We start from the raw sequence: 72,089 nt of genomic DNA, 5'->3' as shown, positions 1-72,089 counted from the left end.
CATCAAATTCACAGACTTTTTCTCCGACTTAATTCTGCTGTTAATGCTCTCTATTGCATTTTTATTTTATTTTCAACTCCAGGATTTCTGCTTTAGTTTTTTATTATTCAGTCTATTAATTTTATCATTCTTATATCTTGTTTTCCTCATTTTGTTGAATTGTTTCCTTTACTGAATTTTGCTGAGCTTCCTTAAAACAATTATTTTGAATCCTTTGTCAGTCATTTAATACATCTTTATTTCTTTAGGGTTGGTACTTGGCATTATATTTTGTCCATTTGGTGATACTGTTTTTCCCTGGTTGTTTTTGATCCTTGTGGTTGTATGTCAATGTCTATGCATTTAAAGAAATAGATACTTATTTCAGTCTTCACAGACTGGCTCTGCCTGGGAAATCCCTGTGACATGCACAGTGTTCAAATGTACCAGAAACCCAGGGAAGCTGTGTAAAGCATGGTACTGCTCAAACTCAGGGCTCACTGTGGCAGGAGAAGCAATGAGACAGTTCAGGAGCCTGGGGCCTGCTATGGCTGGCCTGATGTTACCAGAAGCCCCAGGTAGATGTGACCAGAGTGGCACTGGGGTATGCCAGAAGCCCGGGCTGATGAGGGTTGCCTGTCATTGAGAGGTATCCAGAGCCCAGAGCCCCTGATGTCAGCCTAGCAATGATGTGGGCCAGATATTGAGTTCACCATGCAAGCCTTATGCCTGAAGCTGTACAGTCCCACTCGTTGTCAAGGCAGGCTCAGAGGCTCAGTCATAAGTTACCAGCTCAAGTATGAGGCCTAAATATCCACCCAGTTCTTTGTTTTACTGTGATAGATCTCATGTTGGGATCTAAGGCAAAGTTCTGTAATCACTTCCTTCTCTTTATCCCAAGTGGACAGTATCTCTCTCTGTGCTGTGCTGCCTGGGATTGGGGAAGGGGTGGTGTGGGTAATGTAAAACTGTTCTTCCTACCTTCCTCAATGCATCTTTTTCTTTTTTTTGTTATTGTGTTGCAGCTAGGTACTGTTATCTCTCAGTTGGTTTCCTTAGTTCTCATGCAGATATTTTTGTGAGTAAATAGTTTTTCACACTGATGCTTCTGTGAGGGAATGATTGCTGGAGAGTCCATTCCCACCATCTTGTTTTGACCCTTATAATTCTACTTTTAGGATTAAAAAAGTATGTCCTTCCCATGTCTTTCTTCTTTTCTGTTTTTGAGTCCTAAAGAAACAGCAACCTCATATCATAATATTTGGTCTCATATAAAAGCCCAAGATAAGTTAACCAGAAATATTCCCTAAGTTTGTATTTTTTTTTCTGTTCCTATTATTCTGACATACTTAGGAACTTCATTTTTGGGCGGTCTGATCCTTTTCTATGTTAGTTTTTAAAAATGCTCAGATACTGCACATAATGAGTCAGGTAGAAATCAGTCAAGTTCAGTATTGATTTAGCAGAAGGGTAAGAGAAGCAGGCATTTCAATATTTTCCTACCTCCCTTGGGAGGATTAAGAAGAACTTAATTCAACCTGAAATGGTGTAAATATCCTGAGATGAAGCCCCTTTTAACATGTGCACTACTGAACAAAATTGATGTAAGGAAGATAACCACTGTCTCAAAGTGAAAGTACATCTTCCATGAACAAGTTTACAACTGTTCAGGGCAGAGGGCAGAGACATAAGAATGAGGGAGTTGGGAATAGAACATGCTTTCTGAGCTGGTAAGGAAATTAAAAATTGCCCTAGAACTATCATTCATCAAATTGTTTTTTTTTCAATTCTTAAGGTATTGCTGAGAAAGTAAAAATGGAAGCATATGTCATTTGCTAATGTCCTTGAATGTTCAGTGTTTAATTTTATTTTGGGAACCTCTTGATCTTGGGACAGCTGTGAAGAAAGAGCTTCCCTATCCTAACTTCCTGGAAGAGTACTAAATGATAGCCATATTCAAACCAGAACTGAGATGAGGAGCAATCTTTATTTCTGTTTAGGATTAGGGAGAGTCAACACTATAAAGATATATGTTTCTTTCTACAAATGTCAGGGAAATAAATAGAATAGAGCTATGGAACGCTCAACATTTTTACTTCGGAAGTTTTATGGAATTGCTAAGTGATTTTATTTCCCACAAGCATGATTCTTTCAACAAGTATTTTTCTTATTCAGTATTTTTTCTTTTATTTACATATTTATTTATTCAATGAATGTATAGTAAACATTCACTATTGCCAGAGCACTGCTAAGTGCTCATCACGGTACAATTTCACAGACGCTTAACATTCAGGGACGCTGTTAGTAGGTTTCTGCTTTCATTAACACAAAAGGCAGGAATGGACATTACTCCTCCTCCCTTGCATTTTGGCTGCTAGCTCTTGTTTCTCTCTGCATTGGGCCTTGCTGTCAATAGTATGAATCTTTATTTAGTTCTCTTTAATCTGCATGAAGTGATTCAAAAGTAGTTGGCACTATACGTGAAGTAGGAGTAAATTTTGAATCATATTTTGAGTCTCTCTCATACAGGAAAAAAATATAATTAATTTTTTATCATGAAGAAAATTCTAAAGTACCTATAGAAATTTAATCTGGGCCAGGTGTGGTGGCTCATGCCTGTAATCCCAGCACTTTGGGAAGCAAAGGCAGGTGGATCACCTAAGATCAGGAGTTCAAGACCAGCATGGTCAACATGTGGAAACTTGTCTCTACTAAAAATACAAAAATTAGCAGGGCGTGGTGGCATATGCCTATAATCCCAGCTACTCGGGAGGCTGAGGTAGGAGAATCGCTTGCACCCGGGAGGCGGAGGTTGCAGTGAGCCAAGATCACGCCACCGCACTCCAGCCTGGGCAACAAGAGTGAAACTCCATCTCAAAAAAAAAAAAAAAGAAATATCTAAGCACTTGTGTTGTGGTAAAAGTACAGCAAGTACAGCAACTAACTACATCATATACAGGAGAAAAGCTAGCCTCCCTCAGAATGTCCCTTCCCCCAGCTCTTCCTCCCTTCACTTTGCAACATTAAAAGGCAAATAGAGCAGAAGTGTTTCAAATTATTGTTGAATATTTATATTTTAAAATTAAGGTCAGGCACGGTGGCTCATGCCTGTCATCCCAACACTTTGGGAGGCCGGACGTGGGCAGATCACTTGAGGCCAGAAGTTCGAGACCAGCCTGGCCAACATGGCGAAACCCCATCTCCACAAAAAATACAAAAATTAGCTGGGTATGGTGGTAGGTACCTATAATCCCAGCTACTTGGAAAGCTGAGGCGTAAGAATCGCTTGAATCCAAGAGGCAGAGGTTGCAGTGAGCCAAGATTGTGCCACTGCACTTCAGCCTGGGCAACAGAGCAAGACTCTATCTCCAAAAATAAGTAAGTAAACAAATAAATAAATAAAGATTATTGAGAATATGTGGGGGAAGCAGTTTAGAAATTTTAAAAGGTTAATTCTATCTTTTGTGAACCTATATTTATTTCTAAGGGGTTTTATTTTTAATACCTCAATTGTTATACCTAAATCAAGCATTATAGCCAAACAGTATTTTATGCCAAAGATTACTTAATGTGACCAACTCCTTTTTACAGAAGAAAGCGAGAGAGGAATACATGCAACTTTTCACAAAGTAATCACATGAATAGAGTGAATACAATGTTGGAAGCAGTGGAATTCCATATAAAAAATTATAGGAACTCCAGTAAAATAATACTGCATAACATGCTATTTGCACATACACTGAGTGTTGTTATACCTCTTTCCCAATTGTCAGCACTTTATTTGGATTTTTAAATTTTTAAATATGCTATAAAGTATAAGTATACCTACCATTTAACACAAGAACTAAAACATTACAAATACATTTAAATCCCTCTATCTACCCATCCCAGATCCGATTACTCTCATTCCCACTTATAAAGGAAATTTCTATCTTGAACTTTAGGTTTATCATTTTCATTTTTTTGTACTTTTATTCTGTCCATTTAGACCCTAAACAATATTGTTTTGCATATTTTAAGCTATACAAATAGAGTTACTTGCTACGTATCCTTCTATAACTTACTTTTTATCTTTCATAATGTGTGTGAGACCCGTCTACATTGATATCTGTACTATGCTATTCATTTTTGTTCCTAGAGTATTTAAATGCACGAATTATATCAAATTTCATAATTTGTAATAGATTTTGTTATCCATTTGTGTTTTTACCATCTATACTTTTGAAATTTTTTCACCATAACAATGCTGCAATGCATAGTTTTTGTGTTTGAGTATCCCTAATGTATATACTCAGGATTGGAATTAATGGGCCATAGGATATATACAATTTCAACTCCACTAGATACTGTCAAATTGATCTACAAAGTACTTATCCTAAAAATATATACTTCCACAAACACTAGATGAGTAGTTCCCAATTTTAATTTTCTGGCAGTGCTCTAGAAATTCTTTTTAGCAAAACATAGCCATAAATCACTTAAATAAGAATCACATTGAATAACATCCTTATGATATAAAATGTTTCTTTGTGCTTTATTGCTAAAGTTGGGTCTTAGAGTTTTTGAGGCTTCTAAGGAATGACAACTTAGATAGGTATTATTGGATTGTGGATAATTTGAAAATTTCAAAAGTACTTTACAAATAGGTGGAATATAAATTTAATAACAGTAATGGTATCCATAGGAATCCCCTTATAGAATAGTTTGGTGATGGATTATGACTACGGCAAGCAAGCAGAAGATCAGATCAAAAATACCCATTCTGCATAGTAGACATTAAAGCTAATGATTGGAATAAATCACACCAAATGCAAATACATATTTTTTAACCAGAGAAGAATAAAAGGATAAAGCTATCCATGAGTGAAAAAGAAAGAATTGTCTGATTTATGTTGAGTGAATTTCAAATCCAATAAGCATCTACCCAGACTATGAAAGGTAAAAGTTAATAGCATGTTTAATTCTTTGCTATTAAAATTAATGTGCATTTCTGAAGTCTGAAAATTGTTTATGTAAGTCAAGCAAAAAGCCAACACTCAGTTTCATGAGGCAAAAAGAGCAATCCCTTTATTTATTCCTTCATTCTCTCATTCAAAAAATTACTTATGAGGAGAAACTTCTATGTATTTGGTATTTATGCTAGGCAAAGTGATAAGCCCAAGGAGATCTCCATGCATGCAGAAACTGATATTGACAAGTACAAATTATATTGCTTTCTCGCATGCAGATCTCTACTACATTGTCTCTGTGTTGTCAGGTGTCTCTTTATTTGAGCTTTGATATTGCTATTGACTGACTGACTGACAGAAACAGGATGAAATGCTCCAGAAATCAAAGGACACAACCATTTAGGGATTTGTGGAAGGCATCCACCAAAATGCCTCCTGGCATTCATACCCTTTTGTAGTTTCCTCCCACGTTGACTAGGACGGACATGCATAACAAATAATATATCAAGAAGCAAATATGTGTCGACGCCTGAAGCAAGGTCAAAAAACGACTTTGTAGCTTCAGCATGCTTTCTTAGATAACCTGCTCTGGAGGAAGCCAACTGCCATTTTGTGAAGATGGGTAAGCAGCCATATGAAGAGACCCATATGGCAAGGAACTGAGCCCTCCTGTCAATATCCAACCCCTACTTTCTAGTCAACTGAGTGGACCACCTTGAAAGTGGGTCCTCCAGCCCCAGTCAAGTCTGCAGATGAGTGAAGGCCTGACATCTTGATTACAATTTCATAAGAGTCTCTGAGTCAGAACAACTCATGTAAGCTGGTCCTGAATTCCTGATACATAGAAACTAAAATAAAAAATGTTTATTATTGTTTTAGGCTGCTAAGATGTGAGGTAATTCACTATGCAGCAATAGATAGCTAAAATAGGATTGGAAAGTCAAAATAAGAACAACTCTCTTTCTCCCTTTCTCTAAAGCTATAATGAATGTTTCTCTTTACTTTTTCTGTATAAGGAATTATAACAGCTTGGTGTGGTGTCTGATGCTATAATTCCAGTTACTTAGGAAGCTAAGGTGGGAGGATCACTTTAGGCAAGGAGTTTGAGACCAGCCTGGGCTACATGGCAAGACCCCATCTCTAATAAAATAAAAAATTTGAAATTTGCTGGGTGTGGTGGCATGCAATTATGTTTTCAGCTACTTGAGAGGTTGAGGCCGGAGGATTGCTTATGCCCAGGAATTTGCAGTTGCAGTAAGCTATGATCACACCACAGCGCAAATAACAGAGCGAGATCCTATCTCTAAAAAATTATATTACACTTAACGATATAATAACCCATTTTGTGCAGGTATTTGATCATTTTGCCCAAATTTTAGCTAAATCACCTCATGCCTTTATACAGGTCACTAAACTGCCTTCAAAATTAACCTTTCTATCAATGGGATAATTATAAAGTGATAATACCAAGATATTATAGTATCATAGTTTTAAGAAAATGTTTAAAGCCTATAAAGTTGAAAACAAACAGCAGTTTAAATTTACTATAGTTTACTACAGAAAACTTGACACATAGAAGAGAAGACTTCTCTGGTGACGAGATCTGAAAATGCTTTTGACTGAAAATATCTAGCATTATATTGTGTGTACATCCCAAGTTGAAAAGGCAATAGAAGCTTGAGGCTGCCATGAGCTATGATTGCAGCACTGCACTCCAGTCTGAGCAACAAAGACAAAGCAACTCTGTCTCTAGAATAAAAAGAACAAAAAAGAATTATAATGGTCTCCTAGAAGGGAAAACATGTAAGTGTCTATGTCACTTGCCTAAAAATAAACTTAATATAGTATCTTAGTTCATTAGTTTGTTTAATGTTCCATATAATAGAATACCTGAAACTGAGTCATTTATAAAGAAAGGAAAACTCTTTCTTATATAGTTACAGAAACTGAGAAGTTTAAGGTCAAGGGGGTATATCTAGTGAGGGCCTTCTTGTTGGTGGGCTTTTTGCAGTATATCAAGGAGGAGCAAGGCATCACGTGGCAACAAACCTGAGTGTGCTAATATGTTAGTTCAGAACTCTCTTCCTTTTCTTATTAATCCACCAGTTCCCCTCCCATGATAACCCATTAATCCATTAAACCACTTGCCCATTACTCCATGAATGGGTTAATCCATTCATGCAGGCAGAGCCCTCATGATCCAATCATCTCTTAAATACCCCAACTCTCAATACTGCCACATTGCGGATTAAGTTTCAACATGAGTTTTGGAGGGAACATCCAACCCATAACATACAGTAAAAAGCAAATGGAGCACTGATTCTTTACCTCATTCAGAAATATGTGTTGAGCACTAAGAACCACCAAAATAATGAGTAGATAATTGCACTTTGAATAGATCATTAAAAAGAAGACACTGGAATTCAACAAAAAAGTGACAGAAAATGCCTAAAGCAAGAAAGGAGAGGGAATTGAAGCAGTCTGCTCAGCCAAGATCAGCTGGGAAATGGGAATGACTCCCCAGTGTGGGGAAAGAGTAAGTAACAGACCCGCAGTGGACCACATTCCAACTGTGGACTCCTGCAGTACCAGGCATGGGAGATCCCCAACACCTATGCAAGCCCTGAAACTAATACATGGAGCTGCCTGGAGATTACACAATGAAACTGCTCCAGGGAATGAGTTTTTACTAGGCCCCCCACTTCCCCTAACTCCTAAGCATCGACAGCAAGGTGCCATTTTAAGAGCACAGCACACAACAGGCTGTGAACTATCCTGGGCCCAGCAGTAGTAGGGCTAAGTCGTGAGCAAAGTGCAGGCTGCTGCTGCTGCTGGGATTAAAATGCAGTGAAGGCGACGGCTGCTGCCAATGGGGCTGAGGCAAGAGCAGGGCATGTGTTCCCTAGCCACCAGCCTAGGTTGCCATCACTGAAGGTGGCCCTATCCTCCTCAGTGACAGGAATGTAGTACGGCTGCTGCCACCCCCTAATTGAGCATTCTCCTGGAGGCCTGGGAATCTCCTCACCCCTACTTAGCATAGCAAGTACCCGCACGTACCACAGTGGGGCCCTAAGTCAAGCCCACTGAGCTAAGCTTGAACCCCTAGCATGCCAAAGCATGCAGTCCGGAGGCCTGGAGATTAACAAGCTCAGTCCACCAACATTGGCACCTGAGTACTTCTCCCACAGCCTTGAGGTTGAACCTACCCACTCTATCACTACCACCACAGCCGGCACCTGCCTGCACATGTCATCTATGGGCATGGAGACTGGTCTGCCCAGCCCATTTCAGCCACCATTAACAACAGCACATAGCACTTGGGATCCAGAGTGGTACCATCATGCACACCATGCCAGCTACTGCCATCATGCATGACATGCCAGCTAACCAGTGGACAGAGAACACACCCACCTCCCCAGACCACTGCAGTTACTATTGTCATCCAAGTAAGCTATCTGGAGGCCCAAAAGTTGGCCTACCTGGACCCACCGACACTGGTGCCAGTGTACCCCACCCTGGGGACCAATGAAGGGTCCAATTAACTCACTGCTGTTACCACTGGTAAATTCTTTACCAGTGGTAAATAAATTAACTGATTGTTTAAAGAAAGGGATGTTTACAAGTCAGAAAGTTGAAGCAAGTCGAAGATTGTGAAAGTTGTGAAAAATGTTATAAAAGGGAATGTATGCAAGAAATGTTGTATAATTTAAAAGTAATTGGGCCTCCTGAATGTAAAACTACTGAAGAAACAATTTATGTGCAAGCTGTGTAAGGAAAGTAAAATATACTTTTGGTAAAAGGATTATGAGGCATAAGAATATGGATTTTTATCTACATTAAAAGGTTAAAATATATATATATTGTTTTGAAGGCATAAGCAAGTTTTGAAGCATTAATTGTAAAGGAAATGTTGTGTGTAAGCATACTGACTAAAGTTAAAAAAGGTATCATCCAGTTTTTCTGTGAACTGGACATTAAAATAAAAGCATGACAGGTTTTTTTAAAGCACTAACCTGCTCTTTAAGAAAAATTATAAAGGGTTAAACAGAGTCTATAAAAATCTTACTTTATGGTCAGACATTAAAACTGGGTAATGTCTACAAGGTTTTATTAAAATTGAGTTGAACATTAATAGCACACTAATATAAAGGTAAAATTTAGCTTATCTGGTATAAAATCACACAGGAAGCATTGCCAAATATAAAATGGCATTTGGCTTTATTTGATCTAAAAACTAATAAAAATAGGTGCTAAAGAAAATTCAGAAGGAAAATGGAGAAATGTTATCCAAACCTCTTATGAGGGAAATCTTGTTCCAACTGCATCAAGGGACCCACTGGGGGCCCCGAGCCATGTGTGACGCAGTCCTCAGAGTTGATGGGTGCATAGAAATTTATACCCTAGCCAAACAGGTTACAGACAGTTGCTTACTAAAAGATTACCCCTTAGGGGAAGGAGTCTAGGCTTAAGGCCATTTCAAATTATCCAGATTGATTATACACAGATGCCTCCAACTGGTCATCTAAAGTATTTATTAGTATAGTAGATCACCTTACTCATTGGGTAGAAGCTATTTCCTTTTCAAGTACAACTGCTAATAATGTAGTCAAGGCATTAGTTGAAAATATTATATCCAAGTTTAGATTAATAGAAAACATTGATTCAGATAATAGGACTCATTTCACTGCACATGTCATTAAGAAATTAGCCCAGATACTGGAGATAGCATGGGAATATCATACTCCCTGGCACCTACCTTCATCAGGGAAAGTAGGAAGGCCTATTACCCTGTTGAAAGCCCAAACTGCTCCCTGAAAAGACATATATACCTGTCCCTTTATGGGATGCTTTATGGATTGCCTTATCTACATTCTACTACTGATCTCCTACATTTGAAACAAAAGATCAGTTTCTGAGAAATTATATACTTGGTTTATCTCCCACTTTCCCCTCCCTCAGAACTAAAGTTCTTTTAGCACAGGTGCCACCCCTAGAGTTTCCAGCACACCAACATCAGCCTGGGGACCATGTCCTTGTCAAAATTTGGAGAGAAGGAAAAACTCGAACTGGCCTGGGAAGGACCTTGCCTAGTGCTCCTATCTACCGAAATCGCAGTCCAGATAGCAGAAAAAGGATGGACCCATCACACCCGAGTCAAGAAAGTGCCACCCCCTCCAGAGTCTTGGGTCATAGTCCCAGGGGGAAACCCTACCAAACTAAAGCTAAGAAAAATTTAACTCTCTTTCATCTATACTATTACTCCTTCTTTCCTTGCTCCATTGCTGACCACCTAGTTATTAATGTAACCAAGCCAATTTGGCCTCAAACTATTACATTTGATGCTCGCCTTGTTATGCCCTGTGGAGACTTGACAAGTCAGAGGCAACTCTCCACTTGAGAAAAGTATCTTTATCCTTCCTAGTTCTCCTCAGACTAAAAATCTGTTAACTGGGATAAGTTAGTTTGAGAAGAGTTTGACAAATATTCCAGTATAAACTGGAAATCTTGTCCTCCTAGAGTGCTTCTCTGCCAAAGTTGGTCCAATGCTCTATAAATTACTAAAAAGCAAGGAGTACCTCACATGGGTCCTTTGACCCCCATGTTTATAAAAAACGCTATTGGAGTTCCATGAGGAATACCAAATGAATTTAAAGCCTGAGATTGAATAGCTGCAGGATTTAAGTCAATAATTTCATGGGTGACAATTAATAAAAATGTAGATTAGATAAATTTTATCTATTATGATCAGCAGCAGTTTATTAATTACACCAGGGATGCTGTCAAAGGGATAGCAGAACAATTGGGGGCCACTAGCCAGATGGCCTGGAAAAACAGAATGGCCCTAGATATAATATTAACTGCAAAAGGCAGTGTTTGTGTTATGATTAAAACTCAGTGTTGTACCTTTATCACAAACAACACTGCCCCTACTAGGAGCATAACAAGGGCCTTACAAAGACTTACCACTTTATCCAATGAATTAGCTACAATTATGGAGTCGATAACCCTTTCTCAGGGTGGCTAGAAAGGCGGTTCAGTAAATGGAAAGAAATCATAGCCTCAGTTCTTACTTACCTTTTAGCTGTAATAAGTGTACTCATTCTTGTTACATGTTGTGTCATACCATGCATCCGTGGGCTAGTGTAAAGACTGATAAAAGCAGCACTTACTAAAACCTTCCTTAATTCTCCTCTACTTTATTCAGAGAAGCTTTTTCTTTTAGAGAATCAAGCAGAACAACTAAGCCAAGACATGTTAAGGAAGGTTGAAGAGAAAAACTGTAAATATTCAAGATGGAGGATTGTTAGATATAGTGAACTCCAAGTTTCTCTTCAAAGAATCAGTATGTCAGTATGTTCAGCTCTCTTATTCTTTGATTCTCCAGTTCTCTTCACTCCCTTGCCTCTAGTTTCAGTAAACAACTTTCCTGCCAGTTCTAATCACTAGTTCCCCTGGTCACCTGCTTTGACCTGAGTTAACCCTGGCTACCTGCTCTGTCTTGAGTCACCCCTGGTTGCCTGCTCCGTCCTGAGTCACCCCTGGTCACCTGCTCTTACCTGAATTATCCTGGGTCACCTGTTCTGTAACCACCCTTCCCATCAAACTACTCTGGCTTGTACCCTTGCTCTCTTTAAAATAGCCAATCAAAATTAACTTAGACTGTGTGGTCCAACCCTAGCCAAGAGGGGAACGACACAGCAGTAGGGGCTACCTGTGTCAGGAATAAGAAACCCTTCCCCTCCCTTGTCCAAGTGTGTTCTTGCCATTACTCCATCCATGAGTTGCACTCTACTATAAAAGTAAAAATTGCCTTGCTGAGAAAATTAAATTTATGTTTGAGTGCTATTTCTTTGCAGCACCAAGGAACATGCATTTGTTTCTAACACAGGGCAGGGGGCTTCCAGGTCAAGGTGAGAGACAAATGATTGCATTCTTTTGAGTTTCTGATAAACCTTTCCAAAGGAGGCAATCAGAATATGCATCTATCTCAGTGAGCAAAAGGATGATTTTGAATAGAATGGGAGGCAGATTTGCCCCGAGCAGTTCCCAGCTTGAATTTTCCCTTTTGCTCAGTGATTTGGGGGACCCAAGATATTTTTCTTTCACACCATCAAAATTATCCTTCATGAATGAAGTAGAAATATAGTATTTCCCAAATGAGTAAAAGCTGAGGGAATCCATCACCACTTGACTGGACCCTACAAGAAATGCTTAGAGTTTTATTTCTTTTTTCCAAGATGGTGGATTACAGGTTTTCAGCATGCCTCAGCCACTTGGAAATAGCAAGACAATACATAAAGATCAACTCCGTGAGATTTAATTCAAGAAGGAAAATGGGAACCACTGGAATCATGAAGGACACCCAGATCCCAGAGAGAATGGCAGCAAATTGTCCCCATTATGGCATCCAGATGATAAAAGTGAGTGAAGCCCTAGTACACTAGAGGGGCAATCAGCCTTCCTCTGTGATTCACCTTTCCACTGGGGTTCCCACTAACCCAGGTTGAGGAAGAGCAATGGTTTCTCCCAACCCCTGGAGCTAACTTGGGGAGAGGCTTGGAGACACTGTGAGGGAAAGACACCGCGAAAAGCTGCAGACATTTTCTCAGACCTGGGACCAGGAGCAGGATGCCATTTTTAATCTAGGTGCATAAAAAGTCAGCCATTCTTTGGTAATCCAGGAGCGTGGTTCTGTGGGCATTTTCATCTCAGGCCAGAGATTAGAGCTTGCTCTGAAGTGGAGTAGCCTTTCTACAGTTCTATAGCCAGAACTGTAGAAAGCAGTAGGTTCTGAATATGTGCTTTCTCCCATTGCAAGCCTAGGACAAGAGGAGAGCTGCTACAGCTGCAGTTTCTCCTGGGCAGTGAGACAGCTAGGGCCAGCTTGGTGAACTAGAACTAATCTGTGTGTGCCACTGCTGGGTACCCTAGCCTGATCCCCTGAGGTCATATACAGAAGGGCTCTCTCCACTCCATGCCCAGGCAGACCTCCAGTCATTTGGAGCACTCATTCATCTGCTTCAGCAGCCTGAGCAATCCCATTCTTCCTGGGCATAGATCATAGTGCAACAAGGCCCTCACTGTTCCACACCCAGGCAGATCTTCAGGCATTTGGAGCACCAGCTCACCTAGACTGGCAGACTGAACTGCCCTATCCTTCCTGAATAGAGATCCTGGTGCATAGAGGCCTTTCTGTTTCACACCCAAGCAGATCTCCAGGCATTTGGAACACCGGATTACCTACCTAGATCAGTAGCCTGAGCTGCCCCAAGCTTTCTGGGCTGAGGTCTTGCTGCAGAGAGGCCCTGTCTGCTACACACCCAGATAAATAACAAGGCCTTCAGAGCATCTGCTTGCCTAGTTCAGCAGCTTGAGTCACCCCATTCCTGCTATGCAGAGATCATGGTGCAGAAGCCAGCCCAGGCAGATCTCCAGGCATCTGGAGCACCCTCTGTCCTGGATTAGGAGTTTAGGCCACTCCTGATTCCATGCAGAAAACGTGGGGCTGAAGAGGTTTCCTAGCTCCACACCTAGGCACACCTATGGGCACTTAGTAGATTCTTCTTTAGCACTGGTCCAGCTCCACCTTTCATGGCCCCTGCTCCCCCAGGGCAGAACAGAAAGTTCAGAACAATGTGCATGTCAGGAATCAGCCCACTGCCTGAGGCAATAGATAGCTTCAGCCAGTAAATAAAACATCATGAATCAGCCCATTGCCTGAGGCAATAGATAGCTTCAGCCAGTAAATAAAGCATCAAGTATATACTTACCATGTTGGCTGCAGCCAGCTCTTACTTATAAACACCATCTACTGGCTTGTAGATTGAACTGCACAGCCCAGTGTAAAATCTGCCAGGAGAAGTTCACGGCGCTATAGAAGCAAAGCAAAAGGACCTTACCTATAATTCTCTACAGTCATACTCTCAAGAGAGGAGCAAAAAGGGAAAGGAAAATAATACAACAAGAATAATACTATAGGGAAAGAAGGAAAAAGAAAATTCCTACCCACACGAAAATAATTATGAAAATTAGAAGTGCCAGTCTCCAGATGAGAAGAAACCAGTGCAAGAATTCTGACACCATGAAAAATCTGAATGTAGTAACACCCCCCAAAGGATCACACTAGCAACCCAGCAATGGTCCATAACCAAAAATGGAAACCTAGAAATGACAAAGAATTCAAAAGCATGAATGGCAAGGAAGCACAATGAGATCTAAGACAAAATTGAAAGTCAACATGAAGAAACTTCTAAAGCAATCTAGGAAATGAAGGAGGAGATGGTCTGGCATGGTGGCTCACACCTGTAATCCCAGCACTTTGGAAGACTGAGGCAGACAGATCACGAGGTCAAGAGATCAAGATCATCCTGGCCAACAGGATGAAAACCTCATCTCTACTAAAAATACAAAAATTAGCTGGGCATGGTAGCACATGCCTATAGTCCCAGCTACTTGGGAGGTTGAGGCAGGAGAATCGCTTGAACCCAGGATGGGGAAGTGGAGGTTGCAATGAGTTACAATCATGCCACTGCACTGCAGTCTGGTGACAGAGCAAGAATCCATCTCAAAAAAAAAAAAAAAAAAAAAAAAAAAAAAACCAAAAAAAACAGGAAATGAAGGAGGAGATAAGATCTTGAAAAGAAATCAATTAGAACTTCTTTTTTTAAATGAAAATATCCATAATTTGCTGAGAACCTAATGAAGCTCAATGTTATCTCACTTGATTTTTTATTTATGTATTTGTTTAAGTAGCATTAGACAAATCATTGATGCAGAAAATTAACAAAGAAAACATAACTCCATCAAAAAGTGGGCAAAGGATATGAACAGACACTTTTCAAAAGAAGACATTTATGTGACCAACAAACATATGAAAAAAAGCTCATCACTGGTCGTTAGAGAAGTGCAAATCAAAACCACAATGAGATACCATCTCATGCCAGTTAGAATGGCAACCATTAAAAAGTCAGGAAACAATGGATGCTGGCAAGGCTGTGGGGAAATAGGAATGGTTTACACTGTTGGTAGGAGTGTAAATTAGTACAAACATTGTGGAAGACAGTGTGGCAATTCCTCAAGGACCTCAAACCAGAAATACCATTTGACCTAGCAATCTCATTACTGGGTATATATCCAAAGGATTATAAATCATTTTACTATAAAAACACATGCACACATGTTTACTGGAGCACTATTTACAATAGCAAAGACAAGGAACTAACCCAAACGCCCATCAATGATAGACCGTATGTGGAAAATGTGGCACATATACACCATGGAACACTATGTAGCCATAAAAAAGGATGAGTTCATGTCCTTTGCAGGGACATGGATAAAGCTAGAAACCATCATTCTTGGCAAACTAACACAGGAATAGAAAACCAAACTGCATGTTCTCACTCATAAGTGGGAGCTGAATAATGAGAACACATGGGCACAGGGAGGGGAACATCATACACCAGGGCCTGTTGGGGGGTGGGGAGCAAAAGGAGGGAGAGCATTAGGACAAATGCCTAATACATGTGGGGCTTAAAACCTAGATGACAGGTTGATGGGTGCAGCAAACCACTATGGCACAGGTATACCTATGTAACAAACCTGCATATTCTACACATGTACCCAACACAAAGTAAAATGTAAAAAAAAATTTTAAACTGGAAATCAACTCCCAAGGGAACCTTCAAAACCATACGAATACATAGAAATTAAATAACCTGCTCCTGAATGATCATTGGATCAAAAGCAAAATCAACATGGAAATTAAAAAATTCTTCAAACTCAACAACAATAGTGACAAAACCTATCAAAACCTCTGGGATACAGCAAAGGTGGTGCTAAGAGGAAAGTTCATACTCCTAAATGCCTACATCAAAGAGACTGAAAAAGCACAAACTGAACATTCTAAGGTTACACCTCAAGGAACCAGAGAAACAAGACCAAACCAAACCCAAACCCAGCAGAAGAAAGGAAATAACCAAGATCAGGGAAAAACTAAATGAAATTGAAGCAAAAAACATACAAAAGATAAATAAAACAAAAAGTCTTGTTCTTTGAAAAGATAAATAAAATTGATAGATCATTAACAAAACTAACCAAGAAAAGAAGAGAGAATATCCAAATAACCTCAATAAGAAACAAAACAGGAGATATTAAAACCGACACCACTCAAATACAAAAGATAATTCAAGGCTACTGTGAACACCTTTATATGCATAAACTAGAAAACCTAGAAGAGATGGATAAATTCCTGAAAAATACAACCCTCTTACTTAAATCTGGAAAAATTAGATACCCTGAACAGACCAATAACAAGCAGCAAGATTGAAATGGCAATTAAAAAATTACCAACAAATAAGAGTCCAAGACCAGACAGATTTACAGCAGAATTCTACCAGACATTCAAATAATAATTGATACCAATCTTATTGACACTATTCCATAAGATAGAGAAATAGGGAACCCTCCTTAATTCATTCTAGGAAGCCACCATCACCCTAATACCAAAACCAGGAAAGGACATAACCAAAAAGGAAAACTATAGACCAATATCCCTGATGAACGTAGATGCTAAAATCCTTAACAAAATACTAGCTAACTGAATCCAACAACATATCAAAAGGATAATCCACTATAACCAAGTGGGTTTCATACCAGCGATTAGGGATGGTTTAACATATGCAAGTCAATAAATGTGATATAACACATAAACAGAATTAAAAGCAAAAATCACCTGATCATCTCAATAGATACAGAAAAAGCATTTGACAAAATCCAGCATTCGTTTTATTAAAACTCTCAGCAAAATTGGCATACAAGGGACATACATCAATGTAATAAAAGCCATCTATGACAAACCCACACCCAACATAATACTGAATGGAGAAAAATTAAAAGCATTCCCTCTGGGAATGGGAACAAGACAAGGATGCCCACTCTCACCACTCCTTTTCAACATAGTACTGGAAGTCCTAGCCAGAACAATCAGACAAGAGAAAAAAATAAAGGGCATCCAAATCAGTAAAGAGGAATCAAACTGCCACTGTTTGTTGCTGATGATTGTTTACCTTGAAAACCCTAAAGACTCCTCCAGAAAGCTCCTAGTACTGATAAAAGCATTCAGCAAAGTTTCTAGATACAATATTAATGTACACAAATCAGTAGCTCTTCTATACACCAACAGTGACCAAGTTGACAATCAAATCAAGAACTCAACCCCTTTTCCAATAACTGCAAAAAATAAATAAATAAAGTACTTAGGGATATCCATAACCAAGGAGTCAAAAGACCTCTACAAGGAAAACTATAAAATGCTGCTGAAAAAAATCATAGACAACACCAACAAATGGAAACACATCCCATGTTCATGGATGGGTAGAATCAATATTGTGAAAATTACCATAATGCCAAAAGCAGTCTACAAATTTAATACAATCCTCATCAAAATACCATCATCATTCTTCAGAGAATTAGAAAAAAGCAACTATAGAATTTACATGGAACCAAAAAAGAGCCCACATAGCCAATGCAAGACTAAGCAAAAAACAAATCTGTGAAGCATCACACTGCCTGATTTTGATTTTAAACTGTACTATAAGGCCATAGTCACCAAAACAGCGTAGTACTGGTATATAAACAGGCACATATACCAATGGAACAGAATAGAGAATCCAGAAATAAACCCAAATACTTACAGCCAACTGATCTTTGACAAAGCAAACAAAAATACAAAGTGGGGAAAGAACACTCTTTTCAACAAATGATGCTGGGATAATTGGCTAGCCACATGTAGGATAATGAAACCGAATCCTCATCTCTCACCTTATACAAAAATCAACTAAAGATGGATTAAGGACTTAAATCTAAAACCTGAAACTATAAACATTCTAGAAGATAACATTGGAAAAACCCTTCTAGACATTGGCTTAAGCAAGGATTTTATGACCAAGAACCCAAAGGCAAATCCAACAAAAACAAAGATAAATAGCTGGGACTTAAACTAAAGAGCTTTTGTATGGCAAAAAGAAGGCAGCAAAGTAAACAGACAACCCACAGAGTGGAAGAAAATCTTCACAATCTATACATCTGACAAAGCACTAATATCCAGAATCTATGATAAACTCAAACAAATCATCAAAAAAAAAAAAAAAAAAAAAGCAATCCCATCAAAAATGGGCTAAGGACATGAATAGACAATTCTCAAAAGAAGACATACGAATGGCCAACAAATATATAACAAATGCTCCACATCACTCATGGTCAGGGAAACGCAAATCAAAACCACAATGTGATACCACCTCACTCCTGCAAGAATGGCCATAATTTAAAAATCAAAAAACAGTAGATATTGGCGTGGATGGAAGGCATCAGGAGCACTTCTACACTGCTGGTGAGAATGTAAATTAATACAACCACTATGGAAAACAGTGTGGAGATTCCTTAGAGAACTAAAAGTAGAACTACCATTTGATCCAGCAATCCCACTATTGGGTATCTATCCAGAGGAAAAGAAGTCATTATACAAAAAAGATACTTGGGCATGCATGTTTACAGAAGGACAATTCACAATTACAAAATCATGGAACCAACCTAAATGCTTATCAATCAATGAGTGGGTAAAGAAACTGTGGTATATATATGCAATGGAATACTACTCTGTCATAAAAAGGAATGAATGAAGAGCATTCACAGCCATCTGGATGAGATTGGAAACTATTATCCTAAGTGAGGTACCTGAAGAATGGAAAACCAAACATTGTATGATCTTATTGATATGTAGGAGCTAATTTATGAGGATGCAAAAGCATAAGAATGATACAATGGACTTTGGAAACTTAGGGGGAAGGATGGGAGGAGGGTGAGGCATAAAAGACTACAAATAGGGCACAGTGTATACTGACTGCTCAGGTGATGGGTGCACCAAAACCTCACAAAATTACCACTAAAGAATTTACTCATGTAACCAAACACCACCTGTAACTCAACCTACAGAAAAATAAAATTTAAAAAAATTGAATCAAAGAGAAATTGAAACCCTGAAAAACCCATAAGGAGTTCCTAAATGGAATCAGTAATAAAAAACCTTAAAAAGCCCCTGACCAGATGGATTCACAGCAGAATTCTACCAAATATGAAAAAGAGCTAGTACCAATTCTACTGAAACTGTTCCCAAATATCAAGGAGCAAGAACTCTTCTCTAACGCATTCTATGAAGCCAGCATTACTCTGATACCAAAACTTGGCAAAGACACACACACAAAAGAAAACTACAGGCCAATATCTCTAACGAACACAGACACAAAAATATTTAACAAAATGAGTAAACAAAATTCAACAGGACATCAAAAAGTTAATTCACTATGATCAAGTAGGCTTCATTCCTGGGATGCAAGGTTGTTCAACATAGGCCAATTAATAAATGTGATTTATCACATAAACACAAAATTAAAAACAAAAACCATATAATCTTCCCAATAGATACAGAAAAAGCTTCCGATAAAATTCAACATCCCTTCATGATAAAAGAAATTAGGCGTTGAAGAAACATATCTCAAAATAGTAAGAGTCATCTATGACAAACCCAGAGCCAACATCCTGCTGAACCAGCAAAAACTGAAAGCCTTCCCTCTGAGAACTGGAAGAATACAAGGATGCCTACTTTCACCATTCCTATTCCATAGTATACTGGAAATCTTAGCTAGAGCAATCAGGCAAGACAAAGATAAAAGGCATCCAAACAAGTAAAGAACTTCAAGTATGTCTCCTCATGGACAATACATTTTATACCTAGAAAACCCTAAAAGTCTCCTGGAACTGATAAACAACTTCAGTAAAGTCTCACAATACAATATCAATGTAGAAAATTCAGTTGCATCTCTACACACCAATATCATTCAAGCTGAGATTCAAATCAAGAATGTAATCCCATTTACAATATCAACACAAAAAAGTTCCTAGGAATACATTTAACCAAAGAAGTGGAAGTTCTTTACCAATGAGAATTATAAAACACTGTAAAAAACATCATAGAGGACAGAAACAAGTAGAAAAACAATCCATGCTCCATGCTTATGGACTGGAAGAATCAATATCCAGAGTCTGTAAGGAACTTAAACAATTCAACAAGCAAAAATCAAATAACACCCCCTCACTCAAAAAATGGTCAAAAGACATGAACAGACATTTCTCAAAAGGAAGCATACAAGCAACCAACAAACTTTGGAAAAAATGCTCTAAATTACTAATCATAGAAAAATGCAAATCGAAATCACAGTGAGATACCATCTTACATCTGTCAGACTGGCTATTATTTAAAAGTAAAAGTAAAAAAAACGCACAGATATTGGAGAGGCTATGGAGAAAAGCGAATGCTTAAACACTGTTGGTGGGAATGTAAATTAATTCAGCCACTATAGAAAGCAGTTTGGAGATTACTCACAGAACTTAAAACGGAACTACCATTTGATACAGCAACCTCAATACCTGGTATATAGTGAAAAGAAAACAAATTATTCTCATAAAAAGACATATGCACTCACATGTTCATTGCAGGACAATGCACAACAAAGACACGGAATTAAGCTAAGTTCCCACCAACAGTGGGTTGAGTAAAGAAAATGTGGTACATATACACCATGTAATATAACTTGGCTGTGTCCCCACCCAAATCTCATCTTGAATTGTTGTTCCCATATTCCCCACGTGTCATGGGAGGGATCTGGTGGGAGATAATTGAATCATGTGGGTGGTTTCCCCCATCCTGTTCTCATGATAGTTCTCACAAGATCTGCTGTTTTATAAGGGACTTCCCCCTTTGCTGGGCACTCATTCTTCTTCTTCCTGCTGCCATATTTGCTTCCCCTTCCACCATCACTGTAAGTTTCCTGAGACCTCTCTAGCCATGCTGAACTCTAAGTACATTAAACCTCTGTCCTTTATAAATTACCCCGACTTGGGTATGTCTTTATTAGCAGTGTGAGAATGGACTAATACACCATGGAATACTATGCAGCCATAACAAAGAATAAAGCTGTCCTTTGCAACTGGATGCTATTATCCTAAGTTAATTAACACAGGATCAGAAAAATCAAGTACTGTAAGTTCTCACTTATAAGTAAGAGCTAACCATTGGGTACGCATTGACATAAATACAAGCAATAGACACTGGTGACTTCTAGACAGGGGAGGGAGGACAGGGGTCTAGGGTTGAAAAACTACCTATTGGGTACTATGCATAGTACCTGGTTGACAGGAACATTTGCACCCCAAACTTCAGCATCACATAACATACCCAGGTAATAAACCTGCACATAAAACCCCTGCATCTAAAATAAAAGTCAGAAACAAACAAACAAAAATACCCAGAAAACAGAAATGCTTAAGGGAGTCATACACCTGAAAGTGAAAGAAAATTATCTACTGTCCATAAAAACACATGAAAATATAAAAAACACTGGTAGAGCAAACACAAACAAAAAAGAGAAAAGACTCAAATATTACCACTACAGAACACCAGCAAGCCATGATGATAAGCAGAAAAAGAGAAAGAAACCAACAAAGGATATACAGAACAACCAGAAAACACTGAATAAAATGACAGGAATAGAGCCTCACATATCAATAACCCTCAATGTAAATGGATGAAAACTTTTCACATAAAAGATATGCACTGGCTGAATCGATTTTAAAAATGTGGCCCAACTCTATGCTGGCTACCTTTAAAGACACATATAAACTGAAAGTAAAGGTATGAAAAGAGATAGTCCATGAAAAGGAAAACCAAAAGCGAGCAGGAGTAGCTATACTTATATCAGAGAAAAAAAACATATTTTAAGTCAAAAACTGTAAAAAGAGACAGACAAGTTCACTATACAATGATAAAGAGATCAATTCAGCAAGGGCATACAACACTTCTAAACATAGGTGCACCCAACACCAAAGCATCCAGATATATAAATCAAATATTAGATTTAGAGGGAGAGAGAGTTTCCAATACATTGAGGATTTCAATACTGCACTCTCAGCATTAGACAGATTATCTAGACAGAAAAATAACAAATTAACAAAGAAACTTTGAATTCTGCATTAGACCAAATGGACCTAATATACATTTGCAGAGCATTTCATCTAATAGCTACAGAGCACACATTCTGCTCATCAGCCCATGGAACACTCGCCAGGATACATCATTCTCCAGGACAGAAAACAACCCTCAACAAATTTTTCAAAAATCAAAATTGTATTAAGTATATTCTCAGACCACAATGAAATAAATGTAGACTCCATTAACAAGAGGGGTTTCTGTTGTTGCTGTTTCCAAGATTGCGGGTTAGAGGCTCTTAGCATACTTCAGTTACCTGGAAGTAGCAAAATAGTGCATAAAAATCAGTTTTTTGATATTTAATTCAAGAAGGAAAATGGGAATTCACCAGAATACTAGAGGACACTCCAAGCCCAGGGGGAAGGTGGGTAATCAGACCCAGTGGTAGCAATCAGCTTATAAAAGTGAGTGAAGCCCCAGTACAGGAGAGGGGCAGTCAGTCTCCCTCTGTGACTCACCTTCCACTGGCGACCTGTGTAATCAAGGCCATGAGAGAGCACAATTTTTCTCTCAAACCCTGGAACTAACTTGGGTACAGTCTGAGAGACAAAAGAGAGGGAGAGAGACCAGGAAAAGCTGCAGGCATTTTCCTAGATCTGAGAATGAGAGGAGGACTCCATTTATAATCCAGGCTTATACAAAGATAGTCATTGTTTGGCTACCTGGCAGCAGTAGCCATTGCAGGCACTGTGGTCTCAGCCCAGAGTTCAGAGTGTCTGCTTTGGAGTGGGAGCCAGAATTGAGTGGCACATGTCACATACACTCTACCAGTAGGTGCTTGAATTAGACTCTCTCCCATTACAGGCCCACCGCAGGGGGAGGGTTGCCCAAGTTGAAGTTTCTCCTTGGTGGTGAGACTTGCAGCCACGAACAACTTTTGCGACCTGTCTGCCTGTGTCATTACTGTGTGCCCCAGCCTGCTTCATTGACCAGATAGGGGAGAGTACCTCACTAGCTCTGAAGAGTAACAGGGGGGCAGTCCCCACTTCCCCAGATATCTAAACCTCAGTGCAGACAACCCCTAAGAGAGGAGAACCGCCCAACAAGGCATGCCTTTGGTCAAAGGAAGCACAAGTGTGATGCCAGTCACTGCATGGGGCACCATTAATGCCTGTGAAGGAATCTGGGAAGAGGGTCATCCATTACTCAACCCTCCCTCCTCTCCCCATGCACTGCAGTGAATGTGGCAGGGCTCCTCCTATTGGGTCCTAGAGGTGATAGGCTGAAAGAGGCCACTTTTCCAGCTTCTCCAGCAGCTTCACCTCTGCCAAAGGGAAGTATACACTGAGGGAGGGTGTTTTTCCTCACTTCTCTGTCACCATTGCCCAGGCCAATGGCAAGCACATGCAGAGTAAGAGTCAACCTGTTGGCTCGTAGTCTTTCTCAAGTACCATCTACTGTACTGCAGCCTGAATTACACCACTATATATATTATATATAGCATATTATATGCTATATATAATATATAATATGCTATATATAATACTATATATTACATTATATATAGTATATAGAATATATAGCATACCTAATATATAGTATATATGCATTAAATAATATATGCATACTATATAGTATATACATATTATATAGTGTATATTATATATAGTATATATTATATAGTATATACATATTATATATAGTACATATAATACATATCATATATGATATATAGTATATATCATATATAGTATATGATATATATTATATATCTATATCTCACCACAAGAAAGTCACTGCACAAACCTAACTGCAGCCAAAAGACCCATACAGATGTTTGGTCCTCTAAAAGCACCCAGAAACAAAACCAAGTGATTATACACACATACACCAGAGTCACACCCTCGAGGGAAAAAGAATAAAAAGTCAAAACTCCCAATCCAAATGATATCACCTTCCAAAAAGAAGTGTCAGCTCCCTGTGTTGAGAGGCAATCAGCACATGAACTCTTGCAATACAAAAACCCAGAGAGTTTGTCACCTCCAAAAGACTGTACTAGCTCCCTAGCAATGAATCTTTTTTTTTTTTTTTTTTGGAGACGGAGTCTCGCTCTGTCACCCAGGCTGGGGTGCAGTGGCGCGATCTCGGCTCACTGCAAGCTCCGCCTCCCGGGTTCATGCCATTCTCTTGCCTCAGCCTCCCGAGTAGCTGGGACTACAGGCTCGCCCAGCCACCACACCTGGCTAATTTTTTGTATTTTAGTAGAGATGGGGTTTCACCGTGTTAGCCAGGATGGTCTTGATCTCCTGACCTTGTGATCCGCCCCCCTCGGCCTCCCAAAGTGCTGGGATTATAGGAGTGAGCCAATGCGTGGGGCCCCCTAGCAGTGAATCTTAACCAGAATGAAATGTCTGAAATGAAAGGTGCTGAATTCAGAATCCAACACAAAGAAAACAGGAAAATGATCCAGGATCTGAAAGACAACATAGCTATATAAGAAAGAACCAAACAGAACTTCTTGAATGGCAAAATTCACTTAAGGAACTTCAAAATACAACTGAAAGCCTTAACAACAGACCAGACCAAGCAGAAGAGAGAATTTCAGAGCTCAAAGACCAGTCCTTCAAATCAGTTAAGTCAGACAAAAATAAAGAAAAAAGAATTTTTTAAACATGAGCAAAGTCTTTGAGAAATACAGAATTATGTAAAATGACAAAATCTACAACTTGTTGGCATTTCTGAGAGAGAATAAGAGAAAGTAAGCAACTTAGAAAATATATTTGAGGATATAATTCAAAAAAATTTCCCCAATCTTGCCAGAGAGGTCAATATGCAGATACAAGAAATCCAAGTGTATTAGTTAATTTTCATGCTGCTGATAAAGACATACCCAAAACTGGGAACAAAAAAGGTTTAATTGGACCTACAGATCCACATGGCTGGGGAGGGCTCAGAATCATGGCGGGAGGCAAAAGGCACTTCTTACATGGCGGCTGCAAGAGAAAAATGAGGAAGAAGCAAAAGCATAACCCCCATGATATCCATCAGATCTCATGAGACTTATTCACTCTCATGAGAATAGCATGGGAAAGACTGGCCCACGATATTCAATTACCTCCCCTTGGGTCCCTTTCATAACATGTGGGAATTCTGGGAGATACAATTCAAGTTGTGATTTGGGTGGGGTCACAGCCAAACCATATCACCAAGGAACTCCAGTGAAACACTATAGATGATGACCATCCTGAAGGCACTTAGTCATCAGACTATCCAAAGTCAACGCAAGAGAAAAAATCTAAAAGCAGTGAGAGAAAAGGACCATATTACCTATAAAAGAAAACCCATCAGACTAAGAGACAGGTTTCTCATTTTTAACATTCTTAATGAAAAGAAATACCAGCCAACCACTTTATATCCTGGCAATCTAAGCTTCATAAATGAAGGAGAACTAGAGTATTTCCACACAAGCAATTGCTACCAGAAGTTTTTACCACCAGATGAGTCCTATAATAGATGCTTAAGGGAGTTTTAAACATGGAAGTGAAAGAATGATATTCACTACCAGAAAAGCAGATGTAAAATCATAGCCCACAGATGCTATAAAGCAACTATAAAATCAAGACTACAAAGCAACTAACTAACAACACTATGATAGGAACAAAACCTCACATATCAATACTAAGCTTAAATGTGAATGGCCTAAATACTCCACTTAAAAGACAGAGTGGCAAATTGGATTTAAAAACCACCCATCCTTCTGCTGTCTTCAAGAGACCCATCTCACATGTAGTGACACTTATAGGCCAAAATAAAGGGATGAAGAAAGTTCTATTATGTTATGAAAAACAAAAATAATAGAAATCTTTTTTATTATTATACTTTAAGTTCTGGGATACATGTGCAGAATGTGCAGGTTTGTTACATAGGTATACACGTGCCATGGTGGTTTGCTGCACCCATCAACCCATCATATACATTAGGTATTTCTCCTAATGCTATCCCTCCCCCAACCCCCCACCTGCAGAAAGACCTTGGTCTGTGATGTTCCCCTCACTGTGTCCATGTGTTCTCATTATTCCACTCCCACTTATGAGTGAGAAGACATGGTGTTTGGTTTTCTTTTCCTGTGTTAGTTTGCTGAGAATGACTTTTAGCTTCATCCATATCCCTGCTAAGGACATGAACTTGTCCTTTTTAATAACTGCATGGTACTCCATGGTGTATATGTGCCACATTTTCTTTATCCAGTCTATCATTGATGGGCATTTGCATTGGTTCCAAGACTTTACTATTGTGAACAGTCTTGCAGTAAACATATGTGTGTATGTGTCTTTATAGCAGAATGATTTCTAATCCTTTGGGTATACACGCAGTAATGGAATTGCTGGGTCAAATGGTATTTCTGGTTCTAGATCTTTAAGGAATTGCTACACTGTCTTCCACAATGACTGAACTAATTTACACTCTCACCAACAGTGTAAAAGCGTTCCTATTTCTCCACATCCTCTCCAGCATTTGTTGTTTCCTGACATTTTAATGATCGCCATTCTGACTGGCATAAGATGGTATCTCATTGTGGTTTTGATTTGCATTGCTCTAATGACCAGTGATGATGAGCTTTTTGTCATATGTTTGTTGGCTGCATAAATGTCTTCTTTTGAGAAGTGTCTGTTCATATCCTTTGCCCACTTTTTGATGGGGTTTCTTCTTGTAAATTTGTTTAAGTTCTTTATAGATTCTGGATGTTAGCCCTTTGTCAGATGGATAGATAGCAAAAATTTTCTCCCATTCCATAGTTGCCTGTTCAATCTGATGATAGTTTCTTTTACTATGCAGAAGCTCTTTAGATTAATTAGATCCCATTTGTCAATTTTGGCTTTTGTTGCCATTGCTTTTGGTGTTTTAGTCATGAAGTCTTTGCCCATGCCTATGTCCTAAATGGTATTACCTAGATTTTCTTCTAGGGTTTTTATGGTTTTAGGTCTAACATTTAAGTCTTTAATCCATCTTGAGTTAATTTTTGTATAAGGTGTAAGGAGGGGGTCCAGTTTCAGTTTTCTACATATGGCTACCCAGTTTTTCCAACACTATTTATTAAATAGGCAATCCTTTCTCCATTGCTTGTTTTTGTCAGGTTTGTCAAAAATCAGATTGTTGTAGATGTGTGACTTTATTTCTGAGGCCTCTGTTCTGTTACATTGGTCTATATATCTGTTTTGGTACCAGTACCATGCTGTTTTGGTTACTGTAGCCTTGTAGTATAGTTTGAAGTCAGGTAGTGTGATGCCTCCAGCTTTGTTCTTTTTGCTTAGGATTATCCTGGCTATACAGGCTCTTTTTCAGTTCCATATGAAATTTTTTTTTTTTTTTTTTTTTTTTTTTTTTTTTTTTTTTTTTTTTTTTTTGAGACGGAGTCTCGCTCTGTCGCCCAGGCTGGAGTGCAGTGGCCGGATCTCAGCTCACTGCAAGCTCCGCCTCCCGGGTTCACGCCATTCTCCTGCCTCAGCCTCCCGAGTAGCTGGGACTACAGGCGCCCGCCAGGTCGCCCGGCTAGTTTTTTGTATTTTTAGTAGAGGCGGGGTTTCACCGTGTTAGCCAGGATGGTCTTGATCTCCTGACCTCGTGATCCGCCCGTCTCGGCCTCCCAAAGTGCTGGGATTACAGGCTTGAGCCACCGCGCCCGGCCCCATATGAAATTTAAAGTAGTTTTTTCTAATTCTGTGAAGAAAGTCAATGGTAGTTTGATGGGGATAGCATTGAATCTATAAATTACTTTGGGCAGTATGGCCATTTTCACTATATTGATTCTTCCTATCCATGACCATGGATTGGTTTTCATTGGTTTGGGTTGTCTCTGATTTCCTTGAGCAGTGGTTTGTAGTCCTCCTTGAAGAGGTCCTTCACATCCCTTGTAATTTTTATTCCTAGGTATTTTATCCTCTTTGTAGCAATTGTGAATGAGAGTTCACTCATGATTTGGCTCTCTGTCTATTATGGGTGTATAGAAATCCTTGTGATTTTTGCACTTAATTATGTCTCCTGAGACTTTGCTGAAGTTGCTTATCAGCTTAAGCAGATTTGGGGCTGAAACAATGGCATTTTCTAAATATACAATCATGTCATCTGTAAACAGAGTCAATTTGACTTCCTCTCTTCCTATTTGAATACACTTTATTTATTTTTCTTGCATGATTCCTCTGCCCATAACTTCCAATACTATGTTGACTGGGAGTGGTGAGAGAGGGCATCCTTGTCTTGTGCTGGTTTTCAAAGAGCGTGCTTCCAGCTTTCTCCCATTTAATATGATACACTGTGAGTTTGTCATAAATCGTTCTTATTATTTTGAGATAGGTTCCATCAATACCAAGTTTATTGAGAGTTTTTAGCATGAAGGGGTGTTGAATTTTATCAAAGGCCTTTTCTGCCTGTACTGAAATAATCACCACTGATCCCAAAGAAATACAAACTACCATCAGAGAATACTAAAAACACCTCTATGCAAATAAATTTAAAAATCTAGAAGAAATGGATACATTCCTGGACACATACACCCTCCCAAGACTAAACCACGAAGAAGTTGAATCCCTGAATAGACCAATAACAAGTTCTGAAATTGAGGCAGTAATTATTAGCCTATCACCAAAAAAAGCCCAGGACCAGATGGATTCACAGCCAAATTCTACCAGAGCTACAAAGAGGAGCTGGTACCATTCCTTCTGAAACTATTCCAAACAATAGAAAAAGAGGGGCTCCTCTCTAACTCATTTTATGGAGAGCAGCATCATCCTGATACCAAAACCTGGCAGATAACACAACAAAAAATTTTCAGGCCAATATCCCTAATGAATATTGATGCAAAAATCCTCAATAAAATATCAGCAAACTGAATCCAGCAGCAAATCAAAAAGCTTAACCACCATAAGCAAGTCAGCTTCATCTCTGGGATGCAAGGCTGGTACAACATACACAAATCAATAAATGCAATCCATCACATAAACAGAACCAATAACAGGAGTCACTATTCCTATGTCAGATAAAACAGACTTTAAACCAGCAACAGTAAAAAAGGACAACGAAGGGCATTGTGTAATGATAAAGCATTCAACTCAACAAGCAGATTTAACTATCCTAAATATGTATATACCCAACTGGAGCACCAGATCTATAAAACAATTACTTCTAGACCCAAGAAAAGGCTTACATAGCCACACAATAATAGTGGAAGACTTTAATACTTCACTGATAGCATTAGACAGATCATTGATGCAGAAAACAATGAAATTCTGAACTTAAATTTAACCCTTGACGTATGAGAGTTAATAGACATCTACAAAATACTCCATCCAACAACCACAGAATATACATTCTTCTAATCTGCACATGGAACATAAACTAAGATTGACCACATCCTGAGTCTTAAAGTAAATCTCAATAAATTCAACAAAATTGAAATCATATCAAGCATCTTCTTGGACCACAGTGGAATAAACCAGAAATCAGTACCAAGTGGAACTCTCAAAAACCACAAAAATATATGGAAACTAAAGAACTTGCTTCTGAATAACTTTTTGGTAAACGATAAAACTAAGGCAGAAATTTAAAAATTCATTTCAACAAATGAAAATAAGACACAACATACCAAAACCTCTGGATGCAGCAAAAGCAGTGTTAAGAGGAATATTTATAGCACTAACCACCTACATCAATAATATAGAAAAATCTCAAGTTAAAAATCTAATATCACACCCAGAGGAACTAGAAAATCAAAGACAACCAAAACTCAAAGCTAGCAGAAGAAAAGAAATAATTACAATCATTGCAGAACTTAATTAAATGGAGACCAAAAAAAAAAATCACAAAGGGTCAATTAAATGAAAAGTTGGTGAAAAGATAAATTGACGGACCTCTAGCTAGATTAATAAAGAAAAAAAGAAAGAAAAGATCTAAATAAGCACAATCAGGAATGACAAAGGTGATATTACAACCAATCCCACAGAAATACAAGAGATTTTCAGAGACTATTATGAACCCCTACATATATAAACAAATTAGAAAATCTAGAGGAAATACATCAATCCTGGGAAACACATAATCTCCCAAGATTTAATTAGTAAGAAATGGAAACCATGAACAGACCAATAATTTGTTCCAAAGTTGAACCAGTAATTTCAAAACCCTACCAGTCAAGAAAAGCCCCTGATCAGATGGATTCACAGCTAAATTCTACAGGACAGGCAAAGAGGAAATGGTACCAATTCTACTGAAACTATTCCCAAAACTTGAGGAGGGATTCTTCTCATACTCATTCTATGAAACCAGTATTATCCTGATAAAAAGTCTGGCAAAGACACAACACAAAAGAAAACCATAGGCCTATACTCCTGAAGAACATAGATTCAAAAATTCTAAACAAAATACTAGTGAACTGCATTCAGTTGTACATTAAAAAGTTAATTCACTGTGATCAAGTGAGTTTTATTTTGGAGATGCAAGAATGGTTCAACATATTCAAATCAATAAATATGATTCCTACTCACCGTAGTAAAGACATGGAATCAACCTAGTTTCCCATAAATAGTCAATTGTATAATGAAAATGTGATAGATATACTCCGTAGAATGCCAGGTAGTCATAAAAAAGAACAAAATCATGTCCTTTGCACAACATGAAAGCCATTATCCTAAGCAAATTAATGCAGGAAAAGAAAACCAATACTGCATATTCTCATTTGTAAGTGAGAGCCAATCACTGGGTACTCTGGACATAGATATGGGAACAATAGACATTGGGGACTACTGTGGGGAGTGAGGAAGAGGGCAAGGGTTGAAAAACTAACTGTTGGGTACTGTGCTCACTATCTGGGTGATGGGATCATTTGTAACCCAAACCTCATCATCATGCAATATACCCATGTAGCAACTTGCACACATACTCCCTGAAACTAAAAAAGTTGAAATTATAAAAAAAGTTTAATGTGATTCACCACATAAACAGAATTAAAAACCATCTCAATAAATGCAGAAACAACTTTTGATAAGATCTAACATATCTTCATGATAAAAACTCTCAAAAAACTAGGCATTATAGGAACATGCTTCAAAATAATAAGAGCCGTCTATGACAGACCCACAGCCAATATCGTACTGAATGGACAAAGTTGGAGGCATTCCCCCTAAGAACTGAATCAAGACAAGGATGTCTACTCTCACCTCTCCTATTCAACATAGTACTGGAAGTCCTAGCCAGAGCAATCAGGCAAGATAAAGAAATAAATGGCACCCAAATAGAAAGAGAAGAAGTCAGATTACCTCTTCACTGATGATATAATCCTATATCTAAAAAAAAAAACAAAAGATCCTGCCAAAAGACTCCTAGGCCTAATAAACAACTTCAGTAAAGTTTCAGGATACAAAATCATGTATAAAAATCAGTAGCACTTCTATCACCAATAGCCCCTGTGGAAAGGAGTTTGGAGATTTTAAATCATTCTGCTAAAAACAAAAACAAAAACAAAAAACCTACACTCATATTTATCACAGTAATATTCACAATAACAAAGACATGAAATCAATGTAGGGTCCCATCAATGGTGAATTGGATAAAGAAAATGTGGTACATATACACAATGGAATACTACATAGTTATAAAAAAGAATGAAATTTCCTTTGCAGCAACACTTGAAAACCTAAAAGAAATGGACAAATTCCTAGACACATACAACCTACCAAGACTGAATAAAAAAAAATTAGAAAACCCAAACAGACCAACAACAAGTAATGAGATCAAAGCAGTAATAAAAATTCCTCTAACAAAGAAAAGTCCAGGACCAGATGGCTTCACTGCTGAATTCTACCAAATTTAAAGAAAAACTAACACCAATTCTCCTCAAACTATTTCAGACATTGGAGAGGAAAGAATTCTTTCTAATTCATTCTACAAGGCCAGAATTACCCTCAGCCTAAAATCAGATAAGAACGCAAAACCACCACTTAAAAAAAACTGTAGACTAATAGCCCTGATGAACGTAGATGCAAAATGCAAAAATCCTCAACAAAATACTAGCAAGGTAAATCCAACAGCACATCAAAAAAATAATACACCATGATCCCTGGTATTTATCCCACTGATTCATGGATAGTTCAACATATGCAAATCAATGAATGTGACACCTCACATCAACAGAATGAAGAATAAAAACCATACAATTATTTCAATGAATGCAGAGAAAGTATTCGATAAATTTCAACATCCTGTCACGATAAAAATCTCAACAAAGTAGGCATAGAAGGGATGTACCTCAACATAATGGAAGGCACATATGACAAACCCATAGCTACGATCATACTGAATGAAGAAAAGCTGAAATCCTTCCCTCTAAGAACCAGAATAAAACAAGAATGCCCACTTTCACCACTCCTATTCAACATAGTGCTAGAAATCCTAGCCAGAACAATCAGGCAATAGAAAGAAATAAATGGCAGCCAAATTGGAAAAGAGGAAGTCGAATTGTCTCTTTGCCAATAATAGAATTTTAGTCTAGGAAAACCTAAAGACTTCACCAAAAATGTTTTAGACGTGATAAATTCAATAAAGTTTCAGGATACAAAAGTCAATTACAAAAATCAGTAGCATTTGTATACACAATAATGAAGTAGCTGAGAAAGAAATTAAGAATGCAATACCACTTATAATAGCTACAAGAAGATAATGAAATACCTAGGAATAAATTTAACTGAGATAAAAGACCTGTACAAGGAAAACTAAAAAGTACTGGTGAAAGAAATTGAAGAGTACACAAAAAATGGAAATACATTTCATGCTCATAGATCAGAAGAATATTGTTAAAATGGCCATGCTGCCCAAAGCAATCAACAGTTTCAGTGGAATCCCTATCAAAATACCAATGTCATTTTTCACAGAATTAGAAAAAACAATCCTAAAATTTTCATGGAACCAAATAAGAGCCCAAAAAGCCAGAGCAACATGAGCAAAAGGAACAAAGCTAGAGGCATCACATTACCTGATGTCAGTATATATTACAAGGCTATAACTAAAACAGCATAGTATTAGTAAAAAAAAAAAAAAAAAAAAAAAAAAAACAGTTTTATAGACTAATGGAATAGAATGGAGAATCCAGGCCAGGTGCAGTGGCTAATGCCTGTAATCCCAGCATTTTGGGAGCTCGAGGCAGGCAGATCACTTAAGGCCAAGAGTTTGAGCTCAGTCTGGCCAACATGGCAAAAACCCATCTCTACTAAAAACACAAAAAATTAGCCAGGCATGGTGGTATGTACCTGTAGTCCCAGCAACTCAGAAGGATAAGGCAGGAGAATCGCTTAAACCTAGGAGTTAAAGGTTGTAGTGAGCCGAGATTTGCCTCTGCTCTCCAGCCTGGGCAACAGAGCAAGACTCTATCTCAGGAAAAAAAAATAGAGAATCCAGAAATAAATCCTTGTATTTACAGCCAACTGATTTTTGACAAAGGTGCCAAGAACACACATTAGGGAAATGACAGTATCTTCAATTAACGGCGATGGGAAATTTAGATATCTACATGCAGAAGAATATAGATATCTTCTATCTAAGCCCCTATCTTCACTACATCAAATATTAATTCAAGGTACATTATAGACTTAAAACATAACATTTAGAACTATAAAACTACTAGAAGTAAACAGAGGGAAAACTCTTCAGTACATTGGTCTGGGCAAAGATTTTACAGCTAAGACCTCAAAATCACAGGCAACAAAAATTAAAATAGACAAATAGTAACGTATTAAACTAAAAAGCTGCTGCATATCAAAAGAAACAACCAAGAGAGTGAAGAGACAACCTGTTAAATGGGAGAAAATATTTGTAAGCTATTCATCCATCAAGGCATTAATATCCAGAATAGATAAGGAACTCAAACAACTCAACAACCAAAAAACCCCACAAATAATCATATTAAAGTGGGCAAAGGACACAAACAGATATTTCTGAAAATAAGGCATACAAATGGCCATACACAAACGGTATATGAAAAAATACCCAACATCACTATGCATCAGAGAAATGTGAATGGAAACCACAATGAAATATCATCTTACTCCAGTTAGAATGGCTGTCATTAAAAAGACGAAAAATACCAGATGCTGGAGAGAATGCAGACAAAAGGAAACTCTTGGCCGGGCGCGGTGGTTCAAGCCTGTAATCCCAGCACTTTGGGAGGCCGAGACAGGCGAATCACGAGGTCAGGAGATCGAGACCATCCTGGCTAACACGGTGAAACCCCGTCTCTACTAAAAAATACAAAAAACTAGCCGGGGGAGGTGGCGGGCGCCTGTAGTCCCAGCTACTCGGGAGGCTGAGGCAGGAGAATGGCGGGAACCCGGGAGGCGGAGCTTGCAGTGAGCTGAGATCCGGCCACTGCACTCCAGCCTGGGCAACAGAGCGAGACTCTGTCTCAAAAAAAAAAAAAAAAAAAAAAAAAAAAAAGGAAACTCTTACACACTGTCGATGGGAAGGTAAATTAGTACAACCACTATGAAAAATAGTATGACGATTTCGTTAAAAACTAAAAATACAACTACCATACAATCCAGCAATTCTACTTCTGAGTATTTATCCAAAGGAAAAAGAAATCAGTACATGAATATCTGTACTTGCATGTTTGTCTCAGTCCTAGATAGTGCTATATCACAATAGCACTATCCAAACATCCATTTGTCTGTTGATAGACACTTAGGTTAGAATCAATTCAGTAAACAATGTAACCATGAGCACTGTCTCATGGAATTTATGGTCTAAGTGAGATGGACAATAATCAATAAATGATTCAATTATTATAAGCTATGAGTCCACCAAATGAAGTATTGCAATATGGGATGAGAGGAGTGGAACCTACTTTAGGATAGTGTGAAAGGTGAGACCCCTCTGAAGAGAGGACTCACTTCTAAGGTAAGACTTGAAAGACAGGGAATAAAAACATTCATTGAAAGAAAGATTAGAAGAACAATTCAGGAAGAAAGAACAGCATATCATACCAAATAATGAACTGAAGAAGGCCAGAATGACTGTATTCCAATATGTGAGGGGGAGAGTGACATGAGATGTTGTGGGTGCTCATCCATTTCTCATGAATATTCTAGGAAACATAAATCACTAGGAGAGGACACACTATAAAAATAACTCTACTCACACACTGGTCTGCTTTAGATAGGCCCCCTCCTTTACACCTAAAGAAGTATTTACAATTTGAGGGAAGAAATGGAATCAGACTAAGCATAAGACATGAGGACTCAGAACCTGTTGGTTCCTCATCCTCCATGCTCCAACTAGAAGGTGTTTCTCCCTTTGCCAAGATATCTGGAACTTCCAGACTTGCAATATTAATGCACAGCCCTGTACACGGTCTTATATACCTACAATAACAGAGCCCAGTCATGAAGCTAGAGAAATGCAAAATAAGAAATTTTGCTAAAATTATTTAGCAAAAGCTAAAGAATATGAAGAATAAATCTGAGGGAAATCCTAAGGTGTATTGGATTTAACCATTATTGGAGACATAAAAAGGTTTAGCCAGAAAGTTTCTGGTGCTTCTCAAGGAATTATGTGACCGCTTTAGAGTTTGAAGACCACACTTCTTGAGTGTTCAGACTTAAAATTCTGTCTTTGTGTAAGACCTTTCAGACTGTTTGTTGAAGAAAGAGACTGTGAAATGTAAGGCCTAGAAGTCATATTGTAACATTGCAGGCTAGCCAGGTGTTGAGGGACCCCTTGCTATTTATTTGGCCATGTTGTAATGCCTTTTCCAATCCCAAATTCTTGCTTCTAGAAGATTATTGAAATGGGACTTGTGAGATACACAGTCTCTTTCAACAAACAGCAACATAATTCTTCCTTTACACATTCCGGGGAAGAAAAAAAATCTCCTTTCCAATTGGTACACAGGCTGTGATGCACTGAAACTACCTGAATCCTAACTGCCAAAAGGGCACCAGGGAGGATTTTAATATATGCAGTACCAGTGTGTCAAAAGCAGCATCTTACGAGAGATTTAATCTGTTCATTTGAAAGAGTGAGACAGAAATGGTCCCGTGGGGCTCACCTCCAGGGCTCCCGATGTTTTCACACTTGATGAGAATCAATATGTGTGCTTGATCTTGACTACAAATATTTCATTAGAAGCTGAGAAAAGGGCCCCTGCTACCCCATTTTGCTTTCTTCCCAGCTTTACTGGTCCCAATTTCTTCCATGTCAGAAATGCCCCACATTTCACGTAAAAGAATGTATCCAGCAAATTAAAAAGCTAGAGACCTCAAGTGGAAATTAATAATTACAGGGAAACAGGTGTCTCACATTTTAAAAATCCTGGCCCTGGTTTACAGCAGCATAAGGGTGCCCTTTGTGCTGTTTCCTCCTCTAGCAGAACTGCTCCAAACACAAGGACTGGGGCTGCCAGTGCCTCCAGAATGCCTAATGTGCCATAGGGTGGCCTCCTGGAGACATGAATACTCTCTTGGGCCCGAATTAGAAAACCTTGACCAGGACAAGTAGAAGCAAATGCACTGTCAGCCACGGGCTATTCTTGTCCCTGCAGTTGTTGCCCATCTTCAAAATGGAGACAGCCAGACTCATGCTGTCTGAAGACCCTAAGACAGGCTTGACACAGGGTCCCTCTGTTTTTTATTCCACCCAATGTCATTCATTTTACCTTGGAAGGCAGGATTATTTCTTCTCCCTATCAAACTTTGTATTAAAGCATAACATACATTTGGAAAAATGCAGAAATCTTAAGTGTACAACTTGATGAATTATCACAAAGTAAACAAATTCATGTAACCAACAGCTCCTTCACTACCCGATCCTCCTCTCCACTACCCAACACTCCTCTCCACTACTATCCTGTCTTTGAATACCATCAGGTAGTTTCTCTTAGTCTTGAACTTTATATAAATGGAACCATAACACTATGTGAGACTGATTCATCTTATTACATGTACCTGTAGTTTGTTCATTCTTATTGCTGTGTAGTGTTCCATTACAAGGATATATGATATTCTATCCATTTTACTGCTAATGAGCAGTTGGGTTGTTTCCAGTTTTGTGCAATTATGAATATTATTGCTAAAGATGTTTATGTACATTTTTTTTTGAGATGGAGTCTTGCTCTTGTCACCCATGTTGGAGTGCAATGGTGTGATCTCAGCTCACTGCAACCTCTGCCTCCCAGGTTCAAGCAATTCTCCTGCCTCAGCCTCCCAAATAGCTGGGATTACAGGTGCCCACCACCACACCTGGCTAAATTTTTGTTTTTTTAATAGAGACACGGTTTTGCCATGTTGGTCAGGCTGACCTCGAATTCCTGACCTCAGGTGATCCACCCACCTTGGCATCCCAAAATGCTGGGATTACAGGCGTGAGCCATCATGCCCAGCCTATGTACGTCTTTATGCATATACATATACATCTGTGTAGGACATATGACTATGAGCGAAATTGTTGACTTTTAAGATATGCACATGTTTAGTATTTATTCTTGGCCTTTTGGTCCTGGACGGTGCTTTCCACTTTATTTCCCAGAAAAATATCAGCGGCCAAAATGTCTTTTGCCAGTTTGTTCTTGGAATTATGCTAAATATTGTAGGATGATGATGAGTTAATGAGCAGTCATTGCCCTTGTACATTTATGCTCTCAACTTCTTCTCAGGAGGCAACCAAGAAGGATTTCTGATCACTAGTCTGACCATTTGCTTACTGTTTTCTTACAGCCACAGCCCCTTTTCTTGAGGTAGTCCCTGCATCATGTGCCCTTCCTTGCCATGGTCTGGGATTTTCTGTCCCTTTCATACTCCCCGCCTCTTGCCAGAATCACATACTACAGCATCAGAATTACCCAGTGAAGCAATCTCTGAGCAATTTTAATCACTATAAATGTCCTTCCTTGAGAAATCCTACACCCCCACCTCCAGGGGAAGCAGCATGTTAACCACGTAAAGAATCACGCTGACTCAATTTCTACATGACTTACTATCTGCTTCATAAAACAAGATTCCTGAGCACTGGTTCCAGGCTGGCCCTGGATACATTGTGACCTCTAACAAGGTAACTCTGAGAGCAAAAGAAGAAAAATACCAGTCTTCACTTACACAAGGATTGGATTTATTAAGTGTTAAAGAAACAATACTAGTTTAAAACTTAGTGACGAAAGGAGTGTAAACATTTTTTTAAAAAATCATCTTTATTATCCAGTCCCAGTCCTTTATCAAGCTTGCACTTAAACATCCATCTATTCTTAAAAGGAAACAGTTTACATTTTAAAACATTTTTGGAATACCTCATAGTCCCCAGTTAGAAAGTTATTTATTTTTAACTGAAAATTATTTCACTCATCCCTGATAGTCACACATAAAGAACAGCTGATGACTATTCTCTTAATAGCAACATTTTATTAATTAAAATTGCTTTTAAGCCACCATTTTCTTCCTTCAACTAAATACTTCCAAAGCCATTAACTTCTCTGAATGGGTTCTAATAGTCAATTTTGTTCATCTTCATTCTTCTCTTCTAATTATTCAAATATTCAAAATTATTTCTCTGGCTCAGATTTGGGGCTCCAAACTGTCTTGAATCATTTAAGTATATCTGGCAACACCAAAACCCATAAAATTCTTTCATTCATTTATTCATCCATTCCTTTAAAAAATGTTTTGAGCTTACTATGAGTTGGGAGCTGGAGATTCATTGGAGAACCAGAAAGATGAGTCCCTGATCTGATAAAGCTCACTTCCTAAATATAATAGAAAACAAATAAAAATTTAAAAATTATAAAGTCCATGAGAATAATAAAAACAGATGCTGGGCTAAGTAATAACTGGAGTAGGAGTAGCATGATTTCATTAGGTCTTTCAGAGAAAGTAACATTTGGATTAAAATCGAAATGATCTTAGGTAGTAGCTGTGAAAGAGTATATAGAAAAAGTGTTCTGAGAAAATGGTACAGCAATGTTGGGCACTGAGGAGAGAAGGTTAGAATGGCCAGAATATAACCAACAAGGTGGCAAGAACTCAGAGAAGTTCAGGGAGACAGGTGGGGACTAGAGCAAATCCAGCCTTGTTGGCCATTGTTAGGAGTTCATCTTGTAAGTTCCAAATGTGATGATACCATTAGTGAATAATGACATACATAAACTTTTCTCAGATAAGTGCTAGGCTTATGATCACTTAGTTATTGTGCATTCTTCCAATTTGTGTACACCCAAGATCTCCCTGCCATTGGCATTGCTAACATTCCAGTAATTCTTTTGCTTCTTTGAGGCCCTCTTCTTCTAAAACATAACCTTCAATTGGATCTTTTTTTTTTTTTTTTTTTTTTTTTGAGACAGAGTCTCGCCCTGTTGCCCAAGATGGAGTGCAATGGTGCAGTCTTGGCTCACTGCAACCTCTGCTTCCTGGGTTCAAATTATTCCCCTGCCTCAACCTCCAAAGTCACCCACCACCACGCCCAACTAATTTTTCATATTTTAGTAGAGACGGGGTTTCACCACGTTGGCCAGGCTGTTCTCAAACTCCTGACCTCATGATCCACCCACCTTGGCCTCCTAAAGTGCTGAGATTACAGGCATGAGCCACTGTGCCCGGCTGTATCATTTTATTTTAACAAGGCAAAATGTAATTCTACTACAACTGAATAGCTGAGGTGTGATCCTCGTTGTTTTTCACATGTCATTATCCTTCCCTTAGTCATTAGGAAGTGGTAGGGTTTAGATTTCATTAAAACTGGGTTCTACTTCTGTTTTTGACACTTTGTTTTTTGTTTTATGGGTGTTTTTGGTTGGTTTTTTTTTTTTTTTTTTTTTTTTTTTTTTTTTTTTTTTGAGACAGGGTCTCATTCTGTTGCCCAGGCTAGAGTGCAGTGGCACAATGATGACTCACTGCAGCCTCCAACTCCTGAGCTCAAGCGATCCTCTTGCCTCAGCCTCCCTTCAAGGAGGGACTACAGGTGTGCACACCATGGCTGGCTTGTTTTTAACACTTTTACTGTGGGTAACTAGCACGTAACTTTACCTCTGAGTCTTCCTACCTCAGAATTGTGGGGATTAAAGGAAATGGAAATGTTAACCCTCAACAGATAGCCACTAATAATACACTTTTCAAAAAGCAAAAACCATAGGACTTTGCAGTAAAAATGAGATACTGGATTGTACCCTATCCATTCCTCTAATTTTGCATTTAAGCATCTTTAAAGCTAAAATAATTGTCAGTAGTCACACAGCTAGTAGCTAGTTAGAAATAAACCAGATCTCACTAAATCGATATTCTAATAGAAAAGTAATTCAACCACCTACTATTTGCTTTAGCTTTGAGGTTGGGCTTTATGAACTCCATAATTATTCTCTGAATCAATCACAAATGCAGTCTGATTCTTAATGAGGCAAGTTGAAATTGGAAAAAACTGTGGTCCAATAAATGCTACTTATTAGGGCTTGGGAGATTCAGAACCATGAACTCTACTTTTTACTCAACTTGTTAAGGGGGAAAAAGTCAATATGATGATGTGGTTTCTGTATAGATTTCATCCACCAAATGTGGATTGTGACTTATAGACAGCTCAGGAGAGGAAATAAACCTTAGTTGACCAAAGAACCTTGGTAAGCAAATTATTGGAGATAGTGGATGTGTCAACTTAGGGCCAAAATCTTGAAGAGGAACTGTGGTGTCATTAAATAATGTGAAAACCACTTACTTCAAGTGCTTACTATTGAAAAGTTTTCAAGTAGATATCACACACATGAACTGATTTATGTAAATGTAAGGGGAAACAATCTTGAGTCTTAATTGCAGGTTTAACAAGTTGGCTTTTACATATGGTTGTGCTTATATTTAATCTTTATTGTCGACTTAATTTTTTATTTTATTGTTTATTATATAAGCAAAGTGTAGTCAGAGAAGAAAAATAAAAATATAGATTAGCAAATAAAATTAACTCATAATTCTACCACTCAAAAATAACTATTAACACAAGTATGCACACACAGACACACACGTTAATTCACACACTTAAATTCTTATTTTGCTCTATGACAAAGGGAATTAACATAAGCTTTTAAACCTAATATAGTACCTCATTGTATCAAAAAATATTCATAAAAATGAAAAAGACATTTCATACTACACACTTCAAAATTTCACAATTACTGTGCTAAGTACTTAATTACCCAACAATCCCTTTTCTTCAGGAATGTATAAAGGCATTATGACAACAAATTCAACCATAATTCAACAAGACTTTATTAAACACTTTTAATTTTGTTCCAATATTTAAGAAAATATAAAATAAGGTCTATATTTTTAAGGAATCATTCCTGCAAGGAGCACACAAAAATTTCAACTTGGGCAAAATGATTGATAGGAAGCAAGAAATACACATTGAATTTATGATCAATGTCCCCCTTCAGTGTTTCCATTACAAAGTGGCAACAACATTTCCTAACTCCTCCTTCATAAGAGTATTATAAAAGCAGATAAATTTCATTATGCACTTTGCTCTCTCAATATTTTTTTTTTTTTTTTTTTTTTTTTATTATACTTTAAGTTCTAGGGTACATGTGCATAACGTGCAGGTTTGTTACATATGTATACTTATGCCATGTTGGTGTGCTGCACCCGCTCTCTCAATATTTTTTAAAGTTTGCTGTCACCTACTTGCTATTCCAGTCCTCTGGATAGATGGAATTTCTACTATAGTTTGCAGACACAGAAGATGAATTTTTAAATTTTATATATCTAGAGAGAAAATCTTTTTGTGGGGTGGCAGGAAGGACAATTGATGAAGCCACTTTTAACCTACTTTGTAAGTTTGCGCTCTTTTACATTTTTTTCTAACTTGGTTTAATATCTCCTTAATACTATAAGGTGCCTTATACGCTGCTACTTCTTTTGCTTGGAGTTCTCTTCCCCTTCCCTTCACCTATAAACTCCTCTCTTCCTGTGGTTCCCAACTCAATTATCCCTTCCTTAAGGAAGCCTTGCCAATGCCTACAAGTCAGTTTTCCCAGCTCCCATGTTTGCATATTCCCAGTTTATATCCTCTTTCAAATATCTAAGTTTTCCAAGGGAACAAGAACCAAATTCATCTTGTTCAACCAGTAATACTAATGCCTAGCATGTAATAGGTGAGAAACATATGTGGAATGAGTAAATGCCTGTGGTTGCCTGGTCAGTGAAATGAAGGAGAAATACTGGTCGCTCTCACTTCCCAGGCCCAACATTTCGAAATAGAAAATAATTAATCTTAGCCAAAGAACCGAAAAACTTATACTATCATACAAGAAACAGATTAATAACGTGGCAAAGCTTGGCTATGTGGCAAAAGAAACACAATGGATTAGAGATAGACTACAATAGACCACCTTTAGTAATGATTTTTCTTTTTCCTTTTGCCATTCCCTGCATTTTGGTTTCTAAAAAAACTTAAGCAAATGGTACAGTTAAGTATGAGGAATACTTGGAAGATCTGGACACACAGCATGTCAGCTGTCACCAAGAACATGAATCCTCAGCTGTTGCCCTTTTTTCTCCTTAGAAGTAAGTCCTGTCACACAGCACTATAAAAAGGAGGAGGCCTGTCAACAGAAATTTCATTTTGTTCTGAGTATCATATTAAGTTACTCATGATCATTGTTTCAGAACACCTCTAAATTTGTTCTCTACGTGTAATTTCTATGAAACTAATAATGCCTATGTGACATACATATACATTGTGCCCAATAGGATCAACCATTTCAAAAAGACCTCAGTGCTATAAATTGTGAATATTTTTAGACTTTCCTTCTATAATATACCTAACCCAAAACAAAAAGAATGTTGACTAAGAATGAGATCTTATACCTCTTTTCTTTGAAGTTTTAGATTTTCTATGTTTTGTGGTGGTGGTGGTTGTCCTTGGTTTGTTTTAGTTCTTGGTTGTTTTTTCTAAAGTAAACTTTTTATTTTAGAATACTTTTAGATTAGCAAAACAGTTGAGAGGAGAGTTCAGAGAGTTCTTAAGTATCCCACACCAAGTTTTCTCTATTGTTAACATCTTACAGTATATGGTACATTTGTCATAACTAATGAGCCAATATTGATGCATCATTATTAGCAAAAGTCTATGTTTTATTCAGATATGCTTAGTTTTCACATATGGTTTTGTTTTGTTTTGTTTTGAGATGGAATTTCACTCTGGTCACCCAGGCTGGAGTGCAGTGGCATGATTTCAGCTTCCAGCAACCTCCGCCTCCCGGGTTCAAGTGACTCTCCTGACTCAACCTCCCGAGTAGCTGGGACTACAGGCATGCCACCATACGCAGCTAATTTTTGTATTTTTAGTAGAGACAGAGTTTGGCAATGTTGGCCAAGATGTTCTCGATCTCCTGACCTTGTGATCCACCCTCCTCGGCCTCCCAAGTCCTGGGATTACAGGAGTGAGCCACAGTGCCTGGCCACTAATGCCCCTTTCTTTTCAGGATTCCATCTAGGATACTACATTACGCTTACTCACAATGTTTCCTTAAGCTTTTCAAGGCAGTAAAAGCTTCTCAAACAGTCCTTATTTTGGTAACATTGACAATTTTAAGAAGTTATTGTCAGAAATTTTGTAGAATATTCCCATAATTTGGATTTAATGGGTGCTTTTCCTCATGATTAGACTGGGCTATGGGTTTTTGGTGGTCAAAGACTACCTCAACCACACGGTCAAGGTTAACATCAAAGGAATGTCATGCTATGCTAAGCGCAGATACCCTTGATATGATAAGAATGGTACTTTGTGATTTCTACTTTGAGGAAAAAATTCTACACCAACATATTTTCCTCTGTGCATTCATAAATCAGTAATATATGTAGTTAATAACACAAAGGGATTTAGATATATAGTAGAATCAGACAATTTCCCTTCATATTATGAAATAAAGTGCTCCTATTTCAAATTTGGGGTATTTGAGTTTTTAAGACCAAGATCATTGGTGACATTACTAATGTAAAGCATATTTTGAGTGAGTGGATAAAACATATGGATTAATATATTTTATATTGTTTTAATTTCTTTTCTGAATGCAAGGAAGATCAAAATATTTTTGCCCAGAACACATAAATCTCCTTTATCTGTTTAACTATGTCATAGATTTTAAGGGGTTTGTGCAATGAAACAAAGTATTGATACAAACTATGAGTTAAAGCAAAATATATCTATCTATCAGTAATTGCAGTAAATTCCATCCATCTTTGAATGATCCAAAGGAAAACTGGTGAACAAATTTCTGCTATTTATGAAGGTATTTCTGTTATAAACATAGCACTATTTTAAAAATCTATTCTGATTGTTTAAATATGAGAGTATTCTAGCTAAAATATGTTCGGATTCTTCTGACTGTCTTGTATGTAAAAAATGAGCACCAGCAGCTAAATTTAGGTAATGATTGAGTCTTTGGTATGGGGAAACAAGGGAAGGAGCTATCAAAATGTTTTTCCTGTAACATACATGGATAAAATAATCCAGTAGTTCATGCCACCATGTGAAATAGGAGACTGATTAATTGTGGGTCAATTGTAACTAAGGTGAATTATTTCTGCTCTGAGAGTCTTAATCTTGCTTAGTTGTAATATATGGCAGAAATAGTGACCTTCTCCAAGTTGGTGAATGCTTTTATATCAGACCCAAGAAAGTGGCTAATGAATCTATATCTTTAAACACAACTACATTTAACAATTAGAAAGTGTGTATTTATAATACATTTGTATACATGTATGGATGTATATATACACACATAAAGTAAATGTATATGTGATGTATATATACCCTTTATATATCTAAAACGTATAAATGTGCTTTTAAAACCCAAACTATTTTTTAAACTGGTTAATAACTACTCGTTAATTAAATATTTCACAAGTTAAAACAACAGAAATGAGAGTGGGATTGAGCAATAACTGATTACTAATTGTAACCCCCTCTCTGGGCAGAATTTACCACATGCAAAGTTATAAAGTGCCCATTGGTTGTTTTATATTTCTTAATATGAGTCTAGCCTTGCAAACGGAGGAAACCAAGGACAGAAAAGGAAAAACTTTCAAGTTACCACAACTTGCACAGTGTTGATAATTAAAGCTCTTTTCTCTCTTTATGTCTCTAAAAATGTATGTTTTCTCTCTCATATGGACAAAAGATTTATGTGATAAATAATGAGACTTTGCACCATTTAGAAAATAAATAAGTATCTACTTTTATTGAAAGCTACTTCACTATTAGAAAATTTGTTTTGCAAGAAGGTAAATCTTGCTGTCATTTCCATCCATTTGATATGCTCCATTAAATTATACAAAGAAAATTAAATTATAGGAAGTCATGTTGAAGTTTTTTTTTAGCATAGAATTCACTACAATTAAAGGAAAGACTGCCAGAGTCTATGCTCCCTAGAAGGGAAGCCACTTTAAGACATGATGGGGCTTTCCTTATACGTCTGCTTTTTTATTTTTAACCACCACCACCTCTTTGCTGACCAACACTTCCTTGCAAATTATGGCAGTGAGGGAGGAGCATGAGCAAATAAGCTGTGTGAAAGTTGGTGATACTCCCTGACAAAATTCCAAGTTGAAATGGAATCCTTCAGTAAAGTCTCTTAGGCAAGGAGGGAAAAAAAGATTTACAGCTTCAGCAGAACTGTAATTCTACCAAGAAAAAGTACAGTCAATCTACCTCACTGTCATCAAAGGATCTGAAGCTGGCTCTGTCATATTTCTTTCTCCTTTATATATGGAGGTGTGTGGGGGGGGGGGCGGGGGGAAAGGAAAGAGAGTTAAAAAAAATTGATGAAGCCCTGACCCTTTAGATTCCATTTATAGTCTGAGCCAGAATGCCATCCCCCTTGACTAGAGAACTATCCAATCCAGCCGCATGTGTCAAGATTCTATTAGGCACTAAGTGAAATATATATGCATGCCCTTATACCGTTTAACACTCTGGGTCCACCTTCAAGACACTGGGCTGTGGATCAACCGAACCACCATTCCTCTTCCAAGAATCATTTTGACAGGTTCTTTTGGAGGAACTCCTTCTCTTTTTAACCCACCCTTTAAAAAAAAAAAAAAAATGGCACCAAAGAAAGACGTGAAGAAACCTGCGGCTGCCCCTGCACCAGCACCGGCACCTGCACCTGCCCCTGCCCCAGCCAAACCCAAAGAAGAAAAAATTGACCTCTCTGCCATTAAGGTAACTAAACAGATGAATTGTGTGGTCACTGAAACATCTTTCAATAGTAAAGAACTCTAGGAACTTGCAAAGGCGTGTATTTTTCATTGAGACAAATAGCATTATTTAGTGAACTGGTAGATTTTGAAGAAGAGAATTCTGCTTTAAAAAATGAATACCAGCATATAATTTCAAAGATTATTAGAGTATGGTATCATATGTGAAGCCTGTGCTTGCTCTATTTTTTATTCTTAAGTTTCCATTTTTCCCTAAATTGCACTTTTACTATTTTGGAGAAAAGTATATATATTTAACGGTGTAGCATTTAAGAATATTTAAACCAGTGTTTGGGTTTTAAATAAAATCTCTCTGGAAACCAGATCCCTTACCTTACAACTACATCAAAAGGAAAGTTTTAGCCCCTACTTATTTCCAGAAGTTTAAAACAGCTGATGGCCCAGTTGTCCTGTATGTATTTGACAGCTGCTTTATTTTTTGCAATTCAAGTTAATTCTCCCTTCAGTTTTGCCTAATAAAATTTGATACAACACTAAATGAGATCTCAATGCAGAAAATTAGGCACTCAAGTGTTTCAGTGACTATAACTGTCATCTTGTTTATTTATTCACAATATTTAATTCAGAATTTGTGAGTTTCTTCTAAATGAAACTAACAAAAATAATTATGAAACTTGTTATTACATGGCTTTTAGCTTATGTCTTAGAGTATTTGCATACTGATCTTGAACTAAGAAAAATGTGATTAATTATTGTGTCAACACTTCGCTGTGATCAAAGTTCTCAATTGCCAAAAAATTATCTGCTTTTGGAAAATGGATACGTCTGTTAACTTCCAATGACGTGACTCATTAAATGTGCACCTTCTCTTCATTCACTGAGCTCTGATTGGCTCATATCACAATTTGAAAATTTTTATCTAAGGAAACCTGCCTTATATGGAAAACCAATGAGCAAAAGTACCCATGAGGTGATCTTTCCACTTAAACCAAACGTTGTATATGTAATAAATCTCAATTTTGCCAATTTACCATTGTTTACTTGTGACTATGATGCTGACCCATAAACAAACATTTCATTATTTAATATAACTGAAGAATTTTTTAAGTCCCAAAAATATTTAGTTAGATCATCCTTAGACATTATGTAATGACGTTAAATATATTCATAATTTGTATAACATTCGAGTTAAACATGAAATTTTGTTTAAAATATAAGTAAATTATCACAAATATTTAATCTTTAGCTTGTAGGTATTTGAAGTATTTTAAAAAATTGGTCATAGGATATAATATTGGTTAAGAACTGTTCTTAATGGATATCGACTTAGGAGGACAAAAAAATGCATGTCAGCTCTTCTGATAAATGTTCTTCTACCTTGAGGACTGCACGCATACAGTTCTTTAAGAGGAAACCAAATTTTTCATCCCAGCAATCCTAGTTAATGTATCCTTTACAGATGCATACTGACTACATTACACAGTGAGATCATAGCCATGATAGTAATTCTGATTGTCCCTCATCTTTAACTCTTCACTCTATAGTAACATTAGAAATACGAATCAGTGTCAAAGCTATTCCTTTTTATATTTATTGTGATTTATAAAACAATGTTATCTTTTTGTATCTGGTATTACAAACTTCTGGAAAGAAAAGAAAATGTACCTCTTTACCTAAGAAGCAAACGAAGTGTCTAATAAAAACAGGCATTAATTTTCTTTCCTGAGGACTGTGTTGTAAGAATGAGTACATAAATATTTAGTTTGGCCAGGGAGAGATCTCCAAGAAAAGAGAAAACATCTCTTTTCTAATCCAGAAATTAAGCCAATTACTTATTCATAGTCAGCAGAGAAACAACACTTTTCAGAATCTTGAAAATTTGTTTATTCTCTGTCAATATGTTAAATTGAGTTGTACAAGCTCAATATTGTGTAATATTGTGAGGATACAATATGAGTTTGTACAACTAACCAAAAGAAGGAAATACCCCTGGAGTGTCTCTGTGAGAATGGGGCATGCTCCATCTTTATTATTTCATTGCAGAGCAAGAGATGTGATGGATTCCAGTAAGGGACACAAATCAAAAAGAAGTTAAATGAATCTTGAAGAAACAAGAAAAAAAAAATAACCTTTATCTTCCATTCAGAAGGCCCATTTGTAACAGAGGAAAAAAAGAGAAACTAACACACTTTTGTAAAGAAATGTAAATGTCTTCAATGCTTTGCATTCATTAATATGAAATAAATTAGTACATATTTAGATGTATTTTAGCACAGCCAAAGAAACTGATACGACTTGAGAATTTTATAAACTTTAGTTTTATCCGAGGAGGTAACAGGCCTAATTAAAATATACATTAAAACATTTTACATTATGATGCTTTTAATCACTTAATGTTTCTAGATATATTACCTCATAAAAGCTATACAATTTTTTCAAGCATAGAAAATGAACTTTAAAGAAATTAATAGAGCTGTTATATGCATTCATTAACTTTCCAAAAATTCAACAAAGAACAAAACTTAATTGGATTATAAACTTTCTTTCATAAATCATATAAGATTAGAAACTTAGCTGTCCTTTAGACTTTGAGTAATGCTGTAGTTTAATCATAACTGCCTTTGTGTAGTACTATAGTCACAGCCATGGTAAAATTTAATTTCTCCATAGTATTCCCAGCTAATATCTATGTTTCATATTGTAACATACTACATTTAATAGCCATATATTTGATTCCCCCATAAATCTTGAATAATCTTGAATACAATTAATTAGTTTTATCACCTTCTTAAATGTGCTTTCCAACCTGATTTCCTGGTTTGTTAGTTATTAGTTTACAATCACTTCTTCAATTGTTCTGACACAAATTTTATGATACTCTCTGAAGGAATGCTTACTTGATGTCCAGTCCTAATGGATTTTCTATGAGTACCCTTTTCAACAACAAAGTACTATTGATATTTGAACACTAAAGTTATTGTCCTTGGTGGTTCTAAGCACTCTTTGCCTTCAGAGAGCTAATACTTCCAGTAACAATGCCCAGACCAAAAGAACACAGCCTAACAGAATCACAGTTACAGGAATTAAAACCCAGCATAAGTATGGTTGTAGGTTCAAAAACAAGAATATACATTGCTCAAAACTGCAACCAAGTAAAATAATGAAAGTAATAACATAACCATGTGCCTAGATTCTAGATCTTCAATGTGTAAGTGAATTTTCTGCATGATGCATGCATTGTATGGCAGTATTGCTGTGAGGTGATGGTATTGTGAATCATGTCTCTCACTGTGCTGTTTGAGTTTTAATTCTCATTGTATTCACCACTTAATCAGGTCAGCCCTGACTAGATACTGTGAGCGATATTATAAAACATGGTAAAGGTACAGAATGCATTGACAGAAACGATCAAATAAGAAATCTTGCTTCAACAATTGACCACATGCTTGGGAAGATTTAAACTTTCAATTTAATGTATAAGGTAGAAATCTAATGTTCCCAAATGCATCTACTTACTGATGGGGATTCAGTGGAGGCAGAGAGTTGTATATGCATTGTGGCACCCAATTTGTTTTGGCCCAGGTATAGGATTACTTTTGTTCACCTGTAAGTTCTTTTTTTCTTATTTCTCACAAAGCTAATATAAATCCAGTTTCCTTTAGAAGAATTTCTGAGAAAAATCAAATGAAGTCATGCTCCACGAAAGGCTCTGAAGTTTATAAAGCTTTTTGTAACAATAACCAATATTCATTGTGAATTTACTCTTTGCCATGTTATCTTATTTAATCCTCACAATATTACACTGAAGTTGTGGTATCCACAATTTGCAAGTAAAGAAACTGAGCTTAAAAGAGGGTAAGTGCTATACATATGATCAAATCAGTAGTTAAGTGATGGACCTAGGGTTTAACTTAGCAAGCAAAATCCAGAGTCAACTGCGTTAACCGTATCCGAAACTACCACCCTCATTTATAAAAAGTAAGTTGCTGTTTCTAAGAATGTGTAAAGGAGCCCTTTTTACTCTTAAGGGTATGAGGTAGAGTGGTTTTTATATTGCCCTGCACAGTCCTGTGTAACCAGAAGAGGGGATGACAGACACATCAGAGCAAGTTCACCAAGACTTTTGACCTTGACCGTTCACTACTATTCTGTTCTCCATTTCCCTATCTTAGCACCTGACAACTTGGGTATTCTGTTTTACAGAAGGAGGGTGCAATATCAGGAACCTAGAAATATTCCTACTCATTTTTTCCATCTTCCTATAGGATGTTGTAAATGGAAAACGGATATTTTTAAATGCTATTAGATATAATGAAACTGATTAAGATTTTTTAGTACTTTTGTTCAATTAAACACACATACATCAAATATGACCTTCAATTTTTGTCATCAGGCTAATATTCTAAGGAGGGTATGAGATTTCTATTTTGTTTACAAATAAACAGCATTATTTAAACTGGAAATCCCAACCTATATTCTTTGGGATGGTATGCAGAAATACAATGCCACATGTATAATATGATAAAATCTTAACCCCAACTATTCTGAGTAAAAGAACCCATGTAGTCAATTTCTAATTAGAAAAACATAGGTAAAAATATGTATAGGTTGTTTCTAACTTTTCCTTACATAATCTTAAAAGTTTGTTTTCTGTTACTCTGGCCTTTTAATAGTTCAAATTAATGTTTAATACAACTATAATGTTAGCCAATTGCAATATTAATCCATTTGCAATGTGAATATAACCTCAGGAGCAAATCAGAAATTATTTGATACTATTACTAGGTATCAGTATCACATTTCCTCTTTCAAATATCTATGCTGTAACAGAAGAGAACAGGTGGGGAGAAGTGGGAAAATATTAAAAGGCATTTTGTAATTTTCTCTAGAATTATATTTTGAAGGATAATGTCTTTGAAAGGAAAATGTAGCTTTGAAAATAAGAGATCTGTTCACCAATTAATAGTGAATAACACTTTTAAGTAAAACTAAATATTTGCAGGAGAAGGAGACCATAAAGTGACCGTGTCAAATTTAGCTCTCGGCATTTTAGTGCTGCAAATGAACCCCTGGCAAGTTGTTTTTAGAACTCATTCCATAATTACCTAGTATTAAGCACCATCTGACTCATGGTGGAAAGGATTATATTTAGTCTGCTGATACTACACTTTCTTCTGCTGCTCTTCAGACTGAAATACTTTTCATATAAAAATAAGATCTTCTGTGGTTTATTTCTATATCAACTTCTACAGTTTGTTTCTTACCTTAAATCAGAATGTGAAGGGCAAAAATTACAATATAAAAGTAGAAATGGCTTCAATTATACTAGTTAAAAGGTATATTATATGGATGATAAATTCTGGCTATTCTGGTCATAAATTAATAACAGTGAAGTGAAGCCAGAGAAGAAAAGTATTCCTAAAGATGTAACTACATCTTCTCAACTTTATACTCTTCCTTTCACTGTGATAAAGTACCTATTAAATGCCCAGTGGAATATGTCTCCTGTTTATGAAAAAAATCCAACCGGCTTGAATATGGTGTTATAAAGTTATGTTTTGTTTAATTCCTGTTTATCTAAATTACTTCAGACTAATATTACCTGTTGAATTTTTAGGCATACTTCCTTTTCCATTAAAATGAGTGAGTTGAAGTAGATTCTACTGACAAAAGGATGGAAAACTCACAACCTTGCAGAAACATAAGAAATCCTAGAAATCGTGCAGCAGAGTATTTTATACTGATGAAACTATAGCCTAGATGAGAGAAGTTAATCAAAAGACACATGATTTATGATAAGAAAGCTAAAACAAAATTCCCAATCTAGCTTTCTTTCCACAAGTTCTCAAAGTCTCCAGAATGGCAATGCCAATATTCTTATCCCTGTTGTCACAAAAGGAACTTGTATTCCAGACAAATAGGAAGAAGCAGATACTTATGTCTTAAAACACACAAAGAATTTTTTAAAATAAAAGAATGAACAAAAACACAATGTAGGTTTTTAAGAAATTCCATGCAAACAAATTCACAAAGGAGACAAAAGTATGGGCAGTTCTCAAAAAACTTTAAATTTCTTTAGCTTTCTCATGATTAATAATTGATGATGAGAAAACAGGAAAGTGTAACAGGTTGTATTTCTAGATTTTTATTAAAATTCACTTAGACTTAGCTTAGTTCCTGTAGGTCTGAATTGTTTTATTTTAATAATTGAGTTTTTGCTCTTATGTGACTGAATTCAGTTGACTAATCTAGGACTTCATAGCACAAAATTAAACATTTTATCTCAGACCAGATCAATTTATGCAATCTAACCATCTAATCTCTCTTATATTAGAGAAACTGGGCTGGTGCCATATTCTCAATACTCTTAATTACCCCTGTTTATACCATATTATAGTAACTAGCCTAGATATGTACTAGCCTAAGTATGTCCTATGTTGAAGTCAAAAATGCAAAAATATTTCCTTCGACTTAAGTGAGTTATTCTGAAGCACAAAACTCCCAAGAGTTCCAAAATAATGCTTTTCCTGGCCTTTTATGGTGGTTCCTAGAAACTCTGAGACTGGAGTGAAAATTAGGTAAAGTAAGTTTAAGGATTTATATACATCCAGGTCTTTGGTCTCTCTGCCAGGCGTTACATCAGAGAGCATACAGCAGTGTTTTCTTTGATTGAAAACTGGCCCTGATTATATTAGCTTCTTTAGCCTTTCCAGTCATTAGTCCCCATTGTATGTTGCAAGGACCATCGAGTTCTTTGAAGAATGTAGTCCATGTTCCTTCCCAGGGCATTTTCTCCCAGTATTCAATATTACATGTCTCCCCAATTATCTTTAATTACAGCTCTTCTTCTTTTACTAAGGCTTAACCTACATCAATTCCAGAGCCTGTTTGATTAACAGCATTTTAATATTTTTTTCTAAAATTCAATTCTTTCTGTTAGGTTGGTACAAAAGTAATGGCAAAACCGCAATTATTTTTGCACCAACCAAATACGTTGTCTGATGTTTAATCAGTTAATTTAATCTCATTATTACTATTAGAAAGATGCTTCTCAAAGTAAAAAAGAATTTGTAAACATTGTAATAAAAATTCTTTTTAGTAGCAGTATGTTGTAGAATACTATTACCTAAATCCAACATCAAATGATAGCACGAATCATAAAAATGTGGAATGTAACTAGTTTACTAAGAGTCTAAGATAAATATGTAGGCTAGAATTTAAAAGAGCCTTGAAAAACAAATTGGGGATTGGAAAATTAGAGGTCCAGGTCAAAAACATTTATATAAAATCCAAAGGAAGGTGCTAGAAATATAAAGGTACATATATCAATAATTCAAAATGAGCATGCTAACTTTGAGCAGGTAAAGTCTTTTCCCTCATGGTACACAACCTTCTAGAGGAGAAGTTTATATCTGAAGGGTGAGCTTAGGATATACATGTTCTAATGATTTTAACTTAAGGAAAATCTATTGAGCATCAAATATAGGCAAGGTATTCTACAGAGAGTTATGGAGGGATAAACCCTAAGAATAAGGCAAGCGAAGTGCTCTATTGGAGACGGGTTGGGGTAGGCTCACATTCAGGTCTACATCAGGAACAAATGACTTCAGGAATGGCCTAAGCTTCCCAGAAGCTTACAATCAAGAAGGTTAAAAAACTTTCAGTGGGATGAAAAGCTGGGTGATGTTGAATACTGGGGAAAACAGAGAGGAAATGTTTCTCTCAAGGGAAACAAATGTTACCAGGGCTTGTCGCATATTTAATTTCTAAAAAGAAGCAATGAGAGGAGAACATTCCAGAGAGAAGAAAGGTAAATCTGATTTTTAAAACTAATTGATGACATAGAGAACTCAAGCCAAAAGCAGCCGACATTGTGTATTCATATTACACAATTTGCCTTTTTCAAAGGACTGATTACCCCATCATTATAACCTCAAGGAAGAGAGAGAAGATAAGTTTTGACATTTATGAAAGTAAACCAGACAGAAGAATCGCTTGAACCTGGGAGGCGGAGGTTGCAGTGAGCCAAGATCTCGCCATTGCACTCCAGCCTGGGCAACAAGAGCGAAACTCTGTCTCAAAACAAAACAACACAAAACAAAAAACAGTGTGCCAGAGGAAAAAAAAATTGGATTTCCCATTTATTCTATGAGCGCAGAATCTAGGTCTTCTAGTTTTTAAACTACAGTTTTTGTTTTTTTTTTTTCTCTAGACCATACTGTAGCCTTCCCTACTGTTGTCAAATAAAGTGCTCAAATATTTATGTTGATTCTCAGTAAGTACCAAAAATATCTAAATGCATTTTCTATGTGACAAAGGTATGAAGAAAGACTAGGGTGAAACAGTTAACAACTGCTTCTATTTTAATAACAAACTTTATAGTATCCAAGTCATTAGGAATAGCTTATTCATAACATGAGTACAACCTTTTTTTTTTTTTGAGATGAAGTCTCACTCTGTAGCCCAAGCTGGGGTACAATGTCGCGATCTCAGCTCACTGCAACGTCCTCCTCCTGGATTCAAGTGTTTCTCCTGCCTCAGCCTCCTAAGTAGCTGCGACTATGGGCATATGCCACCAGGCTCGGATAATTCTTGTATTTTTAGTAGAGGCGGGGTTTCACCATGTTGGCCAGGCTGGTCTCAAACTACTGGTCTCAAGTAATCTGCCCACGTAGGCCTCCCAAAATGCTGAGATTGCACGCGTGAGCCACCACACCTGGCATAAATAAAACGTTTTATTTTATTTTATTTATTTATTTATTTTGAGACAGAGTTTCACTCTTGCTGCCCAGGCTGGAGTGCAATGGCATGATCTCGGCTCACCGCAACCTCCGCCTCCAGAGTTCAAGCAATTCTCCTTCCTCAGCCTCCCGAGTAGCTGGGATTACAGTCATGCGCCACCACTCCCGGTTAATTTTGTATTTTTAGTAGAGACAGGGTTTACTCCATGTTAGTCAGGCTGGTCTTGAACTCCCAACCTCAGATGATCTGCTTGCCTCGGCCTCCCAAAGTGCTGGGATTACAGGTGTGAGCCACCACACCCAGCCCTAAATACAAATTTTAAACTTACTTTCCAGTTTACTCAATAGATTTTACACAGATTAACCATATTTTATATCTAGGCAAGGACACTTTTTTACCTGAAAAAAATAAATAAATATGAAAATAATTATGTTTAGTTGGGCAATTTTGATGGTTAATTTTGTATTTATAGTTATTAGCTCAACTAACAATATATGCTAGTTCTCAATAAGACAATTCAAATTTAATAACAATTTCATAAATATAATTACAAAAGTAAAAAAGAACACAAAGATAACATGGTAGGCTCTGATGCTTTCATTTATGTCAAAAATTATAAGATTCCAAATCTTGTAATATTCAAAGCTTACACATTTCCACCTTTGTCTTTCCCTTCCATTTGCCCCTAATGATTCAAAGCATTTTTAATTTTTCTATTAAATTTCAGTTCCCCATAACCTTTCAAAAGGTCAAGCTATTTATGAAAATGTTTACCTGGGTACTAATAATTTTTAAATTATATTTTCAGTCTTCATTTTGGGACTCAAGATTCTATGAGATTTTTTTCACTACTTTTAAACTTAGAGCCAGAAGAGATGTGCATATTAAATGCTGATTTCTTCTGAAATGATTTGAGGAGAAGCTACAAAGTATTTGTCTTTCTAGAAGGGAAGACTTCATGCTTTTTGTGACCATCCCCTTAAAAATAGTTGCTGAAGCAGTACTCAAGTTACAATTAATCTCCAATATACATTATGCCTGTGAGCTGCTTTAAACATGTAGAAAACTGATAAATATTTTGTCTGAACTTCAGTGGACATCCTAGGAGGATCTTTCCCTGTACCACTTTTCCCAGTACCATTTCCAGAAGGGAGTTGCCCGCTATTTTCAGGTAAGCTATCATGAAAACCCATTGCTGGCCAATCCCCTAGATACCTTTAAAATTCTAAAACACAGTTTTAGCTGGGCAAGGTGACTCGTGCCTGTAATCTCCACACTTTGGGCAGGATGATGGCTGGAGGCCAGGAGTCCAAACTAGCCTGGGCAACATAACGAGACCCTGTCTCTACAAAAAATCAAAATAAAAATTAATTGGGTGCAGTGGCACATGCCTGTAGTCCTAGCTACTAAGGAGTCTGGGGTGGGAAGATCACTTGAGCCCAGGAGTTCAAGGCCACAGTGAACTGTGATTGTGCCATTGCACACCAGCCAGAGTGACAGCAAGACTCTGTCTCAAAAATAATAAAATAAAATACAATTTTGCATTCCACAAGCTCTGCCGTGCATTCTTTTGGCTTCTTGGTCTAGGGACTGAGCCACAGAGTATTTGCCAAGTCAGAAGCAGAAACAGAAACAGCATGTTCTAGTAAGAACTTATGCGTAGTTAAAAAAAAAAAAAAAAAGAAAACGTATAGGATGAGAGAAAAAGAATGTAAAAATGATCTATCAGCTTTTCTGCCCAGAAAAACTTCTGAAAATAAAAAAATATGACTACTCAGCCATTATAAAGATAACGAGGGAGGAAAATAACCAGACCTAACGTCAGGAGACTAAAGGAGAATGGTGAAAAGCAGAGATCAAAACTATTCCTGGTTTAGATTATGCTTGCAAAAGAGTGATCTTTAATTGGAGATTGCAAGACCTGACTAGATTGTCACTTGGGTGCAGCCTAAGAAACATGCAGAATGTGCATGGCCTTTTCAAGTCCTCTGAACTTTACCATAAAGGATAGCACTTCAGAGGATGTTCCTTCTATAGCAGTTGCCATTTGAAACCCCAAACCAGTCCCATTCGAAAACTTGCATTAATACCAAAACTTGCTGACTAGAAGTTTTCAAAATCCACGGTCATCAAGAGAAGGGTCTGGCCCAAGAACTTAAAGAACTTCTAAGCTCTTCTGCCATGGAACAAATAGGAAGCTTCTTAAAAGAAGATGCTCCAAGAGAACTTCCTGGAAATAAAGACCATAAAAGTGCTGACAGGCTTCCATCTCACTATGGCTGTCCACTCCCAGGTTCTGGTCACCTAAAAATAGCTCTCAGGGTACAGATCCATCTTTCCCTTTGCCCTAAGAAAGCTAAAGAACTCTCTAAGGGGTGTGGCAACTTATCTCTGAAACCTGATGCTAGCTGTGAGGTCAAAGCTTGCCCAGAAATAAAACGAAGCCTCAGCCAGGGAGGACCCCACTCAGGGACCGGAGCAACCCTCAACTCACTCTTCGGCTTTCCTGCTGTGTTGCAGCCCAGCCGCTCCATCATGGTGGGTCCTATGAGACAATGATTTGTCATTTATAGGAGAAAATAGATAGAGGATATGATCTTACTGAGAAGAAAGATAGGCAAAGAATGGAACTGAGGAGAGAACATATTCAATATGAGTCTTTAGTATCTACTTTTGGGTTTTGTTGAGATCCATTAAAGATAGAAGAAAATAATTAGAGCTGTTTATCAACTGGAAAAATACATGTTACTTCCAAGAGCTGTGCTTTATGCTTCACCAACTCTTGCTGTATCACATAAAGTTCATTATACCTAAATTTAGAAGAAAAAAACCTGTAGCTACAGCAAAATATTATACCTTAAAATACAATCCAGTGATGCTGATAGCTAAAACTAAGTAAACTGTTTTTGATGCATCGGTTTTGTATACTTTTCTTTAAGCACTGGCTAAATAGAAGACAGACTTAAGGTAGTCTTTTTAATGGGTATATCTGTACTCGAACACCGTGTATCTTATTAGACATATCTTAAATATACTATAGATTTTCCTAGGGAGTATTAAATGTAGCATTTGTTAAATCATTAAGATACAGAAAGATATTCCCTAATTATCTTTTGCAATAGCTTTTTATGTTCCTAGATTCAAAAGTGTCCTAAGGCAACCTTCTTATGCCAAGACACCTGCATAGCTTCCTAAAAATCTCAGAGCAACCAGCGCTCATTCTTCTGTCAATGCATTTGAAAGAGTACTTGTTTTTTCTTTCTCTTCCTCGCCACTGCAGTCCTTCAGTGCTGACCAGATTGCTGGTAAGTGAATTGAGTTTCTCTGCTACAGATGTAGGCACAGCACTGCCTAGTTTCTGCAATATTACTTATCTTCATGGCATGTGTCATTGCAGCTCAACCTATTAGTGTCCAAGCTATGCCTGAACTCTGAAAAGTAGGCTGACTTTTGGAGCTTACTTTGAAGATTACTCAGGGAATGAGCTGGATACAACTAAAACTCAGAACATTTTTGTTTGGTTAAAACATTCTTTGTGGTCAATTTCTTTCTAACAGATCGAGTTCTCTAAGGAACAGCAGGATGGTAAGTTTAAAAGCTATGGTTGTTAAATGTGCACACTCATAAAGATGGCATGTGTGAAAACCAACTCCCTTGGGATGAGATTAGCTCTTCCTAATTATCCCCACTGGTGTTGCATTCTAAATATAAATTGCTCTCGATCACTCTAAATATAAATTAGCTCAACCTGAAACCCTTGCTGATACTCAGTAATCAAAGGTTTAACAAAAGATAAGCACCACAGAATAGGCCCTTATATTTACTGATACCTAAATAAAACCGATTTGATACAATAGATAATACCATATATATATATAGTAGATTTTATATATAGATAGATAGATTTTAGATGGCTAAATTGCTAATATAATCCCTAAAGAGAGATTTGACAAGTCTGAATTGTCAATTTGAAAAATAAAATTGATAATAAAACTGCCCAATTACTAAAACTATATCATTTCAATGGATAACATAGTGAGTTGTAGAATAAAAATGAATTTAGAAACAAAGAAGAAGGATTAATTTAGCATAGAACTATAGAAGGAACATTAAATGTCTCCTGGTTTAACCCCTCCCTGAGACATGCAAGACAGAGTCCAGAGATGTGACAAGACTTTGTCAATGACTCAAAGAATTAGTGCTAGGATCAAAATCTGACATTAGTTTAAGTTGATTAAAAATTTATTTTATAAAAACAATTACTAGCTAGGAGACTCGAAACTCTTAAGATTCAAGAGAATCTGAATAGTTTCCCTAACAAGTCAACTTTTTCACCTTTGGGTCTTTGGATCCAACAGATCCCATTAGTCCACAGGAGCTTGATGTTTTGTAGGAAGTACAGTGAGGAATATTTTACAGAGTGAAAGAGTCACATATCTAAATGAACTGAGACATAAATAAACTTATAGATGGAAGGAGGAGAAAAAATTAGCTTCAAAATATTGTATAAATTAGAATATCAGTCATAAGTACTGTCTATATTACATATATTATGATATGCAAAATATAATTATAATTATAGGTGATTAATAAGAACCTATTCAAATACTCAGTTCTCTACCTAAAGGATTCCCATTCTTCAAGTCTGTTTCTGTGTCTGAAATAGTTCATATTTGAACACAAATTGAGAAAAAAGGGATATTTACTGCAGTTCAGACTCACATGCATCTGCATCATGGTTGATGGCCTCATGTAGACAGATTAGATGATTTATTAGATGATTTAGTGACTCATAACTCAAGATTATTTGAAATTATACCATGAAGGACTTTTTTCTCATTGAAAACAGTTTGTGATTCTACTATAATTTGTTTGATTTTTAATGCATTTTACTAGTGATGCTGCTACATTGTCACCTGCTGCATCCCAGTCCTCTCAAATAGCTCATTTACAGTTGTTCTGACCAAACTATTGTAGGATCAGGCAAGGGAAGACTTAAAAACCCTTGCAAGGATGCAAGGATGTGAGGATTTAATGTTGAACATTAAACCTTTTATTCCGTCTGTGAAATAGATTTCAGACACAGAAGTTCAGTAAACATGGGTGTAGTGTACTGTTTTCTTTGTGGCAGGAAAACAAATGTCAGCATTTTAAATTATGTGGAAAACCTATAGTTTCTTAAATGAAAATATTCTTTAGTTTGTTTCCTTGTTTAGCGGTTAAAGAATTCTGTTCATGGCTGCTCTATTGGAATCTATCACAGGATTGAAGGAAAAGGGGCAAAAACTGGAAAATTACAGTATTCTAAAGGTCTAAGTCTTGTGCTGTCCAGTAGACACTAGGCATATGTGGCTATTTAAACTTCAATTAATTAAAAATAAAATTTTAAATCCATTTTCCTCACTTGCAGTAGTCACATTTTAGTGTTCAAGAGCAACAGTTAACAGTCACCTTTTTGGGCAGCCCAGAATGACAACAATTCCATTATTACCAAAATTTCTAGAACAATACTGTTATACACCAGAAGTTAGCAAACTTTTTCTTAAAAGACCAAATAGTAAATAAGTTAGGCTTTGCTGCCAGTATAGTCTCTGTAAAAACAACTCCACTCTGTCACTGAGGTGTGAAGAAAGCCATAGACTATTCATAAAATGAGAATGGCTGTATCTGAATCAAATTTTATTAAAAAGAAACAGGCAACCAGCCCCTGGAAAATAGTATAACCAGCCCTGGTATTAATTCTTCAAGAGAATAACTAAAGTTTGGGTTAAAAATCTGGAGTAAGAAAAATAGTGTCTTTCTGGTCTCTGCCTTTAAATCACCAAAAGTGTTAATGTCAGAGTGATTCTATTACAGCCCATAAAATCCTATTTCCGCTTCGGCATCTGACCAGGGTAATAGTGAACCTGCTGAGCAGTCTGTTCATGAAAGCCTGAAGCCAGTAACAAGAATAGTTCAGTTTCACATGTCCCTTAGAAAGATGAAAAATAGTATTTGACTAATGACTTCTAGTGCCTGCAGCAAGTTTTTTAGCGTAGGGAATTGATTTGTAGCCAAACTGCATAGAATTTGAGGGGGAAGTTTTAACAAATAATGGTAACATGATCTGCAGTGAATTGTGAATATAATGTCAGTGCGATGTTAGATTAGGATATGGAGGAATAGTAAGATGGAATATTTTGCTGAGTAATCTATCTAGACAGCACCTTTTGATCTGAAACCACTGATAGCCTAAAAAATGCTTTCACTTCTACCAATTTATTGAAAAACGATTTTTTGAGTATTGTTGATATTAACTCCAAGTCACCATCAGTACTTTTGAGTTTCCCAGAAAATGTAATCTAGTTTATAAGTTCTAATTAAACTGGTTTTCCTGGCCCCCAAATTCATAGTAGCACTGCTTTCTGTCTTTGGTATACATTTCTAAACTCTTTGTCACTATAATTTTGAAAGTCAAACCAGTTCTAGCAAAAGAGAACGATGAAATTTAGAGAAAGTAAGCAACGCTATTATTATAATCAGAATAGAGAACACTTTAAAATATGTATTCAGAAAAGAATGGGAATGGCTGTGTATACTTAATATACACACATACACACAAAATGAATCAAGCAAACTGGAAAAATGTGACTAAAATTGATGGAGTCTACCAATGTGAATATCTTGGTTGTGATAATATAATTTGGCAAAATGTTACTACTGGAAGATACTGGGCAGAGCATACAAGAGATCTTTCTGTATCATTTCTTACAACTGCATGTGAATCTACAATTTTCTCCATAAAATTGTAATTACAAGGCATACCGAAATTCTAAAGTAGATATAGCAACATATGTCATATGTATTATTTGAAAAAACAGTAAAGTATAAAGAGATTATCACAGCAACAATGGTATTATCATACCAAAACAAATATTTCTCCTTCTGAATTGATTATACCTGGAGACTAATAGAGTCACACATTAGTTAATAAACTATAGAATGTATAGATTTGTCTCACCTTTCTAAATTTTTCCTGAAAAATAAAGGTATTCCTGGAGAAAACTGGTTAAAGGGATAACCTAGGAAATTTGTACCCCAAGAGGAGGTTTTTCTATACAATTTGAAAAGTTTGAGTTAACCTCACATATCATGAGCCTGATTAAAAATTTGTTCTTTTTGAAATTTTGTTAATCTTGTTAATTATATGAGAGATTATTAAAATTTCTCAGGGCCTAGGAATTTTTTTTAACCCAATCCTGCTTTCCAGGCAGGTAAAGGAAATATGAATATGACTAGGAGCCCCAATTTCCATATCTGATTAACAATAACAGGCAACTTAAAGTTGGAAATGCTGCTTTAAAATAATCCCAAAAAGAAATGCTAAGTTTTTGCCAATGATAGTTGGAGATACAAAAAGAGAATCCAGGATAACAACTTGCACAGTTGGCAAAAGTTGTAAAACAGAAGAGTTTGAACTGAATTATTGATTGAGTTAGGTTTAATTAATAGGTTAGAGGAAGAAAAAAAGCATTCTAATGCTTTTTGCTTTTTGCAGAATTCAAGGAGGCATTTCTCCTGTTCGACAGAACAGGTGATTCCAAGATCACCTTAAGCCAGGTTGGTGATGTCCTTCGAGCTCTGGGCACAAATCCCACCAATGCAGAGGTCAGGAAAGTTCTGGGAAACCCCAGCAATGAAGGTAACCCATCAATTTTTCCAAGAAGTGTTGAAGTATAAGGAAGTGTGTAGCAGTGTGTGTGTGTGGTATGTGTGGTGTGTGTGTGTGAGAGAGAGAGATTGATTTAAAAATGTTTCACGTAATAGGGCTCAGTTTATTCCTGATTGTGGTAAGTGCACCTCTTAGCCATATAGTCTCAGCCTTTTTCTTTACAAAATAAGTTAAACTTCATTTGAGAATTTGCAAGATGATAAAATATCTAATGTCAAATGTCAATGTTTAACTTTAGATATTAGAAATACCTAATGCTATCATCATTTCAAATGTTCATAATTAAAGGCTAATGAAATGAAATAATATCCAAATCTGCACATTTTTTCAGACTTCAAATCTTCAAAGGCAAAAACACATTTTGGCAAAGATGTTAAATATGACTTAAAACACTTTATAAACAATTCTGAGTAAATTCCAGTGGCACAGTTCTAGAGAACTTCTCTGATAAAAGCTGTGGAAATGAAATTGCAACTTTGTCAAGCAACTGAAAAATACATGCTGACTGCCATGTGCTCTGTCCTTTGACACACTGCTTCTATGAGTGGACAGAAGCAGGGTGTCAAAACACAGAGCACAAGGATAATCCTAGGAAAAAAATCAGTGAGAAATCTAAGTGGCAAAATTGCAGAAGTCATTTACTCAATTCAGAAATCCAGTCATTATTCTAGAATAAGGAAATTACTTTTAATCCCAATGGTTTTATTGAAAAGTATAATAGTCTAACAGAAAATGACACTCAAAACAAACAAAACAGACAAGACACATTTGCAAATTGCTTGACAAGGGATTAATATCCAAAATGTTTAAGAAATTCAACAGCCAAAAAAAAAAAAAAAAACCCCCACAAATAATCCAATCAAAAAATGGGCAAATGAACTGAATAGACATCCTTCAAAAGAAGATACACAAGTGGCCAACAGGTATATTTTTAAATGCTCAATATCACTAATCACCAGGGAAACGTGAATTAAAAACCACAATGAAACACCACCTTACCCGCTTGGAATGGTCATTGTTAAAAAAGACAAAAAATAAATGCTGGGGAAGATGCAGAAAAAGGGGAGCTTTTATACACTGTTGCTGAGAATGTAAGTGCAACCATTGTGGAAAATAGTATGGTTTATCACAAAACTAAAAATAGAACTGTTATATGATCCAGCAATCCCACTACTGGGTATATTTCTAAAGAAAAGGAAATCAATATGTCAAAAAAAAAATCTGTATTCCCATGCTTATTGCAACACTATTCACGATGCCCAAGATAGGGAATCAACTTAAATGTCCATCAACAGACGAATGGATAAAGAAAATACGATATATATATATATACACACACACACACACACACACACACACACACACACACACACACATATATACACACACACACACACACACAATGGGATACTATTTAACCATAAAAAATGAAATTTTATCATTTGCTGCAATATGGATGAGCTTGGAAGACATCATGTTAAGTAAAATGAGCCAGGGACAGAAAGTAAGTCTACATGTTCTCACTGATATGTAGAATCTAAAAAATTTTATTTTAGAGAAGTAGAAAGTAGTGCTTTCTAGAGACAGGGAAGGGTGGAAGGAATAAGAGACAGCCAGAGGTTGGTTAATAAATACCAAAGTATAGCTAGATTGGAGGAATAAATTCTAGTGTTCTGAATAAATTCTAGTCCTCTAGTCCCTCCCGAGTAGCTAAGACTACAGACGTGCACCACCACACCCAGCTACTTTTTGTTTTGTTTTAGTTTGTTTTGTAGAGACAGGGTCTCGCCATGTTGCCCAGGCTAGTCTCAAGCTCCTCAGCTCAGGCATCTGCTCTCCTTGGCCTCCCAAAGTGCTGGGTTTATAAGCATGAGTCACTGCACCCAACAGAAACCTTATTTTTAAATGCCACTTCCCAGCTTACCAAACATCTATCTTTAATGAAGAGAGGAGGGAATAAGAGCTAGCCAGAGGTCGGTTAGTGAATACAAAATTATAACTAGATTGGAGGAATAGCTCTAGTGTTCTAAAGCACTATAGGATGACTATGCTAGCAGCAATTCATTTTCAGATAGCTAAAACAGTTGATCTTGAATGTTCCCAATACAAAGAAATGATAAGTGTTTGAGGTGATCGGTATGCTAATTATCCTGATTTGGTCATTACATATTGTACATATGTATCCAAAAATCACACTTTACCCCATTAACACATACAATAAGTATGTGTCAATAAAAAATAATTTTTGAAAGAGATGCAAAACTGAAGTTTTTCAAATAGATATTCAGGCTGTTTATCTTTGCCATTAGGAAACAGAGAGAGGGGCATGAGATAACAAATAATCTTTTTTTTCCCTTGACAACTGAAAATTCTTTGGAGACCTTTCCTTTGTTAGAAAAAGAAAACTTGATTTCAACAAAACTCAAAATCAGCCTGCTGACTTCATTTTCTTTGGAAGGAAATATCCAATTATAACATGCAGAAAAGCCGAGAGCATGAGATCAAGTGAGCAAGCAATAGGGCAAACCCTATTTTTATTTTTTCTTTCTTTCCTTCTTTTCCTGAGGCAGGGGCTCACTCTGTCACCCAGGTAAGAATAAGTGGCATGATCATAGTTCATTGCAGCCTCAACCTCCCGGGCTCAAGCAATCCTGCCTCAGCCTCCCAAAGTGCCGGGATTACAGGTGTGAGCCACCACACCCAGCCAAACCTAATTTTAATTTTTATTTATTTATTTGAGATGGGGTCTCACACTGTCATCCAGGCTAGAGTACAGTGGCATGATCTTGGCTCACAGCAACCTCCACCTCCCAGGTTCAAGCAATCCTCCCACCTCAGCCTCCCAAGTAGCTAGAGACTACAGGCATGTGCCAGCATGCCTGGCCTTTTTTTTTTCTTTTTTTTTTTTTTTTTTTTTTTTGTAGATATGGGGTCTTGCCATGTTGCCCAGGCTGGTCTCAAACTCCTGAGCTCAAGGAGTCCACCTGCCTCGGCTTCCCAAAGTGGTGATGTTACAGGTGTGAGCTACTGCAACCAGGCTGAAACCCTTAAATGTCACTTTCCAACTTAGCAAATATCCATCTTTCATAAAATTATTTGGTGAAATACTCATTTATTCAGCATTCAAATTTATTTTTTTAAATATTACTCAATATAATTTCAATGTAAAAATATATATAACATGTAATAGAAATATAGAAGAGTAGTAAAAAGATTTGATTTGGTGAATACATAACTTTACCCATTTGCATACATCCAGATAGTATAAAATAGACTGTCTAGATTTTCCATGAATAAGATTTACCTTGTCAGAAGACAATAAAGTCCTATCATCTCCAGGCTTCTAAGGTACAAAGAAGTCAGGAGATCACAGAATATTTGACACACACTCTCTCCTTGTAAACTTCTTAAATTACTTAAAATTTAAAGAAAGGAAAGGCCCTCCAAAAGCTGGGGACAAAGGTGGAATATGTACTAAAGTTAAGTTTTACTGTCTTAATCCACTAGTGAGTTTGTTGTATCTCAGTGCATTTTTCTATGGCTTGCAAGTATTTATGGGAAATATTAAATGGACAATACTAAAAATAAACTACCACTTATTAAGCACTCAGCTTATCCTAGATATTAAACTTTGCATTCATTAGCTCGTTTAGTTCTCACAATAACCCTATTAGTTATCTCTATATTACAGATGATAACTTGAGGCACAAAAAGGTTAACTTGTGCACTGTCAGAGTTGCAAATGGTAGACTAGGAATAAAAGTTCAGGCACTGGAATTCCAACCCTCATGCTATTAACTATTACCATATTCTTGATATTTTAGCAATTTACCAGCTGAAATTTAAGCTGTGTCAAGGTTTTTCAGATAACCTAGAATAACTTTTGAAGTTTAAATTGTGACTCAGAGTTAGTATTATGGTAGCTAATAACCCTCAAAATTGCAATTTCTTACAGAGCTGAATGCCAAGAAAATTGAGTTTGAACAATTTCTGCCTATGATGCAAGCCATTTCCAACAACAAGGACCAGGGCACCTACGAAGACTTTGTTGAGGGTCTGCGTGTCTTTGACAAGGAAGGCAATGGCACAGTCATGGGTGCTGAACTCCGCCATGTTCTAGCCACCCTGGGTAAGGGAATTTATTTCAGTGGACTTAGTGAGACAGAATATATAGAAAAGAACATGACAGGCGAATCATGTCATCACCAAAATAGGAGGAAATACTACAAAGGGAAAATGGGGAAAAAAAATAGTCAAAAGTTAATGACCATTTCAATTGGCCTCAGTGGCAGTGAATTTGGTGAAAATGTTAACTTAAAATATTGGTAATGAATAAGTAAAGGAAAGCATGGTAGTTCTTATAGGATACAGTTTATACGACAAGGGATAATGTGTATTTAATTAACTCATTCAAAAACCAATTAGTTGACAATATATTAAGTACCAAAAGAATGGGAAAGTCACAATTCCTATATGCCAAGAGTTTAAGTCTCCAGAAGCCCTTGGCTGATCACCTATGGTGAATTTTGAAAATACCACGGGACTTCTTTCTGAAAGGAGAGTTTTGTTTCATCAGGTGAAAAGATGAAAGAGGAAGAAGTGGAAGCTCTGATGGCAGGTCAAGAAGACTCCAATGGCTGCATCAACTATGAAGGTAGAATCAATGCTCACTGGTGGTTACAGCAACTCTTAACTGATCAGATTGATGATGGGCTCCTTTTGAACTTCTTTTCCTCTTCCTTCCTAATTGACATACATATGACAACCAATTGCATAACTCTAAAAAGATATGTGAGGATCTGAACATATAAATAACATTTATTCCAGTGTGTTTTAGCAATACTGTGCATTGTTTTTAAGCTTAAAATGTGTTTTCACATATATTTTCTGTTAGATCTTCAGAACATCCCTATGAGATAGACAGGGCTGATGTCAGAATCAAATTTAATAGAATATTAAACTTGAAGAAATCTCAATGTCTTTCACTAGTATGAAGCAATCATGAAAATGAAACTTCGGGCCAAAGAGGTTTAATTACTTGGTGAAGGTCAAACAACTGATGGCCAGGCTGGTGCTAAAATTTACTTCTTCTCCTTGTCTAGTGTTCTTGCTTTAATGAAAGTCATCCCACAGTTGCCAATTATTTAATTCCTACCACCAATTTATAGCAGCTTCACCCAGAGGGTGTGAAAGCAATGCACTGCACAAAACAAAGATGCAAAATATAATTTACAGATTTAATTTTTTGTAGAAAATGTAAAAATTTTTCTGTCCCCAAAGAGAATGAACCCAGTTACATATAAATAAAGACAAAAAGAGAAAAACATAGAAGAGAAGAGAACAAGAGTGAGGGGAAGAAAGGAGAAGAAAGGAAAGGAGGGAGAAGAGGACAAAAAGAAAGGGTTTAGCCAAGCTTATCTTCACTGACAATCTTGATTAAACTTCACTTGTAATTCTTAATTTAATTCTTAATGTGATAGTTCTTCACATTTGGCTATTACCATAAATACACTCCATAGAGAATCATTCAATAAATATTGTTTGAACAAGTGGACAGTCATCTAGAAAACAAAGTCAAATCTGAATTTTATGCCAGGACAAATTTCAAATAATTTACATGTGAAACGTAAAAGCTAAAAACAAAGAGCACAAAAATCACGGAAGAATTCATTTTATAACTTTGGAATGATTAAGTTTTTTCTTTCTAACAGTGACACAAAAACCAGAAGGCATTGAAAATGTTGACAAATTTAAACACATACTTTTAAAGGTCTATATGGCAAAAGCCACTAAAGCAGTCAAAAGACGGGTAGCAAACCAGAAAAAAAAAAAAAAAATTGCAATTAATATCAGAAAGAGCTAATTTTCCTAATAAAAAAAGAACTACTACAAATAAAATACATCCAATAGAAAATTAGCAAGTACATGAACAGACAATTCATAGGAAACAAAATGAAAAAAATGACAAACTACATTAATAATTTTTAAAAATGCTAATTAAAACTACACTGAACGCTGGTCACGGTGGCTCACGCCTATAATCCCAGCACTTTGGGAGGCCCAGGCAGGCAGATCACTTGAAGTCAGGAGTTCCAGACCAGCCTGGCCAGCATGGTGGAACCCTGTCACTACTAAAAATACACAAATTAGCTGGGTGTGATGGCGCACGCCTGTCGTCCCAGCTACTCAGGAGGCTCTGGCATGAGAATCACTTGAACCCGGGAGGCAGAGGTTGCAGTGAGCGGAGATCGCATTACTGCACTCCAGCCTGGGCAACAGAGCAAGACTCCGTCTCAAATAATAATAATAATAATAATTAACTACACTACGACATCATTTTTCAATAAGCTGATTGCCAAAGATTAAATGTTTGGGCACACTTTGGGCTGAGTAGAGGGTATGGAAACAGGCAATTTCATGTATTACTGATGGGAATGCATATTGTTAAAACCCCTAGGTGATGATGTGTTACTACTAATAGCAGCAAATCTACTTCTGGAGAGACTTAGTCTCTAGATATTCTTTCACTCAAGTGAGATGACCATATATAGATGGTTATTCATTACTGTGCTGTTCATAATGGCCAATTTTTTAAACAATTTAATGTCCATCAATGTATAATTTCATCAACGTATCAATGTGAAAACAATCGAATGTCCATCAATGTATCAACGTGAAATTCTCTGCAGCCCTAAAAACAGGGACACTCTTGTGTACAGTTATAATATCTATAAGATAAATTATTAATTGAAAAAAGGAATACAACACAGTATATAGAGTATGCCATTTTGTGTTAAAAGATTTTTAGAAACATATTTACGTGTTCTTGTATGTACATAAACAGCTCTGTCAATTTAGCTATAAAAAGGGGAACCAGTTGCCTGGCAGACAGTGATGGGAAACACTTTGTTGCTATATATCGTTTCATATGTTAAAAAAAATATTTTAACCCTAGCTGGGCACAGTGACATGTGCCTGTAGTCCCAGCTGCTTGGGAGGTAAAGCAGGATTGCTTGAGCCCAGGAGTTTGAGTCAAGCCTTGACAACACGAGACCCCATGTTAAAAATAAAAATGCATGTGAATGTACCACTTATTCAAAAAATTAATTTGCAAAATCTGGGCAAAGGTCATAAATCCACTACTAAGAATTATGAGCTATACACCTTAAATACAAAAGAAAAGAAACTACTGTTGAGCTAACTCATTAAACCTTTCTTTTATTAAATTTGACTGTTTCCTAACTCTAAGTTGTCTATTTTGTCTATTTTGCCCCTACAGCTTTTGTCAAGCACATCATGTCTATCTGAATGGAGCTCTCAAGGTATATACCTGTTCCCTGTAATATTTAAGGCTTTCTTGATATTGTGTTTTTTAAAACTTGACAACTTCAGTTTATATACTGTAGATTAATATTGGTTCTTAATTAAGAGATATTTATATTAATTAGAAAATGGTGTTAGTAACACCTTGAGATGGGTTATTTAGAAATAAAGCATTTTTGTATGAGTGTATAAGCAAAAACTTAGGAGGTTTTTGTTTCCATTCATAAATTCTATCTTTGTGGCTGTAATACAATTATGCAGTGGACTACCAGAGACTAGTTGATTAATTTAATTGGAACAGAACACTAATAAAAGCACAGGCAAACGTTTTTTGGATAACTAAAGTAGTTTTTAACAGTTTCTGCTCTAGAAAACCATGTTATAACAGTCCAAATTCAAGCACTTGCAACCAGGTTCTTACAACTAGGAAATGGCTCATCTTTTAAGTGCTAGTTCGCTTTGTGCCTTTTTTTCTCTTATATTTCACATTATTTCCTCCTGAGTTTTATTCCTGAAAAGATGCAATTAATATCTAATTCGTTTTCCAGTTTTCTTTATAGAACAAGCATTGTTTAGGAAGACCGGCTGGAAACTTATTTTAATCACACCCATGACAAACTCTCCAGATCTGTTTACCATCATTCAGAAAAACAAAGCAATCTGGACTGTTCAAGACTGAGCAACTCCCTGAATTTTTATACATCTTCAGTTTTTCTCTGAATTGTATTCATACCACGCAAAGTGTCTGCTACTCTAGATGAGAAGAAGAAAATATTGACAATCTCAAATCCAAGCACCATTCTTTATTATCTACCATGAATCAACAAACATTCTTAAAACAATAAATCAATAAACAATTTTGGTCAGTCTGGAATGTTAAAGTCACATTGCATTTTTATTTTCTTAATGAAAATAATTTTTAAAACGTCAATATTCTCTACATTTAACAAAATAATTGAAAATTTATAAACTTTTAAAAGAAGAAATCACTGCAGTCTACATAGCAGTAACAAATTGAATAATAAAGATAATCACATGTTATTGAAAAAGTGAAATAGAAATCTGAAGAAATTCAAACTGGATAAGAGACATTTTTCTAAAAACTATGCAGGTAATTTAAAGCGAAAACAGTTTTCTTCGGATTTGTGTAAATCATTTTGTTCATGGCTTGATCTATTTCACTTCTAGTGACAATCTGGCCTATTAGAAAAGTCTAGCAAGACCTTAATCCTTCTCACTTAATGTCTTCAAGGATAAGACTTAGAGTGACCTTTCAGCTGTAACTTTTTAAAAAACCCTCTGGGATGGGACTGTTGCTTAAGAACTCAAGATCCTGTTTATTAAATATTCTCTGACTATAATTCCCTCCCCTTTGCATGCCCATGTCCCAAAATATCAGTTCAATCTTTTAATAGATGTCAAAAGTGGTAAGACAAATAAGCAGAAAAGTTCACAGTATAAACTTTATTTAAGAATGCTATCACCTATCATTTTTTCTTTAGGACACAATCTGAGGGTAAAAAATTGGCTATTTAGAAGAGAGGTGTGGTCAATAGTTCTCCATACCACCCTCAAAAGATTATTGTAATATACAGGATTATAAAATATTTGAAAAGTACCTGCCTGCCTATAGATCTTTGGAAGCTGAAACAACTTTCTCTCTGATATTGGGAGCTTCAGATCAACGTGTTCCTTCTGTCTAGCAAAGGTCACTCAGATTTCAGTGGCAGAACTTTGATTTCAGCCTCTGCTTTTGTAGTCAATATGATGATGTTGCGACACCGCAATCACTCTTAAGGAAAGTGCACTATAGTCTCATGATCTTTAAGGCCAAGTTTCCCTAAGACCAGGAACTGGAAATATCACACAGCATCATCCAGTAGAACTTTCTGTGAAAATGAAGATCTATATCTGCTCTGTCTTATATGGTAACCACTAGCCACATGCAGCAATTAAAATTTGAAACGTGGCCCATGTGACGGAGGAATTGAATTTTTAATTGCTTTCTTTTAATTAATTTAAATTTGAATTTAAATAGTAACATGTGGCTCTTGACTACTATATTGAACCACTGTTCACAGCTCTCAATATATATTTATCTGCAGGTGTTATACCAGGCAATT

At 36.8% G+C, this 72,089-nt stretch overlaps 1 protein-coding gene across 2 annotated transcripts; it reads left to right on the top strand.

The window, feature by feature from the left end:
* The first annotated feature begins 45,920 nt into the window (after window positions 1-45,920).
* MYL1 (myosin light chain 1) lies at window positions 45,921-70,843 on the top strand. Of its 2 annotated transcripts, none has more exons than XM_030916931.1 (7): window positions 45,921-46,194; window positions 58,490-58,517; window positions 62,470-62,613; window positions 66,599-66,772; window positions 67,220-67,297; window positions 69,923-69,965; window positions 70,515-70,843. In XM_030916931.1, the coding sequence occupies exons 1-6, from the start codon at window positions 45,922-45,924 to the stop codon at window positions 69,949-69,951; spliced, it is 726 nt and encodes a 241-aa protein (XP_030772791.1). In that variant the 5' UTR covers window position 45,921; the 3' UTR covers window positions 69,952-69,965; window positions 70,515-70,843. The 2 variants fall into 2 exon arrangements, with proteins under 2 accessions (XP_030772791.1, XP_010353223.1); XM_010354921.2 differs by lacking the exons at window positions 45,921-46,194; window positions 58,490-58,517 and adding exons at window positions 57,379-57,470; window positions 58,213-58,237.
* Window positions 70,844-72,089: the final 1,246 nt, after the last annotated feature.

The sequence above is a fragment of the Rhinopithecus roxellana genome, chromosome 14 (assembly GCF_007565055.1).
Source record: "Rhinopithecus roxellana isolate Shanxi Qingling chromosome 14, ASM756505v1, whole genome shotgun sequence".
Classification (NCBI taxonomy): domain Eukaryota; kingdom Metazoa; phylum Chordata; class Mammalia; order Primates; family Cercopithecidae; genus Rhinopithecus; species Rhinopithecus roxellana.
The sequence above is the reverse complement of the archived record's forward strand: the minus strand, read 5'-3'. Positions and strand labels throughout refer to the sequence as shown.

Bases quoted from the DNA above. Each gene is read 5' to 3' on its own strand.
- MYL1 (XM_030916931.1), top strand. From the start codon at position 45,922: ATGCCCTTATACCGTTTAACACTCTGGGTCCACCTTCAAGACACTGGG. The intron at 58,518-62,469 runs GTAAGTTTAAAA...TGCTTTTTGCAG, and splicing joins CTCTAAGGAACAGCAGGATG to AATTCAAGGAGGCATTTCTC. The intron at 67,298-69,922 runs GTAGAATCAATG...TTGCCCCTACAG, and splicing joins TGGCTGCATCAACTATGAAG to CTTTTGTCAAGCACATCATG.